This window comes from Pan paniscus, chromosome 7, assembly GCF_029289425.2.
Source record: "Pan paniscus chromosome 7, NHGRI_mPanPan1-v2.0_pri, whole genome shotgun sequence".
Taxonomy (NCBI): domain Eukaryota; kingdom Metazoa; phylum Chordata; class Mammalia; order Primates; family Hominidae; genus Pan; species Pan paniscus.
The window spans coordinates 48,454,502-48,526,590 of NC_073256.2; the positions used below are offsets into that span (position 1 = coordinate 48,454,502).

The window sequence follows — 72,089 nt, forward strand, 5'->3', positions numbered from 1 at the left end:
CTGTGCACTCCTTATGAGAATCTAATGCCTGATAATCTATCACTATCTCTCATCACCCTCAGATGGGACCGTCTAGTTGCAGGAAAACAAGCTCAGGGCTTCCACTGATTCTACATTATGGTGAGTTGTATAATTATTTCATCATATATTACAATGCAATAATAGAAATAAAGTGCACAATAAATGTAATGCGCTTGAATCATCCCCAATCCATCCCCACACCCCCACCCCCTGCCTAGGTCCATGGAAAAATTGTCTTCCATGAAACCAGTCCCTGGTACCAAAATTGTTGGGGACTGCTGTTTTTCACACTAGCCATCCCAGTTCTTCACAGTCCCCAGGAGATTTCATGGACCTGCACAGTGAAGAAGAGACACAAATGAACAGAGGGTATGTGTGTGTGTGTGTGTCTGTGTGTTTGTTACCTCCATGTGCATCAGGTTATTGGGGCTGGCATTTCTTGACAACAGCTTCTGTGAACTGGTGATCTAGAATATTTTCCACCCAAATCAAATGTGAAGAGTTTCTAGTGACATTAATTTAGTTGACTTCTTTCTTAATACATCTCATGCAATCACACATCTTTTCTTTCTTGAGTCTGAAATTAATTCTACATGCATTGTAAGTTTCTTAAGGTAGATCATGTTTCTACATTGCATATTTTGCATATGAAGCCTAAAAATTACATTGTACACAAAGTCTAAAGATGCCAAAACATGAGTTTTTTTTAAAAGAGCTAAGGGCAAATTATTCTCAGTAAGAGACCAAAATTTTTTATTAATTCCCAAACTCATCAAACATTTACAGAGCCCCTATTAGATATGGCAAAGGATAAAAATTTTTATTATTATTATAAAAACAATCCCTTTCATTCATTTATTCTTTAATTGTTTGAATATTTATTTATCTCTTCTAGGGTCAGGCACTGCTATTAGCTAAAAATTCCAGATGAATAAGATATAGTGCTGCACTCCAAGAACATACACTCCAGAGATTAACATCCTGAATTATTATTAGCTTACTTCTGCCCAAAGACAGAGGGAGGAGAATGTGATGGAAAGGTGGGACTTCAGCTGTATTCGTAATGTTTTATTCCTTTATAAATCCGAATAAAAAGAATAGTAACATTTGGAAAATCTAAATGGCAAGTACATTGGTATATGATATATTATTTTTCTGCTTTTCTTGTATATTAGAAATAGTATATAAACATTGCTCTGAAAACTAGATCATGATGATGATCATGATGATGATAAGAACTGTGTTAAGAATGATGTTAGAAATCTGCAAAGGGCTGGGCATAGTGGCTCACACCTGTAATCCCAGCACTTTGGGAGGCTGAGGCAGGTGGATCACTTGTGCTCAGGAGTTCGAGACCAACCTGGACAACATGGTGAAACCTCATCTCTACCAAAAATACAAAAACATTAGCCAGACATGGTGGCACACATCTGTGGTCCCAGCTACTCAAGAGGTTGAGGTGGGAGGATCGCTTGAGCCTGGGAGGCAAAGGTTGCAGTGAGCCAAGACTGTGCCCCTGCACCCCAGCATGAGTGACATAGCAGGACTCTGTCTAAAAACAAAAAAAAAAAAAGAAAGAAAGAAAGCAAAAAATATGCAGAATATTGTGTGAGTAATAGAAGGTACATAAAATCCAGTCTAAGAAAAAGAGCAGGTCTTGAAGCCTCCTCTAGGAAGCCCAGAGCTGAAATGTTTCCCCAGGAGTGAGTCACAGTCTCTGCTAACAAAAAAAAAAAAAAAAAAAAAAAAAAAGTTCTACTGAGCAGATGAGCAAGACAGACTCCATGGCAGAGAAGCAGGGCAAGACCCCATCTCATTCTGTTCCTGCTACTATAAAACAAATACTGTAGGGGGTGAGACCAAGATGGCCAACAAGAAGCAGCAGTGATTGGAGGTTCCCATCAAAAAAACCACAATAAGTGTGTAAATCATTCACCAGCAACCAAGTTATCCAGGTTCTGTCATCAAAATTGACTAGAAGGCTGGCATGACCCAGAAGGAAGAACAGTGTGGTGCGGTGGCCCACCTGAGAGCCACGCAGGGAAGGGGAAGCCCCTCCCCACAGCCAAGGGAGGTGACTCCTTAAATGACATCTCAAGGCATGAGAGCGAAACAGATGAATAGGGCCTGAAGTAAAGCCCCAGCAAACTGCAGCATCCCTACAGAAGAGGGACCTGACTATTGAAAGAAAAACAATCAGAAAGTGACAACAACAGCATCAACAACAACAACAAAGCCCCCACAAAAACCCCATCCAAAGGTCAGCAGCCTCAAAGACCCAAACTAGACCAACTCACGAAGATGAGAAAGAATCAGTGAAAAAATGCTGAAAACCCAAAAGGCTAGAGTGCCTCTTCTCCTCCAAATGATCACAACGTCTCTCCATCAAGGGTGCAGGACTGGACAGAGGATCAGATGGATGAACTGACAGAGGTAGGCTTCAGAAGATGGGTAATAAAAAAACTACGATGAGCTAAAGGAGCATGTTCTAACCCAATGCAAAGAAGCTACGAACCTTGATAAAAGATTAGAGGAATTGCTAACTACAGTAGCCAGTTTAGAGAGGAATATAAATGACCTGATGGAGCTGAAAAACACAGCACAAGAACTTGCATACACAAGTATCAACAGCCAAATCGACCAAGCAGAAGGATATCAGAGTCTGAAGACCACCTTACTGAAATAAGACATGCGGACAAGAATAGAGAAAAAAAGAATGAAAAGGAATAAACAAAGCCTCCAAGAAATACAGGACTTCATAAAAAGACCGAACCTATGATTGATTGGAGTAGAAGGCGACGGGAAAAGTGGAAATAAGATGGAAAACACACTTCAGGATATTATCCAGGAGAACTTCCCCAACCTAGCAAGACAGGCCAACATGGAAATGCAGGAAATACAGAGAACACCATTAAGATACTCCATGAGAAAATCAACCCTGTCAGACGATTACAGTACCTTGAATCATCCTCCATCTAGATGTTCTTTGTCCTCATTTCCCAGAGCCAAGAACCATAAGTCAGTAACTTATCTGTCAAAGATGTAATTTTACACCAAAGAACCCAGAGACTTTGTCTTCACCCACCAGGTGTTGGGTACAACCTCCAGCCTGGGCTGGGCCCTTGCTGGCTACAGTCTCTGGACACTTTAACCTGACCTGCTGAACTATCTGGGGAACCTGTTCTCAGTCTGAGCTACAGCTCCTTCTGCCTTGCTCTATCCTTGTACTGCTGGGTTCTGTTACGCTAAGAGGTCTGTTGCCCAATGTCTGCAGCAAGTCAATACGTTGAGACACTGGGACAGCAGAGGAAAAGGTTTACTCACAGGACCACCAAATGAGGATATGGCAGGGAACCTCAAATTCATCTCCCTGAGGAGTTTTGGGCTAGGGTTTATAAGGGGTCTGGAGTGGGCTGAAGCATGGAGATCATTGATTGGTCAAAGAGTGCATGGTGAAGTCAAGACAGAGAAAAGAAGAAACTGTATTCTCATGCTGATTCCATTCGTTCCCCTGTGGTGGTCTTCAAATTGATTGACATCAGTTGTCTCCCTGGAATTCAAGAACTGAGAAACATCTTAATCAATTCTTAAACCAAAGTCTTATGATGCTAACATCAGCAATCCTATCTATAGGAACAATGGGGATGCAAACAGTCAGTATCTAGTGACTTTTGGTTACAAGGAAGTGGGTCAAAATGCAGACTAATTAATGCTTAATTATAATTCTATGTCTGTCCAGAATTCCTGTTAACCCCATGAGGATGGCTTCCATTCTCAGGCAGCCTCCAGGCTAAGCCATAAAAGAATCTCCAGATTGTCAATAAATGATCAAACACCACTTATTAAAGAGCTATGGTGAGCCAATTCACCATAGGAGAGTGTTTCTCAGCCTCCCGTTCTGGATCCCACTTGCAAATTAACCACAGCCTCTCCTATGAATGGCAGGGTCTTGGCCTTAACCCAGAAGAGAGAGCAGAGGAGAGCCATATGCAAGCCCACCAAATGACGACAGAGTTCCTGTCCAACCTCACAGCTGCTATGTGGGAGGGAGGCAGGCAAGCCACAAACCAACTGGTCAGAATATAAGCCTTACACCAATGGTTGCTCATGACAGGCCTTGATCCAGATGGTAACCAGGGTAAAGGGCATCCCAGGCAACACAGCCAGGAAGACATACAAGCTAAAAATTACTCCGACTGAGGAGAGGGCACCACACCAAGTAAATTGAGTACATAAACCCTGCCTTCAAAGGCTTTTTCCCCCTAGTAGAGAATACATATGGAGCACATATGAAAGATACTAAAGCTGTTCAAGGACTTTAACAAAAAATAGGAATGAACCATACTTCCATGCAGAAATGGAACTATTAATTGCATATTCTGAATAATAAAATGAGCCAAAGCTTATTTTTGAATTTTTTGTTGTTGGTTGACTGTGTTTGGAGGAACCAGAACCATTTTGAACCAGAACTAAACTTGAATATCAAAATGTTCTCAGAAATTAGGCAATATTCTACCAAGTTCAAGTCACAGATGAAAACAAAAAACAAGATAACACAGGGTTGATTAAAGGGTTTTTCTTAGTAAGACAATGAAAACAATTGGAAAGCCCATTAAGATAAAAAATTCACCCTTTACACAAAAAGAAATAATAAAACTAAAAATTAAAATAATAGATTTGAAAAATATTTCTATTGATTCTAACATGGGAAGAGCTCATTCAAATTAATTTGTAAAAATCAGTACCCCAATAGACCGTAGCAGGCACAAACAATACACACAAGAAGAAATGTAATTGGGAAGTAATACACAAAAAAAGATTACCCTTGTTAATTTTTTAAAAAATGAAAATAAAACTACACTATCATATCATTTTATATTCACTATAATTAATACCCAATCTGGGAACATTCTGGCAGAGTGACTTATTTGCACCTTGTTTTTGGTAATTAATACCAATATAAACCCTTTTGGGAAACAATACAGTGATCTATATCAAGACATAAAAATACTCACATCCCTTGACTCATTCTCTGGAAATGCTGAAGGAAGTTATTCAAAAGAGGAAAGAAGCTATACCCAAAAAGTTATTCATTGTTGGGTTTTTTATAACAAGTATTGGAAATGTTTAACAATGAGGGAGGGTGAACTTAACCACAGTACATCCGCTCTGAAATAATACCGCAACTATAAAATAGTGCTGATGAAGAGAAACAATGTAAGAACATGTTTATCATAAAATTTTAAGTGAAAACAATATATATTATACAAAATTCTATTCACACACTGATTATAATTACGCTGAAGGATGTTGGCAGGTGGGTGAAAACTGAAAAAAAAAAAAAACTAAAAACAGTTATGCTTGGGTCGTGGGCCTGTAAGATGTTTATTTCCATTTTGTTTCTGTAAGATTCTCAGAGTGTTGGTACCGCAGATTCAACTGGGGCCAGAGAAGCCCATCACGGGAGCCCGAGGAAAAGCAGCCACAGCTCCCCTTCCTAGTACAAGCATTCAACAGTAAGCTCCCACGCAAAGAATCAGACTGCAGCAATTTTCAGCGCTGCCTCAGGAACACTGTCCTTGGCTCCCACATTGCAAAGATTTTCCATTCCCCCCACAGTCACCTCATTCATGGTTAAGGAAGAAAGCGCAGCTACCAGACAGGGTGACGACAGATGTCCAGGCACTGAGCCATCCATAGCTGTTATTTTTCATTCACATAGGCATGTGCCGGATCCAGCAGATGAAAACCAGACCTACCCCCTTCCCCATGTGTGTGTGTGTTTTTTCCCCCTACTGCTGCTGCTGTAACAGCTAAGTGCCAATTATCTCCCAAGCGTGAAAGCAAATATTGTGATAGCCCAACAAACTCTATAAATGTTAGAGGACACTGGTGGGGATGACTGTTTTTCTGTCCTGGCCTTGGCATGTCTTTATTCATTGTAACAGCTCTCATTAAATGAGGATCTGGTAGGTGCAAAGCTTTCTGCTAACACCTTCAGCACCTTGCATTCTTTATTTTCTCATTTATCTCTTGGCATTTTGTTGTTGCCCGTATCCCCACGACCCACGAATCCAGAGGTAAGTTTGCTTTTCTTTGCCTAGAAAAAGCTCCATTAAACCACCTATTCTCAGGACCCAACTTCACATGGGCTGATATGAATAATTTCTTCAAATATTTGAAGGCCTGATGTATCATAGTATTGTATTGCAGTAGGTAGTATTGTAGTATTGTAGTAGGTGCTTTAATCAGGGTTTTCCAGAGAAACACAGCCAATAGGAGATGATAGTTATAGAGAGATAGATAGATACATACATACATACAGATTTATTTTTCAGGAATTGAATCACACAATTATAGAGGCCAAAAGTCAAAAGTTTTCAGGGTAGGCCAGTGAGCTGGAGACCCAGGGAAGAGTTAATTTTACAGCTAGAGTCTGAGGACTGTCTTAAGGCAGAGTTCCCTGTTCCTTGAGGGATCTGTCTGTATTTTCCTAAGGCCTTCAACTGATTGGATGAGGCCCACCCACATTATGAGGGGGTAACCTGCATTACTCAAAATCTACTGATGTAAGTGTTGATCTCTTCTAAAAATACCTTCACAGCAACATCTAGAGTGGTGTTTGACCAAATATCTGGGTACCTGGCCTAGTCAAGTTCATACATAAAATTAACCATCACAAACAGGGCCCCTAGAACAGCAAGAACTAGACCAATGACTAAATATGACAAGGATGCATATTTTGCCATATAATTGGGTTGTTTAAAAAATTGAAATGGCTCACTTCTGAGGCAATGTGCTCCTTGTATCAGGAATATTCAAATTAATGTTGGATGATCACCTATTAGGGATATTGCAAAGAAAATAACTTTATTGCACAGGACATTAGGATCTCTAGTGACCTCTACATGTTCCTCTGATTCTAATATCCTATTATTATATAATTGACACAGGTAATTCATGCAAACTACTTTTAATTGCAAGAAATTTAAAATATTAAAAAATTTAATCCTCCCCCCTCTCGTTTTATGGATGAAGAAATTGAGATTCGAGGGGGTTTAATGGCTTGTCGTAGGACTAAAATCCAGGTCTCTCAGTCCAGGCTCTTTCCAAGACAGTGTGATCTGAGATGCTAACAAGATGTTTCAAGACAATCACTAGCCACACACTCTCACTTCTTGATACCATTCCAAGCTTATTTCCACCCTGTTCATCAGCCCACCTTCAAAGAGGAGCAGCTCATTACAAGTAAAGCATAAAACGAACTCCAAGAACAAAATGGAGCTGCTATATAAAAGGGTGATGTGTATATTGGGTCAGCACAAAAGCTGTTCTTGATCACCTCTCCTTTACTTAGCATGGAGTCAGCCCCAACCTGAAAGCACTCAGTGGGATTCTAGAGAAAGAAGACTTGAAGAGAAGCCCAGGTCACCAGAGAGGAAATTACAGCAGAATTTGGAAATGAATCCCCAGCCATTTATAGTGTGTGGCGTTGGCCTAAAATAACCTGTGGATTCTATAGGCCTCTCCACCCTACAGAATAAACTTCCATAAGACAGACAAACCATGTTCTTCTAATATTGGCCCGCTTTCACTGAGCGACTTTGATGGGTAATTATCCTAACAGTCTCTCTCTTTATTCTGTCTGGGGGAAAGAAAAAGGGAGAGCAAAGAAGGCAGCAAAGGGAGAAGAGAATCCCTCCTACCAGGTATTTGTCACTGTCCCTTGAGCGCTCAGTGTAGGAATTAAGCTGGTAGTCAAGGGGCACTGGGAACATGGACCTTGCCACTTTCCAAGCAATGACACCAGGGATCCACATCAAGTCTCAGTATATGAGCAACTTGATCTCCTCCAATAAAGAAAATGTGAGGACTATTTTTACCATTAAAAGGCACAAATAGCATTATACCACCCACAGCCCCACTGCCCTCTTCCACATTCCCTGCTTCCTGTTTTGCTTTTCCTGCCACAATCAAATCTCAAAGATCACCCCATGGGTGATATGCAACTGGCACCTCAGAAGAGTTCCCAAAAACATTTCTTTAATGACTAATTTATTCACTGCTTTTTTGTTCTTGGGGAGAATTTTTTTTCATTGTGCTTCATGGTGTCTTTAGCCCATTGAAAGCATTTGTGACACATTTCCCTTTGTAGTTTCTAAAAAGAAGTAATTATATAATGGCTGACTTCTTTTGGTTATGTAGGAAATCAACATCTCAGTAGCTTTTTCAGACATGCTTAATAAGAAAGCCATTAGAAAGGCAAAAGAGAACCCTATCATTATTTTCTGGTTTCCTCCTTAATTATAGACAATCATCCTGAAGGAGATGGGGGCAGCTTCTGTGACAAAAGTTGTCTAGCATTTAACAGAACAATTTAGAACCAGATTGAACGGATCAACCTTATGTCAACTTGCAGATGCTTGACAAAAACTGCTTAAGGGGTACTTGGATGGAATGAGAAGCTAATTCAGCCTTTTCTCTTTTCCTTTCACTCAGAAAATAGGGATGTTTGTTTTATTTTATTGTAATTCTTTGCTCAGAAAGATTCACGTAGGTCTGTCTCAAAGACTCTTATTAAAGCATGGTACATCCCAAAATTCTTACTTTTTTTGCCTAAGTAATACAATTATTATCACCATCATAAAAGCCATCAAGATTTTTACCACTTACATATGCCCTCTTTCTACTACAATCCTGTCTCTGGAAAGTTAATTCTGAAGTTTTTGTTTTGTTTTGTTTTGTTTTGTTTTTTGAGACGGAGTCTCGCTCTGTTGCCAGGCTGGAGTACAGTGACGCAACCTCGGCTCACTGCAACCTCTGCCTCCTGGGTTCAAGCAATTCTCCTGCTTCGGGAAGGAAAGAAGGAAGGAAGGAAAGAAGGAAAAGACAGAAAGAAAAAGAAGGAAAAGACAGAAAGAAAAAGAAAGAAAGAAAGAAAAGAAAGAGAGAGAGGGAAGAGAGAGAAGGAAGGGAGGGAGGGAGAGAGAGAGACAGGAAGGAAGGAAGGAAGGAAGCAAGGAAAAGAAAAGAGAGAGAGAAAGAAAGAAAGAAAAAGAAAGAAAGAAAGGAAGAAAGAAAGGAAGGAAGGAAGAAAGAAAGAAAGAAAGATTGATTTTAAGGAATTGGATCACACAGTTGTGGAGGCCAGCAGATCCAAAGTCTGCAGAGTCCAGAGTCCAGTTTAGATGCTGGTTCTGGGGACTCAGAATCTGTCATGAAACACAGACACAGTGAAATCAAACACCCACCCCTGAATCCAGAAGGGAACAAACAATTCTGTCCAGGAACATTGTTGAATGGCAAATTAAAACAATATGCAAGATGCCTGCCTGCTTTCTATTCAAGGTGTTCATTTACCTAGCTTCTCACAGTTCTTAAAGCTGAGGGAAAGCTGCCAGTGGCCTCCATAGGAGACCGTCCCACCAGCACTCTAGGAAGGGCACACTGGTTTCTTACTAAATGAAATTTCTCATTCTGTTTTTTCAGTGCTGCCCAATAATGCCTACAGGCTTTGAGATGTAGTGGAGAGAGTCTGAAATATTTTCCCAGTTTTCCATGGCATTAACCCAGAGAGGATTTACTTTGCTATTTGTTTTACATGTTTTGTTCAGGTAGCCATTATTATTTTTCTCCCTGTTACAAGTCTCAGCAAGGTGAAGTAGAGAGAGATATCCAAATGGCTCACTATTAACAGGTAGCATGTGCCTCTTCCATGGAGAGGAACCAGAAGATACTGACATTTCGAAGAGATCATCTAGGGTTCACCAGAGAAGAGACAAGAAGCACCAGAAGTAAGTAAGGAGAGGGTTTGAGACACCTTTCCCAACTGGGGACTGATTGAGAGTCAGGAGAGGCTCCTGGATTCAGGGAAACAGTAAAAGGGAAACTCCCAGGTCTTGGCTTTTACAATCTTGGCTATGGAGAAAACCCTTGACCCACTAAGCCCTTGTGTTTGACATATAGAGCTGCCTAACAATTGCACAGAGATGTTGCTCCATAAAGGGAACCCACATGGAATCTCACAGGCATCCACACAGCCTCAGCTTGGTGCCATTTTGAGACCTAGATACCAGAGATCTACAGACATGGCTGCTGCCATTGCATTGCTCCAAGGAGAGACAGGGGAGACCAGGCACTTCCATGCACCCCTGGAAGGGTCCCTACTGCCCTGCTGCAGGCTGCTGTTGAGACTGAGACGTGAGTGGATTGCACTCCCCACAGCTTCTTGCCCATGCTGCTTGCTTGAAGGGAGCTTGCCCTTTCTGGTCTCAGCCCCAAGGCACCATTTTGAGAGTTTAACACTGGGCTGTGCCCTGACCTCAGGCTGAGTTCAGGCTGAATTCAGGCTGAATCACTGCAGCTGCCAACTAGCCAAGAATGAACAGGGGAAAAGGCTATCCTATGCATGCATACATAGGACAATACTCACCATCCTGCTACACACTGCTGTGAGATTAAGACTAAGTGGACCACACTCCCCACAGCTTCTTTTCTATACTGGTTACCTGAGGGAGGGCTGAGGGCCCCACCCTCTCTGGTCACAAGCCCAGAACTGGCATAATTTTGAGGGTTTAACTGTGGGTTGTGACGCACCTTCAGGCTGAGTTCAAGGAGATGTGGCTGCAGCCAACACCCAGCCATGGGAAGGACAGAGAAGACCAAGCTTTCCTAAACACACTTAGCACAATACACACCACCCTACTATGAGTGGCTGTGGAACCAGGAACTAGCCCACCCCACCCATCACAGCTGGTAGGAACACCAACATGGACTACTTGAGTACCAGTGGGTTGCTCCACCACCACTACTGCCATCACCCACACTGTACCAGATGCCCAGGGGCCTGAGAATTCACCCACACACATGAAACACCACTCCCACTACTAGCTTCTAAGCAAGCCACATAGAGGCCCAAGGATTAGCCCTTCAAGATCCACTAACAACAAAGCCAGTTTATGCTGCTCTGGAGCTTAAAACAGGAACATTCACTCCACTGCTGCAACCACTGGGGCCTAAAGACTGGTTCAGTTAGCATCTAAGGTTCCAACGAAACTTCGCCACAACCTAAGCTGATAACTATATCCTAAGCCACCAAGGAAATAACAGATATCACTCACCCTATGCACTGCCAAAGAAGTCAGTTTTAAAAATCACACTATTGTAGGTACCCAAAATCAAAGCCAAAATATCCTACTCAACCAACAGCACACATACATCTTTAGGAGAAATTCTCCCCTACAAAAGCAACTTCAAAAAACTGAAACAAGGAACTCCTACATTAGATGTGCAGATACCAATGAAAGGACACAGAAAACATGAAAAAGCAGGGAAATCTGATACCAACAAAGGATCACAACAGCTTTTCAGCAACAAATTCCAATAAAAAATAATTCCTCAAAAATCCAGATAAAGAATTTAAAATATTGATTATTAAGAAGCTAAGTGAGATGCAATAGAAATCTGAAAATACAATACAATACAAAGAAACCAGAAAACCAATTCAGGATATAATGAGAAATTTACCAAGAAGATATCTTTAAAAACATTTTTTGGAACTAAAAAATCCAGTGAAGAAAATACAAAATACATTCAAAAACTTCAATAACAGACTAGACCAAGCAGAAGAAAGAATCTTAGAACTTAAAGACAGGTTTTTTGATATCAACCAGTCGGACAAAAATAAGGAAAAAAAAATAAAAGAATCAACAAAGCCTTTGAGATGTCTGGGACTACCTAAGCCAACCAAACTTATAAATTATTGTATTCCCAAGGGGGAAGATAAAACAAAAAGTTTAGAAAACCCATTTAAGAAAATAATCAATGAAAACTTCCCAAGTCTAGCAAAAGAGTCAGACATTCAGATCTAGGAGCCCCAGCTAATTCCAGACAGATACATTGCAAAAAGGACTTCAGCACTATATATTATATTCAGACTATCTAAAGTCAACATGAAAGAAAGATTTTAAAATTAGCCAAGAGAAAAGCTTCTAGTAATCTATAAAGTAAACCCCACCACATTGGCAGCAGACCTTTTCAGCAGAAATCTTACAGAACAGAAGAGAATGAGATGGCATTTTCAAAATGCTGGAAGAAAAAAAAACTGTCGGCCAAGAATTTTATATCCTATCAAGGTAAGTTTCACCAACGAAGAAGAAATAAACTATTTCCCAGACAAACAAATGCTGAGGGAATTTTTTACTACTAGACCAGCCCTACAGGAAATGTTCAAAGGTGTCTTAAGCATGGAAACAAAAGGTTGATATTCACCATCACAAAAACATATAGAGATATAAAACTCACAGTTTTTATAAAGCAATCACACAAGGGAGGAAGAGAAAGGAATCAAATGGCAACACAACAGAACTTCAGTTATGGGAGAAATCATAGCAAACAGTCTCTCAGACCACAGTGCAATCAAATTAGAACTCAGGATTAAGAAACTCACTCAAAACCACACAATAACATAGAAATGAACAACCTGCTCCTGAATGACTCTTGGGTAAATACGGAAATTAAGGCAGAAATCAAGAAGTTCTTTGTAACCAATGAGAACAAAGAGACAATGTACCAGAATCTCTGGGACACAGATAAAGCAATGTTAAGAGTGAAATTTATAGCACTAAATGCCCACATCAGAAAGCTAGAAAGATCTCAAATCGACACCCTAACATCACAATGAAAAGAGCTGGAGAGGCAAGAGCAAACTAATCCAAAAGCTAGCAGAAGACAAGAAATAACTAAGATCAGAGAAGAATTGAAGGAGATAAAGACATGAAAAGCCCCCCAAAAAAATCCATGAACCCAGGAGCCGCTTTTTTGGGAAAAAAATAACAAAATAGATAGACCACTAGCTAGACTTATAAAGAAGAAAAGAAAGAAGAATCAAAAAGACACAATAAAAAATTATAAAGGAGACATCACTACTGACCCCATAGAAATACAACCTACTATCAGAGAATACTACAAACACCTCAACACAAATAAACTAGAAAATCTAGAAGAAATAGATAAATTCCTGAACACATACACACTCCCAAGACTAAACTGGGAAGAAGTCAAATCCCTGAATAGACATATAACAAGCTCTGAAATTGAGGCAGTAATTAATAGCCTATCAACCAAAAAAAGCCCAGGACCAAATGGATTCACAGCTGAATGCTACCAGAAGTACAAAGAGGAGCTGGTACCATTCCTTCTGAAACCATTCCAAAAAATTGAAAAGGAGAGACTCCATCCCAACTCATTTTATGAAGCCAACATCATTCTGATACCAAAACTGGGAAGAGACACTACAAAAAAAGAAATCTTCAGGCCAATATCCCTGATGAACATCAACGCAAAAATCCTCAATAAAATACTGGCAAACCGTATCCAGTAGCACATCAAAAAACTTATCCACCGTGATCAAGTTGGCTTCATCCATGGGATGCAAGGCTGGTTCAACATATGCAATTCAATAAATGTAATCCATCACATAAACAAAACCAATGACAAAAACCACATGATTATCTCAAGAGATACAGAAAAGGCCTTGGATAAAATTCAACATCCCTTAATGTTAAAAACTCTCAATAAACTAGGTATTTATGGAACACATCTCAAAATAATAAGAGCTATTCATGACAAACCCACAGCCAATATCATATTGAATGGGCAAGAGCTGGAAACATTCCCTTTGAAAACTAGAACAAGACAAGGAGGCCCTCTCTCAACACGACTGTTCAATATAGTATTGGAAGTTCTGGCCAGGGCAATCAGGCAAGAGAAAGAAATGAAGAGTATTTAATTAGGAAGAGATGAAGTCAAATTGTCTTTGTTTGCAGATGACATGGTTCTATATCTAGAAAACCCCATCATCTCAGCCCAAACTCCTTAAACTGATAAGCAACTTCAATAAAGTCTAAGGATGCAAAAGCAATGTGCAAAAATCACAAGTACTCCTTTACTCCAACAATAAACAAGCAGAGAGCCAAATCATGAATAAACTCCCATTTGCCATTGCTACAAAGAGAATAAAATACCTAGCAACACAGGTAAGAAGAGATGTGAAAGACCTCTTCAAGGAGAACTACAAACCACTGCTCAAGGAAATAAGAGAGGACACAAACAAATGGAAAAACATTCCATCCTCATGGATAGGAAGAATCAATATCATGAAAATGGCCATACTGCCCAAAGTAATTTATAGATTCAATGCTATTCTCATAAAATTACCATTGACATGCTTCACAGAATTTGGAAAAATGATTTTAAGTTTCATATGGAATCAAAGAAGACCCCATAGAGCCAAGACAATCCTAAGCAAAAAGAACAAAGCTGGAGGCATCACACTACCTGACTTCAAACTATACTACGACAGAATGGTATTAGTACCAAAACAGATATATAGACCAATGGAACAGAAAGAGACCTCAGAAATAACACCACACATCTATAACCAACTAATCTTTGACAAACTTGACAAAAACAAGCAATGGTGAAACGATCTCCTATTCAGTAAATGCTGCTGAGAAAACTAGCTAGCCATATGCAGAAAACTGAAACTGGACTCCTTCCCACACCCTATACAAAAATTAACTCAAGATGGATTAAAGATTTAAATGTAAAACCCAAAATCATAAAAACCCTAAAAGAAAACCGAGGCAATACCATTCAGAACATAGGCATGGGCAAAGACTTCATGACAAAAATGTTGAAAGCAATTGCAACAAAAGCCAAAATTGACAAATGGGATCTAATTAAACTAAAGAGCTTCTGCACAGCAAAAGAAACTATCATCAGAGTGAACAGGCAACCTATGGAATGGGAGAAAATTTTTGCAATCTATCCATCTGACAAAGGTCTAATATCCAGAATTTACAAGGAACTTAAACAAGTTTACAAGAAAAAAAAAAAAAACTCCATCAAAAAGTGGGCAAAAAATATGAACAGACACTTCTCAAAGAAAACATTCATGCAGCCAACAAACATGAAGAAAGCTCAACATCATTGATCATCAGAGAAATGCAAATCAAAACCACAATTAGATACCATCTCACACCAGTCAGAATAGTGATTATTAAAAAGTCAGAAAGCAATAGATGCTGTCAAGGCTGTGGAGAAATAAGAATGCTTTTACACTGCTGGTGGGAATGTAAATTAGTTCAACCATTGTGGAAGACAGTATGGTGATTCCTCAAGCATCTAGAACCAGAAATACCATTTGATCCAGCAATCCCATTACTGGGTATATACCCAAAGGAGTATAAATCATTCCACTATAAAGACACATGCACACATATATTTACTGCAGCACTATTTACAATAACAAAGACATGGAACCAACCCAAATGCCCATCAATGATAGACTGGATAAAGAAAATGTGGTACATATATACCATGGAATACTATGCAGCCATAAAAATGAATGAGATCATGTCCTTTGCAGGAACGTGGATGAAGCTGGGAGCCATCATCCTCAGCAAACTAACACAGGAACAGAAAAACCAAACACTGCATGTTCTCACTCACAAATGGAAGTTGAACAAAGAAAACACATGGACACAGAGAGGGGAACAACACACCAGGGCCTGTTGGGGGTAGGGGGTGAGGGAAGGGACCTTAGAAGACAGGTCAAGAGGTGCAGCAAACCACCATGGCACACATATACCTATGTATACCTATGTAACATGACACACATATACCTATGTAACAAACCTGCATATTCTGCACATGTATCCCATTTTATTTTTAGAAGAAATAAAGAAAAACAAAAATTAAATAATAAATAAATTAATTAAATAAAATCAAAATCATATTAAGCATCTTCTCAGACTACAGTGGAATAAAGCTATAAATCAATACTAATAGGAACCATTTTTATGAGACAGGCTCTCACTCTGTCACCTAGGCTGGAGTGCAGTGACACAATCATGGCTCACTGCAGCCTTAACCTCCCAGGATCAAATGATCCTCCCAACTCAGCCTCCCAAGTAGCAGCTGGGGCTACAGATGCTCACCACCATGCTCAGCTAATTTTTTTTAATAGGGACAGGGTCTTGCCATGCTGCCCAGGTTGGTCTTGAATTCCTGAGCTCAGGCTATCCTCTTGCCTCGGTCTCCCAAAGTGCTGGGATTACAGGCATGAGCCACCATTCATAGCCGAAACTTTGGAAACTATACAAATACACAGAAATTAAAGAGGATGCTCCTGAATGATCATTAGGTCAGTGAAGAAATTAACATGAAAATTTTAAAATGTTTTGAAATGAATGAAAATGAAAACACAACATACCTAAACCTCTGAGATACAGCAAAAGCAGTGCTAACAGAAAAATATATAGCACTAACACCTACATCATAAAAGTAGAAATATTATAAATTAACAATCTAATATCATACCTCAAGGAACTAGAAAACAAAAACAAAACAAACCCAAAGTTAAAAAAAAAAAAACAAAGATCAGACCAGAACTAAATAGACACCAAAAGACAATACAAAGAATCAAGGAAACAAAAGTTGATTCTTCAAAAAGATAAACAGAATTGATAAACCACTAGCTAGACTAACCAAGAAAAGAAAAAATCTCAACACAATCAGAAATGAAAAAGGAGACATTACAACATACCACAGAAATGTACATACCACAGAAATACAAAATATTATCAGAGATTATTATGAACAACAATACACTCACAAACTAGAAAATCTAGATGAAATGGATAAATTCCCGGAAACATACAACCTCCTGAGATTGAACCAGGAAGAAATAAAACCCCTGAACAGACAAATAATGAGCAGCAAGATTGAATTGGTAATAATAAAAAAAAAAACTCCCAACAACAACCAAAAGGCCCAGGATGAGATGGATTCACAGCCAAAATCAACCAAGCATACAAAGAATTAATACCAATCCCCTTGAAATTATTCAAAAAATTGAAGAGGAGGGAATTCACCTAACTTATTCTATGAAGACAGTATTGCCCTGATACCAAAACCAGATAAGGACACAACAAAAAAAGAAAACTATAGACAAATATTTCTAATGAATATAGACACAAAAATTTTCAACAAAATACTAACAAATTGAATGCAACCGCACATCAAAAATATAATACACCATGATTAGGTGGGATTTATCCCAAGGATGCAGGGATGCTGCAACATACACAAATCAATAAATGTATGGATTGCATAAACAGAATGAGCAGCGAGAACCATATGATCATCTCAATAGATGCAGAAAATGCATTTGATAAAGTTCAGCATCACTTTATGATAAAAATGTACAACAAACTAGGCACAGAAAGAAAATACCACAACATAACAAAGGCAATTTACAACCAACTCACAGTCAAAATCACAGTTAATGGGGAAAAGTTGAAAACATTCCCTCTAAGAACTGGAACAAGACAAGGAAGTCCACTGTCACCACTCTTATTCAACATAGTACTGGAAGTTCTTACCAAACAATCAGGCAAGGGAGAAAAATAAAAGGCAACCAAATTGAAAAACAGAAAGTCAAATTCTGATAATATGATATCTAGAAAACCCTAAAGACTTCACCAAAAAAAAAACAGATTTGATAAATGAATTCAGTAAAGTTTCAGGATACAAAATTAACATACAGAAATCAGTAGCATTTCTATACACCAATAATGATCTAACTAAAGGACAAAATCAAAAATGCAATCTCATTTACAATAGCTACAAAAAAGTTAAATACCTAGGAATATATTTAACTAAGGAGGTGAAATATTTCTATAATAAGAACTGCAAAACTCTGATGAAAGAAACTGCAGGTGACACAAACAAACAGAAAAACATCCCATGTTCATGGGTTGGAAGAACCAATATTGTTAAAATGACCATACTGCCCAAAGCAATCTATAGATTCAATGTAACTCCTATAAAATTACCAACAGCATTCTTCAGAATTAGAAAAAACGATGCTTGAAGTTCATATAGAACCAAAAAAGAGCCCAAAAGCCAAAGAAATCCTATGCAAAAAGAAGAAAGCCAGAGGCAGCACATTATTTGACTTCAAATTATACTGCAAGATTATAGTAACTAAGACAGTATGGTAATGGCACAAAAGTAAATACACAGATCAATGGAATAGAATAGAGAACCCAGAAATAAAGCCACATACTTAAAACCAACTGATCTTTGACAAAGTTGACAAAAATAAATAATAGGGAAACTACACTCTATTAAACAACTTGTGCTGGGAAAATTGGCTAGCCATATGCAGAAGAATGAAACTGGACTCCTATCTTTCAAAACATACAAAAGTAACTCAAGATGGATTAAAGACCTGAATGTAAGACCTGAAACTACAAAAGTCCTAGATGAAAACCAAGGAAAAACTCTTCTGGACATTGGGTTAGACAAAAAGTTTATGACTAAGACCTCAAAAGCAAATGCAATAAAAATTAAAATAGACCAATGGGATTTAATTAAACTAAAAAGCTTCTGCACAGCAAAAGAAATAATCAGTTGAGTACATAGACAACCTACAGAATGGGAGAAAATGTTTACAAATTATGTCTCCAACAAATGACTAATATCCAGAATCTACAATGAACTCAAACAATTCAACAAGAAAAAAACCAAACAATCCCATTAAAACGTGGGTAAAGGACATAAACATACCTTTATCAAAGAAGACATACAAGCATCCTCAAGCATATGAAAAAATTCTCAACATCACTAATCATCAAAGAAACACAGAGTAACACCAAAATGAGATTACACCATTCAGAATGGCTACTATTAAAGAGTCTACAAACAACAGATGTTGGTGTGGATGCTGAGAAAAAGGAATTCTTATACCCCTCACATTTGGTAAGAATGTAAATTACTACCACCTCCATGGAAAACAGTATGGAGATTTCTGAAACTACTAAAAATAGAACTACCATTTAATCCAGCAATCCCACTACTGGGCATCTACCCGAAGAAAAATAAATCATAACATAAAAAAATAGACCTGTACTAGTATGTTTATCATGGCACTATTCACAATAACAAAGCCATGGAATCAACCTAAGTGCCCATCAATGGATGACTGGATAAAGAAAAAATGTATATATACACACCATGAAATATGCAGCCATAAAAAAGAATGAAATCCTGTCCTTTGCAGCAACATGCGTGGAGGTGACTATTATCCTAAGTGAAATAACTCAGAAACGGAAAATCAAATACCACATGTTCTCACTTCTGAGTAAGAGCTAAATAATGGGTACACATGGACATAAAGATGGAAATAATAGACACTGGGAACTGCAAAAGGGAGGAGGGTGGGAGGGAGTGAAGGTTAAAAAAACTATCAATTGGGCTCAATGTTCGCTATTTGGGTGACGAGCACACTGGAAACCCAAACCTCACCATTATGCGATACGTCCATGCAACAAACCTGCACATGTACCCCTGAATCTAAAATTTAAAAAAAAAAAAAGCTGTCTAAGGAAATAGGGAAGTTTGATAATTATGTACCTGGACTTCTAGAGAGTACAACTTAGAGTTTTGTCAAATAAGGGAGGAAAAGAGTATTGGGCCAAGGGAGAAAAATCAGAATATTATGGTAATAAAAGTACTAAAGAGAATAGAAAAGCAAAGGGGCTTACGATTTGTACAGTGATCAAAGAAACCAGGAAGGTTAAAGCAGACAGGGTTGCTACATCAGAAAAAAAGAAGAGGGAAGAGTGCAGTAGCCTCCTTAATCATCTGCCATGGAGTCAGCAGCTCAGGTAGTGATCAAGGAAGCCCAAATCTAGTCTTCAGGCACTCAGGAGTGGGCAGTTATTCTACCAGCTTTGGCTCTACGTTTCTGGTTCTGGTTAAGAGTAACGCATCAAACCAATGGACCACCAGGACCAAGGGATAAGCTTCAAAAAGTACAGTTCTGCTCTTAAGCACTTCCTCCCTACAGGACCCAGCCCAGAGACATAGGCGGAGGTAATGCTGCTGCTAGGTGCTTTGAGCCATTTTGTGCTCCCTCCTACCTGCCCCTCCTTTTGCCCCAAATTCTAGTCCCACCTGCTTTGTCATCCACTGCCTGCCTATGGTAGTTCCCTCTCTGGTCTTCAGTGTCCTCACTGGTAAAATGAACGTAATATATATATCCCTTCTCTAATCCCATATATTCATGCAGTGATGTAAATGATGGGAAAGGGCTTTGAAAAATGTGGTAAGTTAAAGAGGCTGGGGCACTGACTTTCTCCCACTTTCCCAAGTCCCACTTCAGAACTGCTCCCCTAGGTCCCAACCTCATAACTCTTTTCTAGCCCTTTGATAAATATTTGCCTACTGAGGGGCAAAACTACATGACATCCCAAGAACAGAGACTAATACTATAGCCCATTTCTTCTCTTTATTTCCCATGATTGTTCTTTTATTTATTTTTTTTTTTTTAAGGAGTCTCATTCTGTCGCCTAGGCTGGAGTGCAGTGGTGCAATCTCAGCTGATTGCAACCTCTGCCTCCTGGGTTCAAACAATTGTCCTGCCTCAGTCTCCTGAGTAGCTGGGATTACAGGCACCTGCCACCACACCTGGCTAATTTTTATATTTTTTATGGAGATGGGGTTTCGCCATGTTGGCCAGGCTGGTCTCAAACTCCTGACCTCAGGTGATCTGCCCATCCCAGCCTCCCAAAGTGCTAGGGCCACTACACCCGGCCCCCATGATTACTCTTAAACCTAGAAACTGGGACCGTTTTCCTGGTTGGTGGAGCCTATTCACTAGATCAAAAGGGAGGGGCATATGAGTTTCACAATGGGCATTCAGTTATGGGGTGATGCAAGGAGTGGGTGTGTGAGATAAATGCTGAAGTAGGCCTGGGGCACATTTTGACTCCTGTGGACAAGTGAGTAACTAGAGCTCTCATATGAAAAGATGTCAAGACAGCTATCTTGAATTTCTCCATCTCAACCCCAGCCTTCACTTTTTTCCATTCCTTCCTGCTCTCATCATCCAGCCCTTTCTCTCATTTTTTCCCAATTCTCAGGCTGCACCCTACTCTCCTGTTTCATCCAACTTTTTGTGTTTCTTCCCTACCTGTCAACATCATCCCTGCCCACTACCCTACCTTAAGGATTGCCCTGCCCAGCTGTCTTCTGTTGGTTTTAACCTGTGCATTTGCCACCACTATGTTCATCAGGGTCCCGATTTCCACTACTGCCTTCTTTTTCACCCTACCTCTCCTCCTAGGCCTAGTTTCTAGTCCTCTGTATTCTAGTCTCCACCCCCATTCCAGTCACCCCTAACCAGACCTGTTGGGGGCTCACAAACCTCATCCTAGACACATGGTTTCCCTACTACTGTGACAGTTCTTGGGCCAGGACTGTGGATTCCTGGAAGCCTAACATAGTGGGCATAGGGAATGCAAGACAATGGCAAACCAACAGTCAGCCTCAGCAGTCTGTTCCTTCCCTCTCCCACATGAACAGCCAGACTTCATTAGCCTCTACATTTGGAACTGGCTTCTCCATTGAAACTTGCCTGTAACCACATAGCAAACTGCAGGACAAGTAGCAGAGAAGGTGGAGGAGAAAAGTGGAAAGCGTATAATCAGGAGGAAAATAATTGGCCAAAATCAGGTCTAATCATGTGTCCAATACTTCCTGAGACTGCCCCTTGACAGTGAGCCCTTTCCTGGCAGTATGCAGGGGCGATTCTAGTAACCAGGCTGGGTTCTGAGAAGCGGGGGCAGGGCAGTACAGGGACACTGTTGCCTGGAGACAGCAGAGGACACCATTGCCTGGAGATGACAGAAGGCCGAGGATGGAGAGAGGCACTGATAGAGGCCAGACCAGACAAGCAGTGCCAAGTCCATAGTGGGACACCAAAGGGAGGAGGCAATCCCAGATGAGGTCCATCCCAGAACCAGACCTTGCAGGGACCTCAAGGAGCTATGAACATAGAAACCCTATACACGATATCACTTGAATCCCTCCACAGGGGCTTCTGATATTGTCTTAGACCTTCAGAAAGTTCAGGGGTAGTAGCCTCTGGGCCCATAGTGCTCCCCTGATGATGCAGCCCCACCCTCGACTCTTGCCACTGCAGATGCTCCTTGGGCAGTTTCATCTGGGCCTTTCACATCAGCTCCCTCCAAATGTGACTGGACCTCAAATGGATCTTCAGACCCCCATGCCCAACCACCTCCCAGCTACCTTCCCTGGACAACCCACAGGTCACATGATCACCAGGAAGCCCATGTCTCTGCATGATAACCTGGAGAAACCTACAGATGCCAGGCTTCTGAATCTCATTCACCGTGCTTCCCAGGGATCAAGGAAGAAATACCCAGAGATACAGACTGAAAAATCAGGAAACTGGATGGGATTCAGAGCCCTTGGAGCGGAGCCTTCTCATTCATTCACCCAACTCCAGTCTGAAACGTGCAGCTCTGAAGCCGGGCTGCTTCATAGAGACTTGAGTAAATAGCACAGTAAAGCCCAGGTTTTACCAGTGAGGAGGAGGGTAAATACACTGATCATTTGCAAGAGCACCTCTTCAGATATGGCACCTCTCCTTGGAGAGAGGAGACTATGGAAGACCGGGAGACAATTCTAGCTGAAGCTCACACCACTTACACAACAAAAGATCTAAGTCTAAAAGGGAGAGAGTAAAGACCTGGCTCACATGGGTGTGAAGTGTACGTGTGGAAACATTGCATCTTTAACATTTCACAACATCTTGTAGCAGGCTTACTATGGCGGGAAGGACAAGCGTGGCTGGCCCAGCCAGTGCTGTCCTGCTCAGACCTTCCTAGGCTTTGCAATGCTGGGATAATAGGGAAGCCACACTCAATGAGCATTTCTCAGCCTCATATCTCCTGGTCAACCCAGAATGCCACAACCACAGGCTGAACCACAGGTAAGAAAGGAAGTAGGTAACTTCTGGGTCTACAATGACATCACTCTGTACAAGGCTAAAATATGGAGTTTGGGAAAAGATAATGACCATGAGTAGCATCCCAGAGGATTTAATACCCTGAGTTTGCATGGCCCACAGAAATATTACCTTTAGAAAAATACAAGAGGGTGAACATACACCACTGAGGTGGGTCTAGGGGTATTCCCAAAGCCACCAACCTTACCTTAATATGTCACTCCTGTTTCTCAACACCATATAAACGGGAATATCTAATATCTAGGTAGGCATTCTTTTTTTCTTGGTACGTGTCTCAGTTTGTTTTCTGCTGCTATAACAAAATACCACAGACTGAAAAATTTATAAAGAAAATGAATTTATTTCTCACAGATCTGGAGGCTGGGAAATCCAAGAGCATGGCACTGGCATCAGGCAAGGGTCAGCCCATGCTGGAGGGCAGAAGGCAGAAGTGAGCATGTGAGACAGAGATAAGAAATTAGGCTGAACTTGCTTGTATAGCAAACCCAGCCTCTCAATAACTAACCCACTCCGGCAATAATGGCATTAATCCATTCATGAGGGCAGAGCCCCCATGACCTAATCACATCCTAAAGGCCCCACATCAATCATATCTCAACATGAGGTTCAGAGGACACAAACATTCAAACCATAGCAGTAAGTAATCCTTTTTCTTAAAAAAAATTTATGTTTTTACTAAAATATTTTATAAATTTGCTTTAAAATTTTTAAATAATATGGAAGCTATAGAGTGGGAGTGGGTAGGAAGATTCTGCAAATCTCCAGTCTTCTCCTGCTCCCTCTTCACTACCCATCCCAACCTACCATTCTGCACTACCAGGGTAACCACTGCTAACATTCCATGCTTTGTGAATATTCTGAATGTTTTTTAAAGGAAATAAGATCATTTCTTACATAATATTCTGCAACTTATGTTTTAATGTAATGTATGTTAGAGAGCTTTCCATATTAATACAATATGTGTGGCCCATTTTAATAGCTATAAGCCATTGTATTAACATACCATCATGAGGGTACACTGCCACCTTGGATGAACACGTAGGCTACTTCTTTGTGTCTATATATTTGCTTTTGTTATTATTAGAAAGCAGCAAGGAACAGCCTGTACACATAACTTCGCAAGTTTACATGAATTTATCTACAAAATAAATTCATAAAAGTAGAAATGGTGAGTCAAAGGAATGAAGCATTTAAAATTTTTATAGATATTGCCAAATTGATCTTCAAATACTTGTACCAATTTGTTCTCCCAGGAACAACAGTGTGCAGGCATATTTGTTTGCATAGATCCTAGCCAACTGAGGGAGTTATCGAACTATTAAATCTTTGCCAATCCAATGGGGGTAATATGATAATCTGTCCATTTATTTTGTATTTCTTTCATTATCAGTGAGCATGAGTCTCTGTAAGACAGATTCATTCTTTTTTATGCAAACTCCCTCTTTATGTCTTATACACATTTTTCTCTGAATTTTGGTCTTTTTCTTTCCTGTTTTTAGAAGCAATTTTGGTACTATGGAAAATGAGTTCTTTTGTTACAAGTGTTGCCATTATTTTTTTTCCAGGCTGTCTTTTGACTTTCTGATGGTATTTTTTCAAGTAAATTTTTTTTATTTTTGTATAGGCAAATCTGTTTATCCTCTTCCTTATGGTTCTTAGTTTTACATCATACCTAAAAGAGTCTTACCCATTCTAAGATCTTTTTTTAAAAATTCATGAAGGTTTTATTCTAGTGTTTTTATAGATTCATATTTTTGCATTTAAGCATTTGATCCTTCTGGAATTTATTTTGATGTAAGAAAGGAAGTAGGTAACAAGCTTTACCAGGTGGAAGAGCTACTCTTACCAGGAAACCATACTAAGTTCAAATATCAAAAAAAATTGTGCTATGCACACATCATGTATTGAATGTGTAAGGGCTGTGCAACACGTTGATATTTCATTGATCACCTCAACCTTGACCAGCTGTTTGTTCTGCCTTTATGACCTAGCAGTGTGTGCAGCTTGCCGATTCAAACCTCAGTTTACCTGCTGGCATGGAACCTAGTAAATGCCTTTTATTGGACTGTTTTCCTAACGCAGAATTTTTTTAAGTTTTGTAGTTTATTTACTACAAAACAAAGTTGACAAATACATAAATCTGTCTCACTCATTGAACCATTAAGTATCCTCCATTTTCTTCGATAGCTTTTGGGGTACAGGTGGTTTTACATAGCTAAGTTCTTTAGTGATGATTTCTCAGATTTTAGTGCACCTGTCACCCAAGCAGTGTATACTGTACCCAATATGTAGTCTTTTATCCCTCACCCCCTCCAAACCTCCCTCCCCAAGTCCCCAAAGTCCATTATATCATTCTTATGCCTTTGCATCCTCATAGCTTAGCTCCCTCTTATAAGTGGGAACATACGGTATTGGGTTTTTCCATTCCTGAGTTACTTCATTTAGAATAATAGCCTCCAGCTCCATCCAGGTTGCTGCAAAAGACATTATTTTGTTCCTTTTTATGGCTGAGTAGTATTCCACGGTGTATATATGCCACATTTTCTTTTTCCACTAGTTGGTCAATGGGCATTTAGGTTGGTTCCATATTTTGCAATTCCACCAATTCAGAAATTCTTAACCTTTTTTGTGCCATAGACCTCTCTGGCAGAATAATGTTTTTAAAACACATAGAATCACAAAAGAAACAAATACATTAAAATTGAGTTCTATCCACAGACCCCTTGGTTTATGGACCTAAGATTACTTGAGACTTCTTTTCTGCACCAGACGTTCCAAAAACACCACTTCTTAGAAGTAAACACAAAACCCTCTCCAATGGTCAAACTCTCACCTACAGATGCCAGCAGTTCTCTCTGAATCCTGGGCTTCCCTCTGCCTTAATGCCTTTTTCTGTGGTCATTGACTCACACTTAGCTAGTTTGCAATCTGCTACTCCATATCAGATGAACTATTGCCAAATTCATAAGAGGTAGGCCATATTAAGGCAAGTGAATTTATATAAACTAATACTACCTTCTCTTGTTCTCTTTATTTCCATACTTACTGTCATTCCTTTTTCCCACCCGGTGCTAATATCTCTTGCCCTGTTGCTTCCTACAAGGGCATCGCTTACTACTCAGTCATCCAATGCACAGCTACATATTATAGTCCTGTTACAATGCTGAAGAAAGAACATAATCATATATTCTCATGAGTATGTGTCTATCATGAATTTGGTTGCTTTGTTTGTCCCTAAATAAGCGTATCTTTCTCCATGTCACCATACTGGAGGTCTTCCTGATCCCTGCCTCAATAAATGGGTTGACATCAGAAGGTCATCTATGATGAACTATTAACTGAAAATATTTGGAGAGCAGAAGGAAAATGATAACCATGGATTTTTGTGATAAGAGGAGCCATTCTGAATGAGGCATCAATTGAGTTGAGACTCACACAAAAGAAAAATCTCCCTTTGCAGACACCAGGAAGTCTGAAACTGATTCCATCTGGTTTGTCTGTGATGTATAACATTACTGGGTCATTAATCTTTGCCTTTGCTCAAAGCTAACTCTAGCATCTGGACCAGCAATGTCAGAGCCCTCACAGGCATCCCCACACCAACAATTCTGTAGCCCATGTGGGAGAAGACCTTTGACTTCAAAGGCTGAAAGAGAATCAACAAAAAAACCTTTTGGCTCCCTAGTGACTAGAGAATACATAAGGCCCAAAAACTTTCTCTTTTTCTCTCTCTCTCTGCAACTCTATGTGGAAAGAGTTCCTGAAAGGAAAGAACTACAAAGAGTAAGTGGTGAGTTCCTTGACAAAAACAAGTCTCATTAACAAGCAATTCAACTTTTCTCTGAGATGAGCCATATGGACTGTAAACACAAAGACAAAAAGAATTTTAACCCCTAAGTAGCAAAGTTTTCACAGAGCTACTACATTAAAAAGAGATAATTGACATGAAAACACATTTTTTTTAACAGCTGGTAAGTAAAGGTATAATTATCATCAACAATAATCATAGTTTTCTTCATTGAACCTGGTGGAAAAATCATAAAAATTCCAAGTTATGAACTCAGAACATTTATTTTAGACCTCATTTTTTCTGATGTAAGATTACTCATTCCTGTAAGCACAACAAAAGGCCAAGAAGAGACCGCAGAGGTCATCTAGCTTAATCCCTTCTTACTGATGAGGAAATAGAGTATCAGAAAGGTTAAATGAGGTGCTCAAGTCACAATGAGTCAGTGCAGAGCCAGAACACACCACAGATCTGCTAACTTTGTGGTCCTTCTAGTGATACCATACCACCTACCAGAAACAAATTTAGAGAGTTATATTGTCTGTTACACAAAGCCCTGCTGGACTCACTATCTTCCTTTTGTTTCTCACATCTTCTATTCAGTCTTCCCCACTCTGCTGTCTGCCCCAGGAGGCTGACTTATATGGACTACCTCAACTGACACGCTTGACCTCTGACTTCCAGTTGAGTTTAATCAAAGACGACCCCCCAGCAAGAGGATGAAAGGACAGAGGATAGAGAGGTTGGGTTGCTTATTCCCTGGAGTCCCCTTCAGTCCCATGTTAGTATCATCCTGAGATGAGAGCTCCACACAGCTCTTTCCCTCTGTCCCTTCACCCCTTCAGGCCTAAGGGTGTATGTTAGTTCCCTAAGGCTGCCATAACAAATTTCTATGCTTCAAACAACAGACATTTGTCTCATAGTTCTGAGGCCAGAAGTTTGAAATCAAGGTTTTAGTAGGGCCATGCTCTCTCCGAAGGGTGTAAGTGAGATCCTTCGTTGCACCTGCCTTGCTTCTGAAAGTTGCTGGCAATCCTTGCCATTCCTTGGCTTATAGATGCATCACTCCAATCTCTCCTTCAGCTTCACCTGATGTTTTCCCTGTGTCTCTGTCTATATCTCTTCTACTCTTACTATAAGGATGTTAGACATACAAGATTAGGGCCCACCATAATGACCTCATCTTCATTTGATTATGTCTGCCAGGATTCCCTTTCCAAATAAGATCACATTCAGAGGAACGGAAGGTTACAACTTCAACATGTCTTTTTGAGGGACACAATTTAACCCGTAACACGATAGTAACAAAGCCCTGTTACTACTTGCCCCAGGGCACTGCATTATCCTGTGGTTTTCATAGATCTGATCTGCGTTCCTACAAATAATTCCTTTACTAAACTTTCCCCAAGTTTCACTTCCACTTAGGATATAGAAAGCATAAGAGAATATTGATCCCACCCCAATAATGAGAAAAAGCCAAAGAACCTATTCTTGAGCCCATCAGAGAGCTGAGAACACAAAGCAACCAACTGAAGTAAGTTCCAGTGAGTCATAGACCCCTCTAAGGAGAGACAGGGCACACAAACTATTTCCCTTTTGGCAGAGCACAAAAGGAAAAGGCAGGTGCCATAAAGGTAGGTAAAAAGAAAACAGCTACAATTTTAACAAATTCTTAAAGGTCAAGTGTAGGCTAAAGACACAATATGCAATCCCTAGACCCCTTATATACAAGCAGAATCTGCACCCACACACCAGCTATTTTTCTTAAACCTTTACCAGGTACTCTTGAGAAGGATTTCAGGCAGAATAGGAAACTTGAGTGAGTCTCTTCAATGTTGCCAACATTCTGGTCATGAACATCTGCTGCTGCGGTGGAACAAGCACAAGGTCTCGCTCACTTCTTTAACATGGAGCAAAAGTCTAAAGCTGCTGGGGAGAAAGCAAGAAAACCTCCCGCTTTCAGAGCCCTGGCAAAGATCCCTGCATCTCAAAGGGAAAGAAAGCAAAAGTTCTCTGCTACAGGGGTAAGAAAGCTTCTGGAACAGGAGAAACTCTCTCTAGCCCAGGACCCTACACTCATACAAAGCAGTGGCCTGTTGCCACTGAAGGCAAAACTGAAAAATCTGACTACACAAGAGCTCCCACAGATACTAGGTTGGTGCAAAAGAAATTGCGGATTTTGCCATTAAAAGTTATGGCAAAAATCACAATTACTTTTGCACCAACCTAATATAAGGCAGAGTTCGGCTGAAATGGAGGGGAGGGATAAGAATACTGAGAAAGTGCCACCACTGAGGCTCAATGACACAGGACCTACCTAACACAAATGCTGAACCAGGAGAACAAAGATCTTCCCCGCTGCATCACAAGCCTCACACCAAATAACATACAACAGCTGTCTACACCTGAGGGTATGACGGCAAGAATACGAATAAATATCCTATCTGTGACGGAACCATGCAGAGGCTGCTAAAAACTAATGATGAAACATAAATATAGAGAAAAACTCTCAACATCTCAGGCCCCATGTCAAGTGCAAGTTAGCAGCAGTCCACCACTGAAGGAATTTGAAGCTCACAGTCTACTGAAGGTAACTACAATAATCACAAAACCTAAGCTCAACACATGTACCGACAAGAGTAACTCAAGCTCGCACACTAATAGCATGAAATAAGAAAAGTCATGCCCATTTCAGAACATAAATACGACTTACCTCAGATATTACTATTCTTTTACATATAATGTGTGGCAGTCAATCAAAAATAACGAGACAGACAAAATAACAAGATAAAGCAAACCACTATGAAGACACGGAGAAATCAATAGATTAATAAGACCCAGAGATGATATGAGCATTGGCATTATCAGACAGATTTTTAAACAACCATAGAATATTTTAGATAATCTAGTTGAATAAGTGGGTAAGTTACATAAAGAGATAGAAATCTTTAGCAAAGCAATACTATCAAAAAGTCACATGGATGGCCAGGTGTGGTGGCTCTTGCCTGTAATCCCAGCACTTTGGGAGGCCGAGGCAGGTAGGTAGATCACTTGAGGTCAGGAGTTCAAGATCAGCCTTGCCAACATGGCGAAACCCCATCTCTACTAAAAATATAAAAATTAGCTAGGTTTGGTGGTGCGCACTTACAATCCTAACTACTCAGGAGGCAGAGGCAGGAGAATTGCTTGAATCTGGGAGGCAGAGGTTGCAGTGAGCTGAGATTGCGTCACTGCACTCCAGCCTGGGCAACAGAATGAGACTCCATCTAAAAACAATAATAATTAATTAAAATTTTAAAAGAAGTCACATGGAAAGCTAGAAATAAAAAGCATGATACAATGAGTTTAGGATTTGTTTTTGCTCTATTACTTTCAATAAACATGATATCTGAAATACAAAATTCTTTCAATAAGACATAGCTTAAGAAAAAACAAGTAAAACTGAAGAGTGAAAAAATATTATCCAAATTAAAACAGAATAAAGAAAAAACAGAGCACTAAAGAACTGTGGTAGAATACCAGTTTAACATACATGTAATTAAAATTCCAGATGGAAAAGAGAGAAAGAATACTGCAGAAGAAATATTTGAAGAGGTAATAACAGATGATTTTCCATAATTAGAGACAACACACCAAATCCAAACAGCTCAGAGAAACACAAGCTAGATAAATATACACAGACACAAAGACCCATCATACTCACACTGCTGAAATCAAAGATAAAGAGAAAATCTTGAAGGCAACCAGAGAAAAAAGAAGCATTACATACAGAGATACAAAGATAATATGACAGACTTTGCATCAGAAACTATACAAGACAAGACAAGACGAGAGAGGCATCTTTGAAGTGCTGAAAGAAAAAAAAATCAACCTAGATTTCTACGCCCAGCAAAAATATCTTTTATAAATAAATGCAAAATAAAAATATTGTCTAAAAGACAACAGTTGAGAAAATTCATTGCCAGTAAACCTGCATTAAAAGGGGAGTTAAAGAAAGCTCTGCAGGCAAAAGGAGAATGACAAAAGACGGAGATTTTGACTCACACAAAGAAATAAAGGGCAATAAAATTGGTAATATCAGAATATATATAAAAGTATTTTTTCTGATTTTTAGTCTCTCTAAAGGAAAATTGTCTTAGGCAAAATAATAGCAATATATTGTGAAATTTATGACATATATAGAAGTAAAATATATAACAAAAATAACATAAAAGATGAGACAGAAAATAAAATATACTGTTGTACTATAAAGGAAGCAATATAATTACTTAACCATAGACTGTAATATGATAAGATGTCTTTTGTTAATCTTACATCAACTACTAAACAATTTAAAAGAGGTATAACTAATAATCCAATTGTGGAATCACACAAAAAAATACTCAAATAATGCAAAATAAGGCAGAAACGAGAATAAGGAAACAAAAAAGGTGGCATTTAGAAAATAAGTAGCAAGACAGTAGATTTAAATCCAACCATATCAACAATTTTATTAAATAATAATGAAGTCTATCTCTCCCCATTAGAAGGCAGAGATTGTCAAATTAGAAAAGTAGCAAAAGTAGCAAGACCCAGATACATGCAGTCTACAAGAAACCCACTTTTTATATATAAAGACAAAGGCAAGTGAAAAGGGGGGAAAAGATATAACAAAATAACACTAATCAAAAGAAATCTAGATCAGACAAAGTAGGCTTCCAAACAATGAATACTGCAAAATATGAAGAATATTACATAATGATAAAGGGATATAATACACCAGGAAGACTTAACAATCCTAACAATCCTAAATGTACCTAACATGACTTTCCAAAATACATGAAGCAAAGACTAATTGACTCAAATGAGAAATAGACAAATCCACAAGCTGACATTGCAGTTAGAGAATTCAAGTTAGAGGATTCAACGTTCCTCTATTGGTAATTAACAAAACAAATATACAGAAAATTAGTATGGATATAGAAAATCTAAATAATAGTATAAACCAGCTTGACCTTCTTGATACTACGTAACATTCCACTTAACAATAGCAGGATAAACATTCTTTTCAAGCATATATAAAATATTCACCAAGAGCAACCTGGTTCTAAGCTATAAAAAACCTCAACAAATTTAAAGGGAATTAAATAAATGCAAAGTATGTTTTATAAATACAATGAAATTAAACTAGAACTCAGTAACAGAAAGATATCTCAAAAATCCCCAAACATTTGAAAATTAAACACACTTTAAAATAAGAAAATCACAAGGGTAATTAGAAAATATTTGGTATTGGATTTAAAATGAAAACACAATCAAAATTAATGGGATGCAGGTCAAGCAGTGATTAAAGGAAAATTCATGGCATTCAATGCTAATATTGGAAAATAAGAAAGTTCTTAAATCAATGACTTAACCGTCTAACTTAAGGAACTAGAAAAACGACAAATTATACCCAAAGCAAGCAGAAGAAAGAAAATAAAAGTGAGAAGAAATCAATAAAATATAAGAAACAAAATCAAACTATCTCTCTGGGTTTCCAAAGATAATGCAACATGACTGAAAGATAGTATGTGTCTAGTTCCTAAGTTCCTGAATGTGTGAAGCTGAGATAATAGCAACCAACATTTGTACAGGCCCAGCCAATTGGCACACCGTTTTCCTAAAAATTTGCCTATTTGGTCCCACAGTGATCATATTGGGTAAGGTAATACAGCAATTTTCATTACTATCTACAGGTAGGTGATAGTTACAGGTGACGTATCTATATTAGGTGACCTACCAAAGACTAAGTCAAGATATAATTTCAAAATTCCTATTTCCAAATTTACCTTCCGACTATTCCTTCCTGATTCCTTACACTGGGTGCTATGGAAATTTTGTAGAGGACTGAAGCATCTTATTCCTGCCTCCTGGGTGAACTCGGGAGTGAAATAAATCGGAAGCAAAAATCCAAAATGTGTAGCCATGGCTGAGTTGTTGAAACATCAGAACATTTTCATAATACTTGAAGAAATTTTTTTCTCACCAATGTTCATGCATTTCAAAGACAAAAATCTACATTCTTCATCAACATTCCAAAAATACTACCCATTGTCTACAAATTGGCTATTTGTATTTTTTTTTTCACTTAACAGAAAGACCTTTTCAATAACTAACTAGACTTTCCACACCCTCCCCCCTCCATTGGATGTAATAAATCTTAAATTATCTGTCCAGGAAACATCATACTTGGAAAGTAATTTGGACGAACTCTCCGTTTCATTTTGGATAAGTAGTAATCTAACCTCTCCTTGAACATAACCAGGACTCTGAACTTACTTCAGGACATTATATTTTCAGAAAACAGTAATTATTTGAAAATCTCTGCTATGTTGCATTCCGTCCAAATCTACCTCCCTGCGTCTTATACCTATAATAATAATAAAGGAACACCTAATGAAAATAATCCAGATTGATTTAGTCTGGAAAATCACAAGGCACCCTAATAAAGATGTCCTTTCCAGTGGAAACAATAGCAGGTAACTCATTTGTACTAACAGCCACTTGACTGAGTAGCAATCTAGACGAGTGAGTAGTTGATTTCATCCATATAAGTTATTTTTTTTTCTCCCCCCAAGACAAGAGTCTCGCTGTGTCGCCCAGGCTGGAGTGCAGTGGCGTGATCTCGGCTCACTGCAACTTCTGCCTCCCAGGTTCAAGCAATTCTCCCTGCCTCAGCCTCCTGAGTAGCTGGGATTGCAGGCGCCCACCACCACGCCAGGCTAATTTTTGTATTTTTTAGTAGAGATGGGGTTTCACCATGTTGGCCAGGCTGGTCTTGAACTCCTGACCTCAGGTGATTCCCCCCACCCCTCGGCCTCCCAAAGTTCTGGGATTACAGGTGTGAGCCACCGCACCCAGTTCATCCATATACATTTTTATGTGGATAACTGCTAGATGCCGGTATGGAGGATTCAAGACCAGTTTTGTGTTTCAATTGCTTTTGGATGTATACAGAGGAATGTAGCAAATATTTGCTGAGTTTCTATTATGAAATAGGCACCATACAAGGCACTTTATAGAGACACTCTCATTTAATTCTTACTGATAATCCTTACTATGTGTTATTACTTCCCATTTTATGGATGAAGAAATTAAGGTTCAAAGAGGTTGAATAACATGTCAGAAGCTACGGAGTTTGTAAGTAAAAACTCAGGGTTTTGAACGCATCTTTGAAGCTTCAAAGCAGATCTTACCCAGTGCATCAGTGTGCCTTGATTAACCAAAAGCAGAACCTAAGCTGTCCTTTCCTGATTCCTTACCCTGGTTGCTATGAAAGTTTTGTAGAGGACTGAAGCACCCATTCCTGCCTTCTGGGTGAACCCAGAGTGAAGTACATCAAAATTGAAATCCAAAATGTTTAGCCATGGCTGATGAGAAATGGGTAGATTTATTAATAGTTTCCCCATTCCTCCTTCCCCACCCACCTAATACTCCTTCCAGCACCCTCTTGGGGTCCATAACAGCCCCAGGTCCCCCAAACACCACCTGTCCTGGGTTTGCCTTTCCCAGATTTTGCTCCTGCTTCAGGATGAGCCCTCATCTTAGCCTCCTTCCTGCTTGTCTCACTTTCCCAAGGCCTGGTTTGATCACCTCTGAAAATTTAATTCATTGCTTCAAAAACTGCTAGGAGGGGTAGCATTGTAAAAGAGGAGTCCTGGAGAGGTCACTGTGATAGAGTGAGGGAACGTTTGGTGTGAAGAACAGTAGGACATTTCAGCCCCAAAGTTTAATACCCAGTGATCTAATCTGACCACAATGACACCCCAAACCAACATTCTTTTCCATAAAAACTTCCATTATTTCACCTCTTCTACCTGGGGTTGCTCATTTTCTTATAAGGGGAGCAGGCCCTGCATGGGATGCTGCCAGCATCTCGAGGGCACAATTCATGTCTTATTCTTCTTCATATTCCTGATGCCTAATGTAATTCCTAGCACATAGTAGGGGCTCAGTTGCTCTTTGTTAAGTGAATGAAAGAAGGAATGGGCAGAAAAACATAGGATTGCATGGAAATGTCACTAGTTCCAGCTTAGTCAACTCAGCTAATTTATCTCTCTGGCCACTGTCCTAAGGAAGCAATGACATTAGCCATAACAAAAACACACATTGCCAGGTCTCCTTCATAGAAAAACAGTCTGAATAAACAGAATAGGAGCTCTGATGATAAAGAGACCTCATTCCAATGAGGGAGGCAATCCAACTCGATCTAAATGTTCAGGGAATCTGAACACTCAGAATTCAAGAAAAAGTATGTCTAGATTTCTAGGGTCATTAAATCCTCAAAGTCACGTCCTTTATTCCTTACTTCATCCCGGCTTCTGAGTATTTTAGATCCAGTACTATACGACCTGAATGAATAGCTCTACAAACCCAGGATACAAAGCAATTAATTACATCTGTCATTTTTCCAATTTTATCTCAAGCTTCCTCCTGCCATTATCTCAACCTTGATAGAGAACCCCAGAAATCTGCCAAGGGTCCCCCTTGAGCATTTAGCCGAGTACTGATCAATGGATGTATATGGACAAACTACTCAAGACAAAGGAAAGAACCAGGCAAAAGGGTCAGAGAAAGCATCTCTCACACAGGGCCAAGAAGAGTGCCTGTTCCCATCACCCACATTGGAGAAATTCAAAACTCACTGGGCGTGACGTAGAGGACGGAAGAAGATCTTGCCTCAGTGGTAGGAAATAATTAGCCCTACACTAGCACTGCTCAGACCCACCTAACAATCTAAAAAGCAAGCTCTGAAAGGATCTACGCATTTCTAAGGATCTACAGTTTCTAACGCCTCCCAGAGCGAAACTCCAGGAGATTTACAGGAATACGAAAATATCCATTGTCGCTTTGCTTTGTATACTGGTTTTGAAAATCTGACGCTAGCCTAATTCGTTTGTCTGTGTAAGTGATTTCATCTTTTTACCTGGAGACAGGCCTTGAGAACTTTATTTTTTGAGAACTAATAGTTATACCAGGATAAGTCTGAGAATTCATTGTTTCTGCATTAATTTTGCCAGATGACTTCTTTCAATGTGTGGGTTTACGTCTTTTTCTACTTTTGGAAAATTTTCTTAGATTACAGTTTTAAATGTTAGTTCTGTTCCTTTGTTTTATTTTCCCCCTTCGGGGACTCAGATAACATGAATATTATTTGTTCTTTGCCTGTCTTCCATTTTTACTACTTTCTGAGACTTTTTACCTTTTTCTCTACTCATTTTCATTTCTTTGGTGTCTTCCTGTTTTCCTGCCCCTTCTTAAATGTTCATTTGGTCCATTCTCCCTTGTACATCTTGTAATTTATTCTTCATTTCTGAGACAATTTTGTCTTTTTCTACCATTTCTTTCCTGAGTTTAAGGAACTCTTTTTTTTCTCCCTGTTTTTTGTTCCATTTCTGCTCTTAATTTTTGAATTCCAGATCCTCAAATGTTTGCTTCACCTTCATGCACCACATAATGGCATCTCAGTCAACAATGGACCACATAGAGGACAGTGGTTCCATAAGATTTTAATGGAGCTGAAAAATTCCTATCACCTAGTGATGTCGTAGCCATTGCGATGTCATAGCACAATGCATTCCATGTTTGTGGCAATGTGGGTATAAACAAACTTACTGTGTTGCCAGTCATATAAAAGTCTTGCACATACAATTATGTGCAATAAATAATGCTCGATCATGATACTAAATGACTGTTACTGGTTTATGTATTTACTGTACTGTACTTTCATCACGTTAAAGTGTACTCCTACTTATTTTTTTTTAAGTTAACTGTAAAACAGCCTCAGGCAGGTCCTTCAGGAGGTATTCCATAAGAAGGCATTGTTATCACAGGAGATGACAGTTCCATGCATGTTTCTGTCCCTGAAGACCTCCCAGTGGGACAAGATGTGGAAGACAGTGATACTGATGATCCTGACTCTGTGTAGGCCTAGGCTCATGTGTGTGTTTGTGTCTTCATTTTTAAGAAAAAAGTTTTTAAAATAAAAATAGAAAAAAGCTTATAGAACAAGGATATAAAGACAGAAAATATTTTTGTACAGCTATGCAATATGTGTTTTAAGCTAAGTGTTATTACAAAAGAATCAAAAAGCTTTTAAAAATTAAACATTTATAAAGTAAAAAAAGTTATAGTAAGCTAAAGTTACTTTTGTGATTGAAGAAACATTGTTTCATAAAGTTAGCTTAGTCTAAAGGGGCAGTAATGTCCTAGGCCTTCACATTACTCACCACTCACTCACTGATCCACCCAAACAACATCCTGTCCTGCAAACTCCATTCATAGGAAGTGCCCCACACAGGTACACCATTTTTATACTGCATTCTTACTGTACCTTTTCTATATTTAGTTATGTTTAGATACAGAAATATTTCCCATTATGTTCCAATTACCTACAGTATTGAGTCCAGTAACCTGCTGTACAGGTTTGTAGCCAAGGAGCAATAGGCTAGACCACACAGCCCAGGTGGGTAGTAAGTATACCATCTGGACTTGCATAAATAAACTCTATGATGGTCACACAACACAATGACAAAATCGCCCAATGACGCATTTCTCAGAACTTATCCCCATCGTGAAGCGAAGCATGACTGTATATTTAATTCATTTTGGAACGTAGACCTACAATTTTCTTCTGCTTCATGGTTGTTTTTCAGGAAGGGACTTTTTCTCAGTTGATTTGCATGCAAATGCATTCCCTCATTTTCTGAACTATTTCTCTAAAAACTTTCCTTTTATTCATTTCTATGATACTGCAGTATTTTAGAAGATTTCTCATTTAATTTCTTTTCTGTCTGGAAAAGTCCAGGTACTTCAGTGGGGTTTCATCTGTTTGTTTGTTTTGGTGGCATGGGCAGGTTAGGAGGCTGCCAGTTTTTAGTTCTCTTTTGTCTTGTAGGACAATAAAATTCCTCTTTTTTCTTTTCCTCTTCACCACCCAAGTTCCAAAGCATGCTTCTTCCTTCCTTCTCTTTTGCCTTTTTCTCTCCCAGAAGCTTTTCTCCCCAAAAGACCATCCTTTTAAATCAGATTTTCCCATTTAAAGAACATCTATCCCTTTAAACAGTATGTCTAGTCCAAAGAAGAAATACAAATGGCCAACAAACATATGGAAAAATGTTCAACATCATTAATCATCAAGAAAATGCAAATTAAAACCACAATGAAATACCATCTTACCCTAGCCAGAATGATTATTATTAAAAACTCAAAAAGCAAGAGGGCTGAATACGTTGGATCCCTTCTCTGCTGTCACGCTCTGAATATTTTCAGATTTCAGGTGGATTTCATCCTGCTGGGGGTCGCTCCACACTCAGGCCGCTTCACTGGCGTCCACTCTGCATGTTCCCCTGAGCTTGTTTCATCTGCCTTTGCCTGCTTCCAAACCCCACCATGTGAGGCAGGAGCATGTGGGACAATGGCTCTGGTGTTTGTTGACTTTTCTCTTTTTACTCACAGTTATTGTACAGTTTCTGCATTCGTTGACATTAATGTTGAGAGATGGTTGTCAGAATATTTTCTTTTTCTTTTTCTTTTTTTTGTTTTTTGTTTTTTTTTATGGAGACTTGCTCTGTCACCCAGGCTGGAGTGCAGTGGTGCAATCTCTGCAACTTCTGCCTCCTGGGTCCAAGGAATTCTCCTGCCTCAGCCTCCTGGGTAGCTGGGACTATAGGCGTACGCCACCATACCTGGCTAATTTTTGTATTTTCAGAGAAACGGGGTTTTGCCATGTTGGCCAAGCTGGTCTCGAACTTCTGGCCTCAAGCAATCTACCCACCTTGGCCTCCCAGAGTGCTGGGATTACAGGTGTGAGTCACCATGCCAGGCCAGTCGTAGCATTTTCACAGATGTAAAGTTATCTCATTTGGGAAGGGGACTAGGTGAATAATTTACTACACTCTACCATTTGTCTATAGCACCCTGAATCCCCACTTTTTTTTTGAGATGGAGTCTCACTCTGTCCCTGAGTCCCCACTTTCAAAGGGCTCATTAAAGTATAATATCCATACAAAAAGTGTACATATCACAAGTGCAGATCCCAATTAATGTTCACAAACTGCACGCACCTTTGTGTCCAGCCCAACGGCCAGGGAAAAGAGCTTTCTAGCACCATGGAACCCTCCTGTGTTCCTTCTCAGTTGCCACCCCTGCCCCTCACCAAGGGTAACCATGGCATGGATTCATTGTGCCCTTGTTTGTACATTATAGAGATGATGTCATATGGCATGTACTTGGATGTGCCTAGCCTCTTTCATCATGTTGGTGAGATTCATCCATATTGTGCAGTTGGCCCATTCTCACTGCTAAACACTGTTATCCATTTGTGAATACACCACTATTTACCCCTTCTATGGTAATTGAAGTAGTTTCAAGTTTTTGGCTAATTTGAATAGTGCTGTGGTGAACGTTCTTGTACGTGCCCTTTGGTGAATATATGTACACATTTCTGGTGGCAATACACCTAGGACTAGAGTTGTCTGTTCAGTATATAAAAATTCCTATTGCTGTACATCCTTGTCAAAATGTGGTATTGCCTATCTTTTTTATATGATCTGTTCTGGTGGTATTTGGTGATATTTCATGGTGGTTGAGCATCTAGTCATCTTTTACTGGCCATTTGGTTCTGCCCTTTTGGGAAAATCTCTTTTGGCCATTTTTCCTTTGCTAGCACTTCATTTTAGAGCAAAAAGAACTATTTCCTGGTAACTTGTGATTTCACGCTGTTCACAAAACAAATTAGTCATAGAGCAAAAAAGTCAGACCTTGAACAACGGCACTAAATTCTCCAGGATTGTGCTACCATCAGGTTAGGGACTTGGCATTAATACTGCTATTATTTGGTAATCATTTAAGGTTTTTGAGCCAGGTAATGATGGGGCCATTGGTGAATTACATAGGCTAATCTAAAGATGATGGGCGGGATGGGTTACAGAAAAGTGAACCTGTGGCTAGATAAACCAGACAAATAATGTGCCCATGGTTCAAACAGAGAGAGAAACAATAAAATTGGAAAATAAGGGACAAATCAGAGATAAATTGGAAAGAAAAATTTAACAAAAACGAAAGAGTTCTCTGATCACTTTTAAGCCCATGAGAAGAGTAGTCATAACACAGACAGAATTAAGTAAATCAGAAGAATGAGCTATTTTGGAAAAGAAAAGCATGAGTTTGGTATGAAATCCAACAATTTTGACACACCAACAGGACATCCAGGATAAAGTATATGAGAGACAACTGAAAAACAGGGATTTTAGCTCAAGAGATGCAAGATAGAGATTTGTGAATCATCTGTTAAAAAAAAAAAGTGATATAGGAGTAAAGACAACATAGAGAAAGAAGAACATAAGATCAAGAAGAGAAACGACACTCCTATTTAACGGATGAGGAAAAGAAAAGAATTTAAGGAAGAAGTCGGAGGAGAGTAGACCTACATCAGTAGAAGGAGAACCAGAGGAGAATTAGAAGAGTCTTACATCATAAGCATCAGAGAAATAAGACTTAAAATAGGAGACAATCAACACAGAAGCCTCAGAGAAGCAAAGTAATATATGAGATCTGGGGGAGGAGAAAAGCCTTTTGGATATAGCATACATTGTCATTGGTGACAGTGGAGAGAATGGTTTTGGGTGAGTGCTAGAGAGGAAAGTCATAAGACATTCAGAAATGAGCTGATCATCAGACAATACAGTGAGCAATGTATTATTAGAACACTATCAATGGCTTCGATTGTGAATGGCAGAAAAGAATTAGGTCAGAAAGAAGAAAAGGCAGAGAGTCAAGTGAAAACTTTTTCCAAATAAAAGAGATCTGTACTTGGATTAGGCACACAGAAAGATGCCCCCAAAAGAGTGATTCATTGATAATTTTGGAAAGTAAAGGATCGTTGCAGACCTGAAGTGCAACAGGGAAAGAAGGTTTAAAAAACTCCTCCTGGGGAGAATAGTAAGAAATGAATTCTTCTACAATATAATCTAAAGATCCTGGATAAAATATAAAAACCATTCTTTAAAAGTATAGGTGAATGTGCAAGAAAATAAAATTCTCAAATTCCAGATACAAAAAAGAGCTGAAAACCAAAAAGCCTTCAAGCTAACGTCACTTCCCAAGGCAGGGAAGGGGGATGGGCCTTGTTATTGATACCCTGGGGATTTGGTTTTTTGTCCACATGGGGATTAGAATTCGGGCCTCTGTGTAAAGCTAGGATCCTTTAAAATCCATCCTTATAAAAAGGTGTAAAAAGGGGGGAAAAACCAACCATCAGCCCAGGCAGACTTTAAAAAAAAAAAAAAAGTTGTCTGTCTCAGGCCTAGCCTTGGGTAGAAAAAACAGTCTCCCCTAGGAGCTCATGTATCTGGGTCTGGGCTGCTATGTAATGTACTAACTCTCAATCTAAGAAACCACCATAGGTCAGGCGTGGTAGCTCATGCCTGTAATCTCAGCACATTGGAAGGCTGAGGCAAGCAGATCACCTGAGGTCAGGAGTTCGAGCCCAGCCTGGCCAATATGGTGAAACCCTGTCTCCACTAAAAAAATACAAAAATTAGCCGGCCATGGTGGTAGACACCTGTGATCCTAGCTGCTCGGGAGGCTGAGGTGAGAGACTTGCTTGAACCCGGGAGGTGGAGGTTGCAGTGAGCCGAGATCGCATCACTGCACTCCAGCCTGGGCGACAGAGTGAAACTCCGTCTCAAAAACAAAGAAAAAAAAAAGAAACCAACATAAAATTTTGTCCCAGGTTGTTAATACCTTGGAATATGAATGCAAAGCAACCCTGTATTGGCTATGCCCCAATACAAGCCACATAGAAGTCCCATGAATAAAGTGCCAAGGAAGATGAACTTGGAGCTCAATAACTAAATCACAAGTAATAGTTTATAAGCATACCAAGAATCTGTCCACCCAAGGCACAATAAACTGCAGAGTTAATCTTCAGTAAATTCAGATAATTAAACAATTCAAGTTAAACCATAAAATAATTATGTTTAAAATGATTAAGGACATAAAAGAAGATATGGGAAAAAAACTTCAGAGTAATACACTGTTTAAAAATTAAAATCAGGAAAGAAAAAGCTGAGAAGGAAGATACATTGGAAATAAGTGGGCCGGGCTCTGTGGCTCACGCCTGTAATCCCAGCACTTTGGGAGGCCAAGGCAGGTAGATCACGAGGTCAGGAGTTTAAGACCAGCCTGGCCAAGATGGTGAAACCCCGTCTTTACTAAAAATACAAAAAGTTAGCCAGCCCTCGTGGCAGGTGCCTATAATCCCAGCTACTTGGGAGGCTGAGGCAGGAGAATCGCTTGAACCAGGGAGGCAGAGGTTGCAGTGAGCTGAGATGGCACCACTACACTCCAGCCTGGGCAACAGAGCAAGACTCCATCTCAAAAAAAAAAATAAGAAAATAAGAAAATAAGTAAAATTTCTAAGAATAAAAAATAGGTATAGCCATCGAAATTATAAAATTCAGCAAATGCATCAAAGAGCAAGGTCAACATAGGAAAAGAGAGATTTGGTGTACAAAAAGCTAGATCTGAGGAAATTGCTCAATTGAATCTCAAAGAGACAAAAAGAGATGAAACTATCAGGAAGAGGTTAAGAAACAGAAAGGATAAAATGAAAAAGAGTTCTAGAAGGAGATCCAACCAAAGAAAAGAAGGTATTGGTCATTCATTCATTCATTCATTCGAGGGCCAAATGAATCTAGAAAGCTTGAATTTTAAATCACTCAAGTTGACACAACCGGTATACCAGCTCTTCCGTCTGATTATTCCAATCCACATTCTTCTCTTCCTTTTCTAAAGTTCACTGGTAATTACAACCCATACCTCACAATGCACCTCCTGATTACACGCTGCCTCGTATACAGCAATGTTTTCACACATGCTATTTATATCTCCCTGACTAAACTGCAAGAACCTAAAAGAAATCATGTCTTATATCTTACATTTCCTACAGTGCCTGGTATTACTCAATCTAAACTAGAATTTAAAGAGATAAATAATAGAATTAAAGATAAAAGCCTTCATTTGAAGGCTTCAACCTGTAATCATTTACTTTAATAAAGGCATATTCATTTATCTTTTTTATAGACAAAACATATCCCATTCAAAAACATGCACATTCCACCAACATGTGCATGAGTTCAGCTTAAACTTTATCTTTAGCTTAAAATGCCTTTAAGTATTCTTTCTTTCAGTATGCACCCAGCAAGTTTGCATGCTGAGCATATTTTGTAAATCAAGCTATAAATAACTATAATAAATGTCATATGTAAATTGATCTATTTTCAAGGTTTCTGAGTACAACAGAAGATCTGAATAATTTTTTGAATAGCTGACAAATACTTTTTCTGTTTTTGCATTTGGATATCTCCCAAACAACTGAGCAAATTTTCCTAAAACTTCATCTACAATTCTCTGTAGGATTAAGAACGGACATGAGAAAATTCATTTCTGAAACAGGTAATTAATGAAGGTCAAAGGCAATGAAAATTAACAGCTCGATACATGATCCCTGCAATCACTCGGCTTTATTCTAGTGACACAATAAAGAATGCATGATGGTAACATTGAAAAGAATAACCAGTAGAAATATGCATATTTTCTACTGGTTTTTTTTCAATGTTACCATCTATAATTCTTAATGGCACATCACTGCTGTCCATTTCAGCATAAAATTCATTTTTAGGACACAAGTTGAGAGTATCTTAAGCAATAATCTACACTTTCTTCATCACCTCTAAAATGACTTAATGAAAGCAAGTCAAATCTTTAAAAAGGTGTCTGCACCATTAAAATAACTGGATTCATTCATCCCACTGCTATCTTCCCCATATCATGGAAAGATTCATTGCTGAGAAGACATAATATAGTGGCCAAAAAGGAAATTGGTCTGAAGAAATTAATAAATCAGGAGACACAAGCCAGCAAACCCAGAGAGAAAAACCCAAAGTGGTTTCCTCTTATTCTCTCTCTTTAATCTTCAAACCAAGAGAGACTTCAAAGTCCAAGAAAGTCCAAGAGCAAAAATGACAAAGCAGCAGCAGCAGCTGTCTCAGCTGATTGGGACACAGGTTTAGGTACCATGCTCCTCATTAAAAAACCCAGCTAAGTTCCACATTAATCTTCATAGTTAATTTCTTTTACTTAAAGGCATACATGTTTGTGGATAAGAATTTGACTAACAGTTGTTTGGCCAGAAGCTAAAATAAAATTTTAAATTCTAAATGACATCGTGTAATATACATGATATTACACGAATGTGAAGCCAGCTATGCCAAGCCCCTCAGCCACCCCGGTACTCTGCTCTTGAGGTGGTCCAAGCTCACCTGTAGAAAAGGTAAACACAAATCGAGTAGTACATGTGAAATCCATTCATTCCCTGGTCTGTGTTTACAGGTACCATGCTTGCAGCCACACATCAAGTAAGGATTTTTGGCCATGAAACTTTCCAAATGAAGTCTGCTAACTCCTGAATAACAGCCAACAGCTATCTCACCAACGTTTCCTTGGGGACCTCCAGGACTTAATTCCTTCAAAGAGTTCTGTCTTCTCCATCTGCACACCATTCTATTTGTAAATGTGAGACTTTGAACTCAAGAGAGGAGATCTAATTAGTAGAGAAAGCAGAGGGATGTTCAACAGGTCTATCTAGGGGATCGGGGCCTTTAGTACACAATAGGGAGAGAGAAGCCTCAGCGCCACTTGTGAGACTCATGGAAAAGTGACAATTAAGTTCTCTGAGCTCCCTAAGAAAAAGAGGTCTATGCATGCATTCTCTTTTGCAAGCATTCTCCTTTGAATACTAATCCTAGAAATGTCACTCCAGAAGCCAGAAGAAATTATAAGATGTTTCCTAGTTCTGTCAATGCGAGAGACCCTGAGGGAATATCTTGTTTAGAGCTGTGCTGCAGGCATTCAGAGGGATAGAGCAGAGCTTCTTAGCAAAAATAAATAAATAAATAAATACACCCCCATATGCAAACTATCTAATAAGCAATCACACTTCTCTGTTAAGCTAAGACCCTCCAAAGCACTCTAGGAAAAATTTGTCTTTTAGAGTAAATCATCCCTGGATTAAGTCTGGGTTTTCTTATAATTTTTTTAATTAAACAAATATTGCATTCATAGTATCACAGTACGGATCATACACCAAACAGAAGACTTCTCATCTGATTTCTTACTATTTGCATAGCATTCCACTTTCAGTTTTTGAGATGGGAGAAGAGTCTCTGCAGCTAAAGGTCACAGTCATTCTGTGGCACTTTGCCCATGGAAGCGCTCTGTCAATAGAATATCCTCAGATGTGCTGAATTGAAGTATGCATGCTAAAATAGATAAACAAGCAAACAAAACCTGAGAATCGGAAAGTACCAAAAGTCCAATCCTCTATTGAGGCCCAGAGAGAGGCCCCAACTCTCATGCGTACAGTCAGAGCCATTAGAAACTGGGGCCACAGGCCACAGCCTTTCTATGCTCCATACTTCTGACACTGGTAAGAGTAAAGGGCCGCAGGACACATATGCTATACCAGTTGGGGGATTCAGAGTTACATGCCATTCAGCTTGGACCAGTATGATTTATTAGGTTGGTACAAAAGTGTTTGTGGTCTTTGTCATTGCTTTTAATGGCAAAAACCGCAACCGCTTTTGCACCAACCATATTATACAATATGTTGATGTGGTCTGGTGTAGTTCTCCTTCAGAGTCCACTATTATGCTCACCAATCCCAGTGCAAAGCCATTATTACCCTAGGTCACAGGGAAAGTCATATCTCTTGGGTTCACCTCTCCCTTGCAAGTCTATTAGGGGTGGGAGTGTTTGTTTTTAGAGACAGGATCTCACTCTGGCATCCAGGTTGGAATGCACTGGCACAATTATAGCTCACTGCAGCCTCGAACTCCTGGGCCAAAGCGATTCTCCTGCCTCAGCTTCCCAAAGCACTGGGATTACAAGGCATAAGCCACCACACACACTCTCCAAGTCTTGTTTTTTTTAAGTCACTTGACTTAGTAACTTCCAAAATTCTAACCAAAAGTTTTCTCCTGTTCTAAACTTCCCCTTCAATGAGAAAACATGGTTTGCGTCGACTCCTTTCAGCTACCCATGTTCAAAAAGCTCCTTCCCACTTTCTGAACCCACTGCTTCTTTAAAATGACACCATTCCATATGGTAGCACCAGCCACATGTGTTGTATCAATTTAAATGTTCATTATTTTAAATTAAATAAAATTGAAAATTCAGTTTCTAAGTCACATTAACCACACATCAAGTGTTCACGACCCACATATGTTGATGGTGGCCATAGCACTGGACAGCACAGTTGGCTACAGTATTAGACAGCACAGAGAACATTTTCATCATCACAGAAATGTCTATTGGACAGTGCAGCTCTAGAAGCTGCAGATTTCCTCCCAGCTAGACTGTGAATTCCTTAATCTTCTCAAACACTGCAACTCTGAAACACGGTTGATTATTATTAGGCCCCAGCTAAAATGGGATTACACTAAATTTTATTTGTAGCAGAGGACTTTGCATCCTAGGCCAATATTTTTTTCACCTTTTATTTTGAGATAATTGCAAATTTTGATGCAATTGTTAAAAAAATGATACAGAAGGATTTCATCTCCCCTTTCCTCAGTTTCCTCCACTGGTTACATCTTTTATAAATATAATACAACATCAAAACCAGGAAATCGACATTGCTATTATCCACCTACTTTATTCAGATCTCACCAATTTTATATGCACTCATTCAAGTGGGTATATGTCTCTGTGTGCATATGTGTATTACTTAGTTCCATTAAATGTTATTACATGTTCAGGTTCAGGAACCACCATCACAGTCAAGATTCACATGAATCTCTCCTGCCACCACTTTGTAGTCACAACCACCTCCCTCCTTCTCCTCTCCCTAACCCCCAGAAACCACTAATCTGCTTCCTATGTCTATAATTTTGTCATTTTAAGACAGTATATGAATGGACTCAAACTGTATTTAACATTTGAGACTGGCTTTTTTCACTCACATAATTCCCCTGAAATACATTCAAGTTGTTAAGTATTTCAATAGTTTATTCCTTTTATTGCTAAGTGTTATTCTATGGTATGGACATACCACCATTTGTTTAATCATTAGCCCATTTATGGACATTTGGGTTGTTTCCAGTTTTTTGTTTTGGGTTTTTTTTTTTTTTGGAGATGGAGTCTCACTTTGTCAACCAGGATACAGCGACATGACCACAGCTCACTGCAGCGCTCACTGCAGCCTCAACATCCCGGGCTCAAGCAATCCTCCCACCTCAGCCTCTGGAGTAGCTGGGAACACAGATGTGCACCACCATGCCTGGCTAATTTTTGTATTTTTTGTAGAGACAAGGTATCATTGTGTTGTCCAGGCTGGTCTCAAACTCCTGAGCTCAAGCAATCCTCCTGCCTCAGCCTCCCAAAGTGCTGGGATTACAGGCCTGAGCCATTGCATTTCCAGTTTTTAACTATTACAAGTAAAGCTGCTATGAGCATTCGTGTACATGTCTGTGTGTGAACACAGTTTTCATCTCTCTGAGATAAATGCCCAAAAGTGCAATTGCTGGATCATATGGTAAAAGCATGTTTAGTTTTTAAAGAAACTGCCACGTGCTTTCCCAGAGTGGCTGGCCAGTTTACATGCCAACCTGCAATGTATGAGTAATCCAGTTTCTCTGTATCTTCATCAGCATTTGGTGTTGTCACTACTTCTTATTTTGCCATTGTAATAGGTATGTACTGATATATTTTTGTGGTTTTGATTTGCATTTCCTAATGGCTAACGATCATCTTTTTCATGTGCTTGTTTACCATCTGTACAGCCTCATCTGTGAAATGTCTGTTCACACCTTTTGCCCATTTTCTAATTGGATTGTGTGTTATTTCACTGCTGACTTTTGAGAGTCGTTATTAATCTAGATACTAGTACTTTATGAGATATGTGGTTTGCAAATATTTCCTCCTATCCACTAGCTTGTCTCTTTGTCCCCCTCACAGGGTCTTCCACAGAGCAAAGTTTTCAATTCTAATGATGTCCAATTTACCAATTTTTCTTTTTCTAGATCATATTATTAGTGTCAAGTCTATGAACTCCTCACCAACCCCTGGGGCCTTTTTTTCCTAAAAGTTGTATAGTTTTGCATTTTATGTCTAAGTCCATGTTCCATTTTGAGTTAATGTTTGTGTAAAGTGTAAGGTTTAGGTCAAGTTCTTTTTTTTTTTTTTTTTGCCTATAGATGTCCAATTGCTATAGTTCCATTTATTAAAAAGACTGTCTTTCCTGCATTGAATTGCTTTTTGCCTCTTTGCCAAAAACTAGCTGGGCAGAAGAGGTTCTAGAAATCTGTTGCACAACGACATGAATGTACTTAACACTAGCAAACTGTGCACTTAAACATAGTTAAGATGACCCATTTTATGTTGTGTTTTTAGTACAACTGAAATTTTTTAATTTAAAAATTACTTGGGCATACTTGTGTGGGTCTGATTCTGGATTCTCTATTCTGTTCCATTGATCTATGTGTCTGTCTCTTTGTCAATATCACACGGCCTTGATCTAGAGTAGATATTTAACATGTTCAAATCAGGTAAAGTGATTCCTCCCACTTTATTCTTTTTGAAATTGTTTTAGCTATTCTAGATTCTGTGCAGATAATTCTATTTTTATTTTATCCTTCAAAAAAGTTAATAAAAGCATTTCATAGAAGGAAAAACTGAGGCATTAATCTGTATTTACTCACCAAAAATTTATTCAAATAATCATTGAGCATCTTTTCTTTTTTTTAATTATACTTTAAGTTTTAATAAAATTTAATACTTTAAGTTTCATGTCATGGAGGGTGTTTTAGGATACATGAAAGATCATAATCATTCTCCCCACTGAGCCTACTGTTAACTCTCAGGTGGTGATAGTCCTGTGTTATCAGTTAGTAGTGGAAGCTGTATCTATGATACAGCTCAGTTAAGCAGAGGTTAGTAGAGGAAGAAGATGGACACAGCTACTTCAGAGCAAAGACTTAGGGTCGATGGCTTTACTTGTCAACAGATGGCATCTTTACTGCTTGGCATAGGCCACTTGATAACTGGAATACACCCTATGGTAAGGTCCATTTAGCTTCTGCACAGCTGAGGGGCTACTTTGCAGTGACTGTAGCTTTTCATGAGTTTCCAACTGTCAACACAATGATCCAGCACAATAATGCAATGCTATTTGGAAATACAATACTTACATCCTATTAATATCTGCTTTTAAGGTATCATTCGGGAAAGACAAGAGCAATATGGAATCATCTATCCCATTACAAACACATGACTTCATTACTTTTGCTGTATGGTTCTCATATGAGCAGAAAATTTCTTGGTTTCTTAGAAGATTAAGGAAGGTCAAATGGGGTTTTCATTGTCTATCAAAAGATAACTGTTGGTTTCTACAATAGGATCTTATATATAAGGTAATCCCTTACAAGAAAAGAAAAGTTCCAGAATAAATTGATCACTATAGGCAGGTCACATTAAAGAACTCTATAAGGCCCATTTTCAAATATTGTGCAAGACAACAGGCTTACAGAGATGGAAAAGGATTGGTCTCTGACCTCAAGTATTGAATGACAGCAGGTAACTATAATAAATTCTAAAATAAAGGTTTGCATAAAGCTCCACTGGAGCCTGGAGGAAGAAAATTTGTACTCAATCAGAAGAGGTCAGAGAAAGCCTTACAGAAAATTTGAAATTAGAGTCAGTTTTGAAAGGCTTAAAACTATAGATCAAAGTCAAGAAAAGAGCCATCTTGGAAAAAAATTGTTTTAATCCTCAATGGAATGTTTTAGTGATCTACTGCACTGAATGTTGACCACAGTTAACAATAATGTATGGTATATTTCCAATTGCCACAATAGATTTTTAACATTCCCACCACACAAAAAAATCACAAATTGGTGAGGTGATGGCTATATTAATTAGCTTGACTGAATCTTTCTGTAATGCACACATAGATCAAAACATCCCATTGTGTCCCATAAACATACACAATTATTTGTTACTTAAAAATCAGTTTTAAAAATTTCTCAGTGAGAAGTTTCACTGCAGAACTCTTCCTTCACATACATATCTGTCAGCTTATTTATCATAAAACAGGACAGACAATTGACACTGTCAGTCAGGGCAAAGGAAAAGTGAGGGTAAAAAAAATAATACCCAAATACATGTCATAGGCTCTGTGTAATGACTACAAAAGCATTACAAGTGGATGTGTGCTTCCTGCCAGCCAAAACAAAGGGAAAAATTAGTATAGTAGTCACAGTATTCATGAAATAAAAATTTACCTGCTTCCCAGGAGATTCAGAGCTTGTCTTATACCCAAATCTGAGAAGTGTTTCTTAGGAGGTTCCACAGAGAGGTATTATATGCCTAGCCAATTAACACCCTCCATGACATCCCTGCTGCACAGGCAGAGGATGTCATAGGCCTTTTTCTTTTTGTATCCCTCAGTGTTGCTTAGGCAACTCCCTGATGGTCTCATTGACTGAGCAAGGGATGGACAGCTCCTCTTTTTAAAATGTTTTGTAGAAATGGGATCTTGCTATGTTGCCCTGGCTGGTCTCAAACTCCTGATCTCAAGCGATCCTCCTGCCTTGGCCTCCCAAAGCACTGGGGCTACAGGTGTGAGCCACCATGCCCAGCAAACAGCTCCTTTTTGAGGCAATATTCCACAAATGTTATTTCTTCCTTGTGGACTTTTGATGAGAATTGGGCTAGCCTGGAGTATGCCCTGGGAATACACCTTAAGTCTTACTAGAAACAATATCAATTAAATATGCATCTCCTCATGTGATAAAACCTTAAACTCTATAGTGCTGTTTCAGGTTTTTGTGTGAAAAAATTATAGTAATTTCATTTCCGTGTCATCAAGAGTGTCACACAGAGACTGTGAGAAATGATTGTGACACTCTTGATGACATGGAAATCACTACCAACCCAAGAAACAATGCACATCTTTATGCTCTTTGAGTCACACCCATTCCTAGAGGTTCCACTTCACAGCAGAGTCTGAAAACACAGATTTCTATTGGCCCAGGGTTTCAGGAAGAATCCCCCAAGCAAACAGCCCAGGGCCCTGAAAAGAGTTAGGAAATGTTTTCAGTAGTGACAGCATTTGACAGCTCAGATCCCCACATTAACTGTCACCAAGACAGAGACATAAATATTCAACTGGCCTGCCGCAGCAGCTCACACTTGTAATCTCAGCGCTTTGGAAGGACAAGGTGGGAAGATTGCTTGAGCCTCGAAATTCAAGACGAGCCTGGGCAACAGAGTGAGACCCCCATCTCTACAAAAAAACACAAAGAAAAAGAAATAATGTTCAACTAAATGCAAAGCAAACTAATCAACGTGTTAATAGAAGTGTGGCCTTTACTCCTTTTGACAAAAGGAAGAAAGGACTCTGCTGTCCAGATAATGTGGTCCCGTCTCCTTGTTGACCAAATTACTAAAATTTTTTCACCCAAAAACCTGAAACAGCACTACAGAGTTTAAGTTTTTATCACACGAGGAGATACATATCTAATTGATATTGTGCCTACTTATACTTAGAGTGTAGTCCCAGGGCATATTCCAGGCTAGCCCAGTTCTCATCAAAAGTCCACAAGGAAGAAATAACATTTGTGGAATATTGCCTCAAAAAGGAGCTCTTTGCTGGGCATGGTGGCTCACACCTGTAACCCCAGTGCTTTGGGAGGCCAAGGCAGGAGGATCGCTTGAGACCAGGAGTTTGAGACCAGCCAGAGAAACATAGTGAGATCCCATTTTTACAAAAAATTTTAAAAAGGGGAGCTGTCCGGCCGGGTGCGGTGGCTCACGCCTGTAATCCCAGCACTTTGGGAGGCCGAGGTGGGCAGATCGTGAGGTCAGGAGATCGAGACCATCCTGATTAACACAGTGAAACCCCGTCTCTACTCAAAATACAAAAATTAGCCAGGCGTGGTGGTGGGCGCCTGTAGTCCCAGCTACTTGGGAGGCTGAGGCGGGAGAATGGCGTGAACCCAGGAGGCGGAACTTGCAGTGAGCCGAGATCATGCCACTGCACTCCAGCCTGGGCGACAGAGTGAGACTCCGTCTCAAAAAAAAAAGGGGGAGGATAGGAGGAGCTGTCCATCCCTTACTCAGTCAATGAGACCATCAGGGAGTTGCCTAAGCAACACTGAGGGATGCAAAAAGAAACAGGCCTATGACATCCTCTTTGCCTGTGCAGCAGGGATGTCATGGAGAGTGTTAATCGGCCAGGCGTATAATACCTCTCTGTGGAACCTCCTAAGAAACTCTTCTCAGATCTGGGTATAAGACAAGCTCTGAATCTCCTGGGAAGCAGGTAAATTTTTATTTTATGGATACTATGACTACTGTACTAATTTTTGCCTTTGTTTTGGCTGGCAGGAAGCACACATCCAGTTGTAATGCTCTTGTAGTCATTACACAGAGCCTATGACATGTACTTGGGTATTATTTTTTTTTACCCTCACTTTTCCTTCACCCTGACTTCATTATTTATTTTTTTGTCCTCTTTGTTATTTCTGTAGTATATAAAAAATAAAATGCTAGACAAGGGAATAAATGTTGATATATATCTGTCTGTAATTTATGCAGGTCGGTAGAGAGCATCAACATATATTGTGGAGCAGGAAAACAAACGTCCAGAGAGAATGTCTATGATGGTACCCAATGAGTCTAGGACCAGGATTCTTATGCTATGGTCACTCATATTTTTGAGTTTCATCAAACGAATGTCCTCCACATCACCAGCAAGCAGCTTCCACCTTCTGGATCTTCAGAATGGTCTTAAAGATGAGGGATGGAGGCCAGGCACGCTGGCTTATGACTGTAATCCCAGCAGGAAGCTGGGAGCCCAAGGCAGGAAGATTGCTTGAGGCTAAGAGTTCAAGATCAGTTTGGGCAACACAGCAAAAACTATCTCTACAAAAACTAAAACTAAAAATAAATCACCTGAGCATGGTGGTGCATGCCTATAGGCTGAGGTGGCTGAGGTGGAAGGATTGCTTAAGCCCAGGAAGTTGAGACTGCAGACAGCCATGATAGCACCATTGCACTCTGAGCAACAGGGCAAGACCCCAACTCTAAAAAAATAAATAAACAAATAGACAGAGATGGAAGGAAGAATTAATGGATAAAGTTTTGAGACAGTCCCACTTATAAAAGAATTATTTTTATTTCTTGAATATAAGAAAGACAGGGTCTTGCCATATTGCCCAGGCTGGTCTCGAATGCCTGGGCTCTATCAATCCAACCATGCCCAGTTAATGTATTTTTTTACATTTATTTTTTGTAGCGATAGGTTCTTGCTATGATGCCCAAGCTGATCTTGAACTCCTGGCCTCAGTTGAGCCACTGTGCCCAGCCTTAGGAGAATTATTAAATGTATAAGTAAATGTGATTCAATGCTCATACCTCTCTAAACTTATTTCATAAATACATTCAGAATCATAAAATCATGGTTCACTTTTTTAACCCACATTTGTAAAATATAGTAAACATAGCTATAACTTAATTACTATCTTAGCTTGGGTGTCCCTGAAAGCAGAGCTTGAGACAAAGACTTACGTGTGAGTGTTTTCCTGAGATACATGATTCCAAGGAGAGGATGTGAATGACAGTGTCAGCAAGTGAGCAAGGAGGAAGGGTCCCTAGGAATGGGCATTGGCAAGTTGGCCTCCACTGTGGGTAATTGGCTTCTCAGTCCTGAAGGACTATTTGACAAGCCATATGAAATATGTTTTAGAACTGTGAATAGAGGAAGAAACATTTATTCACCAGTTTCCAAAACCCATTGATCAAAGGTCATGCCCCAAGTGTTAACACCCCCAGTGCCTTCCAGCTTATGCATGTGTGAGCCCCGGTGGGTTTCCAGGCACCTGGCACCCAGACTGCAATGGCAGAGAAGCCCAGAGTGGGATGTTAGAGGGCATAGTAAGGGTCAGAGGCATCTGCAGGAAGGAACTGATGATCCGCAGCATCTTGTCATATTCTGAGAACTTATTAAAAGCAAGCAAAAGAAACTGTACTTTTTTCTTGATCTGTCTATAACCCGTTTAAAGCTGAAAAGGAAATTAAAGCTTTTTATTTCATGGCCTCCTGTGCGAAAAACATAGGTCAGATGAAAAATCAAATACTGAAGTTACCATTAGCATCTGAGAAGAGCTGGAAGCTAAATATCCCATTGTGTCTGATATAAGTATTACATGAAATTAATGAAGAATATCAATACAGGTATGACAAGAAGGCAGTGACTAAGAGTCTTCTAATCTGAAAGAGACAGTAGGGAAGGACCACCCATCCCACTGCCAATCTAAACACTGTGTGGACTTAATATAGTGTTTAGTCTCTATCTTCCAGCTGAACACCAAGTTGAAGATGGCAGACAGTAGCTATTTAAATGGAAAATTAGTTCTCATACATCCAAACAATATCCAGGAACTCTGGCAGCCTGAGATTATCAGAACATAATAGATCTTTTGCTATTATCATCAGAATTTGCAGCAAAGACACAGAATTCCAGTTACAGAGGTAGTTACAAGAATAAGCCAGGAGCTGTGAATAGGGCTTATGGAATGTTTTAATAAATGAGTGAAAGCTAGACATTTCTCCATAGAGCAAAAAAAACCTTTAACAGACAGACTCTCACTCTGTTGCTCAGGCTGGATTGCAGTAGCACAATCATTGCTCACTGTAACTTCAAACTTCTGGGCTCAAGTGACCCTCCCATCTCAGCATCCCAAGTAGCTGGGACTACAGGTACATGCCACCACATCTGGGTAATTTTTTTTATTTTTTTGTAGAGAAGGGGTCTTGCTATGTTGCCCAGACAGGTCTTGAACTCTTGGCCTCAAGTGACCCTCCCACCTCAGCCTCCCAAAGCACTGAGTTTACAGAAATGAGCCACTATTCCTGGCTGAAAGACATTTTTAAATACAGCATTAAAATACATAATACAAAATTAAGGTAGTGAAAATAAATAGTTTTAATGTACAGAGAGATTTATCACAATATTTCTATAAGGGCTATATCCCTTTAAATCTAAATTTTATATTAATCATTTATAATTACTCATTAAACTTTTATAGGGGAAAAAATAAGTGACTAGATTTTATGGGAATGTAGCTCTGTTTCACATTAGGGGATTGTCTTAGATAACATTTCACCAAGTTATTAAAAGGACTTCTGTGAGCCGAGAATTGCATGGTAAGATATGCTAGAGAAACTCTGGGTTATACAAGGTAAACCAGTCTCTCTTCTGCAGGAATTTCACTTTGCTGGACGTGGAGATTGCTGATGGGGTCTAAGAGTGCCCTGCTTCTGCCAAGCTTGTTTAAATAGCACTATTCCAAGGACATTCCATGGAACATAAGTGCACTAAATGCCAATGTGAGAAGCTGATCAAAGCCCTAATTTTTGAACTGTGTCTGCCCGTGAAGTCCTGGAGTTCCATGGCTGTGCCTCAAGGCTACTCAAGAAAGGGAGGGAGGAGACGAAAGTGGGGAGTCCCTGAGCCAACAGAGCCCTGAGCCTTTCATTCCTGTGGTTAGCCAGAGTCCTTTTACATCTATATTTATATACTCATTTAACATCTTTATATTTATATATTCATTTTATATCTATATTTATATGCTGGGTTTCCAGGTAAGATTTTGGTTATGTAAAAACTCAGGTCTTTTTTTTAAAAAAAAAAAAAGTGCAAACACCTCATCTAGAATCAGTGCATCCACACAGACATAAGTCTAAGGCAGCAGTTCTATGAAGACAATTGTGGAACCAGGCTCACCCCTAATATCAGCATTGCCTTGGCCAAGAGTACAAATGGAGGCCCACATAGATTATACATCCAATGTATGAGTTATATATCAAGCTAGCATCGCTAGTTAAAACATTGCTACTTCTACCTTGACAAATATACCCAAATTCAGAATCCTTAGACTTCCAGAAATCTACTCCCGAAAAATGGTCTCTTCCCACCTCCAGTTCCTACCACAAGCAGTCCAGTGTACAACCAAGAACGTAAGTTAAAGCTTCACCCGTGGTCCTTGAAACAGTCAATGAGTTGACCATCACTTGGCTCAAGTGGGCACACACAGTCAGCATACTTCACTCTAGAGAGGAAAGACCTCAGAAAGAGGGCCACAAGCATTGGAAGTTTAATTGTGACCATTTGGGCAGAGAATTCTGAGGTCTCATGTATCAGGAATGTGTTCCAGAAGGAAGATATATGGGGTCCAGATGGTTTTATTCTCTTATCCCAAGGACTTCTTGCTTAATGGGGAGGGAAAGGAACAAAGAAGGATGAGAGTGGAGCTCTCTAAAGCATGGGGCTCAAAGCAAGAGGTCTTCTTGCCAGGATTTAGGGCAGTACTAGCGGGAATCCCAATTGCAAGACGTCAGGCAGAAAAGGAAAGATGAAGTTGTCCCATGGGGCCAGCTTGCAAAAACCCAATCATGACAGCGATTGCAAACACTGTGGGGCCAGTCTCGGTGCACCTGAGCTTTCTTTTTTCTGATGAGAAAACCCAAAGCGTTTTATTTAGCTTTCTGAGCTAATCTTATAAGAAAATAAAATTCCAGCCTCAATTGTTGAAATTGTTACTTAGGAGAAAACTAAATAGAGAAATTTGAGATTAAATTCATAAACAGGGATGTTAGTAACAAACCACTTTGTAAGAGTTAATGAGAGACGATGAGTCATAAAGACAAATTTCAAGCAAACATTTATCCATTAAACAAGTGTCATTAGCATCCATATTATAGGTACTAGGGATATGCCAGTGAATAATTCAAAGTTCTTGCCCTTGAGGAACTTAATTCTTTTAGGATCAGCACATATACGTGTGCTCACACACCACACCCACTTCACGCACACACTTGAATAGTGATAAATTCTATGATAAAATGTAAACAGAGGTGGGAGTGGTGAGTGAAGAACTCTCTGAAGCTGTGATACTTAAGCAGAGACATGAAAGAAATGAGCTTTGTAAACCTCTAGGGGAAGAGCATTCCAGGCAGAAGTAACAGTAAGTGCAAAGTCCCTGGGGTAAGAATAAGCTTAGAATGATCAAAGAACAATGCAGGAAAGTATAGCTAGGTCAGGGTGGGTAAAGGGGAGACAGGTAGAAAATATGAGAGTGGAAAGGTTGGCATTGCCAGATTGTGCAATGTACCATATGGATCTAGAATTCAAGACAGAGGTCTGGACTCCAGCTGAATATTCAGGAGTGACTAGCAAGAGGTGACAGTTAAAGCTCAAAGAAAAAAAAATTCACCCAAGAGTAAACAGAATAAAACTAATCAAATTTGAGAGGAGCCCTGGAAATCATTGATAGTGAACGTGGCAAGAGGAATCAATGATGAAGCCTGGAAATAAGTGATCCTTTCTGGAGGAATGAAGTGTACAGGAGGGTTAAATATTAAAGAGAAGTTAGTTCAACTTAAAACCACCAGAGGTCCATTGACTTTGACGAGCAGGAAGTCACTGGGGGACTCTGCCAAGGCAACTGCTATGCACTAGTGAGAGTGGAAGTCAAAACTCTACTTGAGTTTTGAAGTCAAAACACTTGAGAAATGTGTTAGAAATGAGTGAGGAGATTCTGCAAATTTGGATTGGTTTTTTAAGAATCTTGGCTGTGTAAGAGGGAGAATGGATAGGGCAGCAATTTCAGGATGAATTGGGGAAAATACTGGAGTTAAGTTGGAAAAAACTGATGTATGCTTGTTGGCTACATCAATAAGCACACACCAGTTTTTTCCATCTTAACTCCAGAAAGGAGCTGAGAAAGAAAGAGACGTTTAAGGTGCATGGGAGAGGATGTTGCTGAAGCAGCCTTCTCCATTCCACACATTGCCTTCCTGTGGGAAGACTTCAATTAACGTTGCTTACTCTATCTTATTTGATTGGCAGATTTAGGAAGAAAATGGCAATCTTGGCTCAAGTCTTCCCTTTGCCCTACCAGAAGTGAACCTGCCCACAGAAGGCACAAATTTGCCTCTGCTCTTCCATGATGTAATTTTGACCGGTAAAGGCTACCATACAGCACTGCTGAGAACTGACCAGTTCTGGGGTTCAGATCTCAGGTCCATTTGACAGAGACACCAAGCCACATCCTCCAACTCAGCTCTATCCATAATATTGCTGTGGCCTCTGTCTTTATTCTTTGATTTACTTCCTGAATTGTGCAGCACTGAGGTGGAAAAGACAGAAGGCTGCTTACTGGTCCTCAATGGACTCAACATTGTGAATAATTGATTAATGAAGGTATGAAGGAAAGGAAAGGAAATTTTACAAAGAAGGAGCAAACAGAAGAAATGACTTCCCATCCTCTCATACCAAAAAGTAGGAGAGAAGCATGTGCATGGGAGACAGGAGTTGAAAGTGTTCACAGTTGATATTGTCTACTTTCTCTATGCAGCTGGAAACAAAGCTATTTGCTGAGAGTGAGAATGTTAAAGATTTGAAGCCTTGAAGAGGTTGAAACACTACTTGAGAGAATGAGAGAGAGGGGATCAAGGATAAGTAAATGTGAGGAAAGTCCCCTCATTGCAATATGTTTACAACTAAATTGCACTTGCCCCAAAAACAAAGCCAAGGGAAAAAAATGTAGAAAATGTAGGTAGAAAATGGCTACATAATCAGCTTACAATTTCAACTTCAATTGACAATCAGTATTCCTCCCAGGGTAGACTCTTGGGGAAAGAGCAAGGGCCTAGAAACCTGGATTTACATCCCAGAACTGCCAGTAATAAATGCATTGGGTGAGCTGATGAAGAAGATAATTGCATGTGGTTGGAAGCTGCTGGCAGGGCCCTCATGACCCCTCCCTCCTGGTGTCCACTCCTATGTGTAACTCCCTCCTCTTGTATGTGAGCTTGACCTAATGACTCACTTCTAAAGAACTGAGTACAGCAAGAGTAATGGGATGTCACTTCTGGTATTAGGTTACAAAAAACTGACTTCTGTCTTATCCACGCTCTCACTCTCTCCATGTTTGCTCTGATGAGGCAAGTTGAAGAGGTACACATGGTGGGGAACTGAGGGTGACCTCCACCTGACTACCAGCAAGGAACTGAAGCCCTCAATGCAACACCCATCCAGGAACTGGCCTGGGTCCATAAATACATGAGTGAGATTGAAAGAAGATCCTTCCATGTTGAGTTTTCAGATCAGAATGCAGCCCTGGTCAGCACTTCTGTTGCCTTCTTATGAGGGATCCCAAAGCTGTGCCTGGATTCTGACCCACAGAAACTGTGAGCAAATAAATGTGTATTATTTGAAGCTGCTAAGTTTGGGGGCAATTTGTAATGCACAATAAATAATTCATGATGTGAAACTGTCCGACATGCTGGTAGGAGCTGACTGGTGTTTCCGCGGCAGCTGAGAGATGGATCATTTAATGGGATGTTGTATTAGTTCATTCTCACACTGCTATAAATAACTGCCCAAGACTGGGTAATTTATAAGGAAAAGAGATTTAATTGACTCACAGTTCTGCATGGCTGGGGAAACCTCAGGAAACTTATAATCATGGCAGGAGGGAAAGCAGGCACATCTAACATGGTGACAGGCGAGAGGGAGCATGTGAAGGAGGAACCGTCAAACACTTATAAAACCATTATACCTCGTGAGAACTCACTGTCATGAAAACAGCATGGGGGAGACAGCTTCCATGATCCAATCACCTCCCACAAGGTCCCTCCCTCAACAACTGGGGATTATGGGGATTACAATTCGAGACAAGATTTGGGTGGGGACAAAGAGCCAAACCATATCGCATATCTTTCTGTCCTTCTCCCTATTCTGTCCAAAGAGAAGATGAAGGAAGAGGGTTAGAGATAACTGCAATTTATATTTATCAAGTGCCTACTGTGTGCCAGCACTTTAATAAGTACATAATTTAAATTATCTCATTTATTCTTCACCAGAACTGTGAGATAAGAACTTCCATTCTCCTTTTACAAAAGAAGTTACAGTCTCATACAGTTGCTATGAGGATTAAATAACAAAATATGTGTAAAGCACCTGACACAGTACTTGGCAAATTATAGTTGCTAAATAAATCTTCCTCAGCTTCCCTTCCTTGTCCTTACAGAGAAACAGCCTGGTTGAAAAACAGAGAAATTAGAGGCTTGCATACTACCTCTATGATTATTGCAGTACTAGAAGAGAGAGTTGTAAGAATAAATGATGAGTCAAGATTCAAAATTAATCCTGACACTCAAGAGTTCTGGGCCAAAATTACTAAAATGAAATGAAACAGGGTTAATGTGAAGATTTACATTTAGGTTTGAAAAATTAATCAAGTAAGCTTAGGAGAAACTTGACTAGACACTAACTTATATAAAACAGAGCTAGGGTCAACCACCCAGCTTAAAATGAGCCAAAAAGTGATAACTGGTTCCTAGAAAAATAATTATCTTGTTCTTGGTCTTCATTGATTCAAAAATAGTATATCAATAGTGATGCAAGAAGAGAAGTATCCCTGTGCACTCTGTACTGGTCAAAGCACAGCTGGAAAGTCAAAACTAGATGTGGGCTCCATGTTTTATAAGGAAACTGACAAACTAGACTTTGTCCAGAGTCACCAGGTTGCTGAGGCATCTGGACTATGTCACCAAGGCATGATTGAAGGAATAGCAATATCCCTAACCAAACACTGATCCAGCTCATTTGGACTGCTCACTCTACCACCAATGTCCATTCCACTAACTGAACTCACAGTGTGCCCTGCAGCCTGCCCACCAAATGAGGCAGTTCAATGGGCTCTGAGAATCAAAGGACCTTGGTGCTAGCATCAGCTCCCACTAACCAGGATGCAACCCTGAACACACTTATGAACCTCTCTGGGCCTCAGTTCCTTGATATATAAAATGATGAGGTTGGACTTAGATCTCTGTAGAGTCCTTGGGCTGAAAACTGAAACAATTCTGTGTTCAGAAATGGTCCAGTCTCACTCTCACAGATGAGATTATTGACAGCACTGGTCACACTCTTGACCTCCTGGTCCTCATTACAACACAGCCTGAAACTTCTACATTGCCTAGATCAGTGGGGTTTCCATGCAGCATCATTTTTGTCAGACTATTAGTAAAGAGGTCTTGAGGCCAGGTGTGGTGGTTCACACCTGTAATCCCAGCACTTTGGAAGGCCAAGGTGGGAAGATCACTTGAGCCCAAGAGTTCAAGACCAGCCTGGGCATCATGGGGAAACTCCATCTCTATTAAAAAAAAAAAAAAAAATTAGCCCAACATGGTGGCTCATGCCTGTCATCCCAGGTACTCAGGAGGCTGAGGTGAGAGAATCAGTTGAGCCCAGAAGACAAAGACTGCAATGAGCAGACATCACACCACTGTACTCCAACCTGGGTGACAGAGCCAGAGCTAAACCCTGCCTCAAAGAAAAAAAAAAATGGGTCTTGGAATCAAAGTTTGGGAATGCTTTCTACTCCATTCTGCTCTTAGAGATTCACAATGCATATTAGCACCTTAGCATGTGAAGGACCCTGAAATGTCCAACAACCCAGAAACCAGTATAACTCTGTTCAGATTAACATTTTTAAACTTATCATAATCCCTTGTGCTAAATATCAGTCAACAGTCACACTTTGTGAAGCAATGACTTGGATTAATGATAATCAGTTACTTTATACCCTACCAAGCCTTCCTTTCTTCTCTATGAGCCCTAACGCACCATCAGCAAAGAATCGCAGCCATCAGACAGCCATAGGCTTGGGTTATGCATGCTTGTAAAGAAAGTGAGCCTTTTAGAATCATCCCATCACCACCGACAATCCTGGAGAGCCAGGGGCATCCACCTACTTAGAATTGCAACCACATGCACACATTACTAGTCAGGTTTCAGGATTCAGCACTACCTGACGTACACATTATTCTCAGGATCTAGGTCTCTAAAAATCAGTCCTTTAAGAAACTGTATCAAGAGAGAAGAAACAGGAGATTATTTTTAAAATCTCTTTCCACAAGTAATTCCTTACATTTCTAAATATTTTTATACCAGTCAAAAGCCTCAGTTATCAATGTGTGTGGGAGTATTGAAAGCCAGAAACAAGAATGATAGGTACAACTAAAATAAGGTATGAAAAAAGGATTTTTTAAATCAGAAATTCATATTAGCACTGTTCTGTTGTTCATTTTAGCATGAAATTAATTGTAAGGGCAAACTCCAGGATATCCTACAGCAATAATCTACACTGTCCTCATAACCTTTAAAATGACTTAATGAAGGCAAAGTTAAGTCTTGAAAGGTTTCATTACCATTAAAGGAGTGGCCCATTTACTGTTCTCTTTCATAATGTTAATGTGATTTTCCTAGCACATAAAATTTAATTACTGGGAGAAACAATATATTACCTGAGGACCCACCTTGCATGGAAAATTGATAGTACATCCATGTCTTTATTCCTGTTGCCCACTCTGCATCCATCCAAATCATGTTTATCTTTAAGTCCAACCCTTTCTTTGCAACAGGGTCTTATCCTGTTGCCCATGCTGGAGCGCAGAGACTCAAGCACGGCTCACTGCAGCCTTGACCTCCTGGGCTCAAGCAATCCTCCCACCTCATACTCCCAAGTAGCTGAGACTACAGGCACATGCCACCGCGCCCTAATTTTTGTATTTTTTATAGAGACAGGATTTCGCCATGTTGCCCCAGGCTGCTCTTGAACTCCTGGGCTCAAGCAATTCTCCTCCCTCAGCCTCCCAAAATGCTGAGATAACAGATGCGAGCCATCATGACCAGCTTTAAGTTCAACTCTAACTCTCTTTCTTGCTTGAAATATTCTTCCTCGGTCTTTCAAAGTTGGAACTCCATATGCTACAGACTGACTAGACCTGTATGAATGAGAGGCCATAGGAGGCCAGTCTCAATGAAGGAGTGTATGTTACAGACTGTAGGGAAAGTTTGGATAGGTGGGTAAAAAGGAGGAAAAATCAAAGGAGGCCTAAAAAACAACCAAGTAATTGAGCTTGGTGTAAATAAAACAGTAGTTCCCTTTTACCAAATACTAGTCATTGATTTAGCCATAATTAGGGTCGGCCCTCCATATCCCTGGGTTTCCCTATCTGTGGGTTCAGCATCTGTGGATTCAACCAACCATGGTTCAAAAATATTTGGGTCGGGCGCAGTGGCTCACGCCTGTAATCCCAGCACTTTGGGAGGCCGAGGCAGGTGGATCACGAGGTCAGGAGATCGAGACCATCCTGGCTAACACAGTGAAACCCCGTCTCTATTGAAAATACGAAAAAATTAGCCGGGTGTGGTGGCAGGCGCCTGTAGTCCCGGCTACTCCAGAGGCTGAGGCAGGAGAATGGCGTAAACCTGGAAGGCGGAGCTTACAGTGAGCAGAGATTGCGCTACTGCACTCCAGCCTGGGCGACAGAGCGAGACTCCATCTCAAAAAAAAAAAAAAAAAAATTGGAAAATAAAATTTCATCTGTACTAACATGGACAGACTTTTTTTCTTGTTATTATTCCCTAAACAATACCGTATAACAACTACTCACATAGCATTTACACAGTATTAGGTATTATAAGTAATCTAGAGATGATTTAAAGTACACAGGAGAATGTGCATAGGTTAAATGCAAATACTAGACCATTTTATATCATACACTTGAACATCCACGGATTTTGGTATCCTTGGGAGGTCCAGTCCCCTACAGATACCAGGGGGATGACTGTACTTAAATACAAAGCACAAAGTTCAAATCTTTATTCTGTCTCTTCCCAGACGTATTAGTGGGCAAGTTACATAATCAATATATTAGTTAGGAATAGGTTCAATGACAGATTTCAGGGGGAAAATAAAAATAAATAGCAGTACCTTAAATGGGATAGAAGATTGTTTATCTCTAGTATAAAAGTTCAGAGATATGCAGTCTAAGACTGGTATGAAGGTCTGGCTGACCAAAGCCCTCAGGGACTTAACTCCTTCCATTCTCAATCTTGTTCTGGAATGTGGCCTCATTGTCACAGCCCTAAGAAGTTTCCAATTCTAGGCAGCGGGATGAAAGAAGGAATAAAAGGCATATACAAACTGTCTCTTAGAGAAATTGTCATAAGCTACTGCCTACTACACTCTAAATCCCACTGGTCAGACTTAGTGATATGGCCACACTTAACTGTAAGGGATAATGGAAAATATCATCTTTAAGCTAGACAGTCAATAACCAGCTAAAAATACCTATTGGTATTGACGAATGGAAAAAATATTAAGGGACAACTAACGGTTTCAACCACAGTTTACCTGAAAATAGAGACCATATCTACCGCATGGAATTTACTTGGGAAGGGGTCAGAATTAAATGGGAACATACATATAACGCACGTTGCATAACGCTGCATGAATGAGAATCTCATTCCTTCTTCTCCTCTGTATGCACAAAAATAAGCTTATCCACATTTACCTCTTGTCTACCTTGCATCTTCAGGCCTAGATACAATTCATTAACCTTTCCAAGCAGAAAAGTTAATATGCCATAATTTCTTCCTATTTTGACTTGCAGATATCAGCAACCAAACACAAAATACTGCTCACTATCTTTCTCAGCTTTGCATAACTGTTAACATTGTATATTTCAAAGCTGCCCCAATGGCATAATAGCAATGAAATTCTGGGTTTACACTGTCTCTGGAATGTGAGCTCCACAAGACCATGGCCTTGCCTGATTCGTTCACAGGAAAGTTATAGAAGAATACCTGGCACATAATTGGGCACATTCAATATTGGTTGAAGGAATTGATACTGGGATTATCAAATATATGGGAGAAAATAAGAATTTTCAATATTAAAAAGAAAAGGAGGAAGCCAGCAAGATACATCACTATTGCAAAGCACATTGGAGCCTTAAATGGCAATATTGTGGATCAGATGTTTAGAGAAAACTCTCCCAGTACAGTACACTGATAAAAGCTGGATGCGTTCCAAAATAAAAACTTTTAAACACATGAATGAGCTACCAAGAAAGTAAAGGTATTCTCTGAAGGCCAGAAAAGATAAGAAAGCTCAAATTGAAAGAAATAACTAGTGTTCAAGATGGAAATTTCTTTTGGGGGTCTAAGAAGATAAAGCCTGGGGCCTTAACTGGATGTGAGGTTAAATTGAAGATATTCACTTTTTTTAAAGCAGCGATCCCAAGAGGGTAAACATCCTTTTCTAAGTGGATGACCTAGGGGGAAAAGGGGAGTTAGTAGGATACATTATTATCTCATCTTGGCTCTTGGTGAAGCTAAAAAAGAGAAAGAAAGAAAAAATTCTACCCTAAGAATTCCTAACCACAAATGTACATTTAAGGGATTTAGAATAAGAACTCAAACCACCTCTATAACGAAAAAGAAACCTCAAGCCAAAAATGGAATTTAAAGTGTCCCAGGTAGATAAATGCCCCCAGGCACCTAGAAAAACCAAATGAGCATCCTACCTGAAAAATATATATTTTTAAACCAGGCCTCAAATAAGTCTCACAGACAAAGCTCACAATCAAAAATCACTGAAGACAACAGGAAAGAAACTGCCATGAGGAAGAGGAGGCAGAAACAACAAACCACAGAATCAGAATGGCAAAGACAGTAGATGTTGGAATTATCAAAGATAGACTACAAAATAAGAATGAATAATATTGTTTTTAAAAATATAAATTAAAAGACTGATATAGAATCAGGGACTATAGAAGGTGACCAAGAAGATATGCTAAGAAACCAAATAGAAATTCTAAAAATGAAAATAAAATAACTGAAATTAGAAACTTCATGAAAAGTTTAACAGTAGATTAGACCCAGCTAAAGAGAGAATTAGTGAACTAGAAGAACAGATATACAGATATCTCAGAGTTCTCTTAAAGCCAGCCCTGAGAGACAAGGATTTGAGTGTAAGTAGTTAATTTGGGAGGGGAAAGAAACACCAGTGAAGAAGTGAGTAAAAGTCACAGAGAAGGCAAAGTAGCCAATTAAGGTGATACTGAGCTTTTTACCACTGTGGGAAACTGGAGCTTCATCATGCTGGAGGCACTCCAGAAGCCCATCTAGAACACATACCTCAAGGTTGTCCCACTTGAGCTGCTGTGTTCATTCACCCATCAGTCACTGGTTGAGGGCTGTTCCTGCTAAGCCGTTAATTGCCAGGCACTTCTGACCTTCACAGGAGTGGCAAAGTGGGCTCTGAAAACCAGAGCAATGAAATTCAGATGTTGGCAGTTAAGAGCTAGGCAGATATACTGATGTGGTAAAGACAGAGGGATACATACAGACGGACCACTGACTCCATCCGTTATAGTGGTTTTGAAGAAATTACCCAGAATGCGGCATAGGGAGACAAAGAATTGGAAAATATAAAAGAAATATTAAGATTCATAGAAGATAGAGAATGTGCATATTATATGATCTTGCAATTCCACCCCAGGTATATTACCTAGAGAAACTCTAACACATGAACACTAGGAAGTATGTGTAAGACTTTGCATAGCAGCACAGTTCATAAAAACAAGAAATTTTAAAATATGTCTATCAAGTGTAGGATGGATAAATTGGGGTATATTTTTACAATAGAATTCTACAAAGCAGTAAAAATGAAGAACTGTTCACACACATCAGTAGGAATAAATCCCTCATAGACAGTACTGAACCAAAAAAGCAAGTCACAGAAGAATATGTACAGTATAATTTCATTTATATAAAGCTTAAGAACAGGCAAAATAAATAATATATTGTTTAGGACTTAATTAAAATAACAAATTATTATATAGTATTTACTCTATGCCAGATGCTAGTCTGAACACTGTACATATTTAATTAATTGCACTCATTTAATCCTTATAACAACTCTGTGAGATAAGTACTCTTCTTATTCCCAGTTTACAGATGAGTGCACTGAAACACGGAGAGGTTAGGTGACTTTCCCACAGTCACACAATTAACATAATATGTGCAGTAAAAATAGAAAGAAATGCAACAGAAATATTAGCCCAAAGTCATGTTTACGGTTATCTTTGAAGACAGGGATACAACTAGAGGTGTATCAAGGGTTCTGGAAACATCCTCTTCCTTTGTGTGTATCATGGTGTATTAGTCTGTTCTCACACTGCTATAAGGTAATACCTGAGGGCCAGGTACAGTGGCTCACACCTGTAATCCCAGCACTTTGGGAGGCCAAAGCAGGCAGATCACTTGAGGCCAGGAATTCAAGACCAGCCTGGCCAACTTAGCAAAACCCCGTCCTTACTAAAAATACAAAAAAAAAAAAAAAAATAGCTGGCCATGGCGGCAGGCACCTGTGGTCCCAGCTCCTTGGGAGGCTGAGGCATGAAAATTGCTTGAACCTGGGAGGCAGGGGTTGCAGTGAGCAGAGATCGCACTACGGCACTCCAGCCTGCACAACACAGAAAAACTGTCTCAAAGAAAAAAAAAAAAAAAGAAAGAAAATACCTGAGACAGAGTAATTTATAAAGAAAAGAGGTTTAACTGGCTCATGGTTCCACAGGCTGTATAGGAAACATGGCTGAGGAGGCCTCAGGAAACTTACAGTCATGGTGGAAGGCAAAGGGGAAATAGGTATGGGGAAATAGGTAAGTGTCACATGGCTGGAGCAGGAGGAAGAGCTGGGGTGTGGGGAGAGGTGCCACACACTTTTAAACAACCAAATCTCATGAGAACTCCCTCACTACCACGAGAAGAGCAAGGGGCGAAATCTGCCCCCATGATCCAAACATCTCCCACCAGGCCCCTCCTCCAGCACTGGGGATTACAATTCGACATGAGGTTTGGGCAGAGACACAGATCCACACCATATCACATGGGTACATGAGCGTTATTTTTGTTACTATTCTTTAAGCATATGTGTTATATACTCTTTTTGTGTATGATACATTTCATAATGACAATTATTAAGAAAGAAATGCATTAGCATAAGCAAAGATTAAAAGGTGCAAGTGAGCTTATCTCAACTAAAGAGAGTTTATTACAAAGTGAAAAATAGTTTATTAGAAAGCTAAACAGGAAAAAGCCATAACAAAAAGGAGAGAAATACTTTGAATTGACAGAAATATTGTTATATACATTAAAGAAGAATTCTACTTTACTGTCCAGTTCAATCTAATATGAAAGGCTTACAATTATAAATAGACAAGCAACAGAAACCTATAATTAAATGAAAGACAGACAGAGAGAAAGAGCGAGCGAGAGCAGCATTGGAAAGAGATACACCAAAATGTTTTCTCATGCTGAAATGGCAGGGTTGTGATGGTGATGGCAGGATTGTGAGTGATTTCCTCCCTTACTTTTTAAAATTACAGACAGACTCTGGAGTTAGACAGACATGACCTTGAATTGAGCATCCATAATTCACTGGTCATGAGACCTTAGAAAATTTGCTTAATCTCTCTGAGCTTTAAATTCTTCCCATGTAAAAGGAGGATAATAGAGCCTTGGGAATGTGCTGTGAGGTTTTAATGAGATAATCTGTCTTAGTAGCAGAGCACCTAGCTTGTAGTAAGTCAACAAAATTTGTTATGGTTACTTCTAGTGACCATTGACTCCCTTTATTCACCTTCACCGCGTTTATTTTGGGGCACCTTCTCTGGCTCAGGAATTGAGCCATCATCTTGATAGGAGCCCACACCTCAATCCAGGGTAATAAGACTCAATGCTAAAACTTTAGATGGAGTTACTGAAAAGAGGTGCCCTCTTTTCTCTGACATCACCAGCTCCAAAGATGTAAATTAGAGCCTATGCAATGAGCATCTTTGGAACCACAAAAGCAGAAGCTGCATGGAAATAAAATTAACTCAGAGGGAGATGAGAGGAGAAAGAAAGAGAAAGAGAGAGAGACTGAGTCCTGAAGACAACATTGAAGCCCTTGAACCCAGCCACAACTAAATAGATCCACATGTAACTTTTCTGTAAATAAATGTTTTGCATAAATTAATTTATGTTTCTGTCACTAGCAATCCAAAAATCCTGGCTAATAAACGAGTTAGTGCCTAAAGCGCAGTTAGAGCAATATAAATCCGCTATTATACTATCAATACACCATTCTCTCTTTTTTCCTACACTGTTTAGTTAGCATGTGTTTTTATTGCTTATTTGCTCATTATTTTTCTATTTTTACCTATGTAGATTATTTCTTTCAAAGTTCTTTTTGAATTATTGCATGTGTTTATTGTCTATGTACGTTTTTTGTGTTCTCTCTGAAATGTTTGCCAATATACTTGTTGAATATTTTAATTATCAAATTTAGAACTTTACCTGCAGATAATTGCAGCCCCAACTGACAGCCTGACTTATCTCATCCTGATAAGTCACTCCCAGATTCCTGACCCTCAGAAACTGAGATAAATGCATGCTTGTTGTTTTAATGCTGCTAAATTTTAGGGAAGTGTGTTATGTAGCAATAGACAACCAACACAATCTCTTTTCATAAGTTTTACCTCTAACCAATGGTCATTCATTTTCAAGCAGAAAACTTTCTTTAAATGAAGATTTTTTTTCCTTTGTTCCTTTGAACATGTTGTTCTCTTTGTTGTTTTTTCCTTCAGAAACTGTTATTCCCAAAGAATTGGGATCTCCAAGACCTGTCATCCAACTATTAGCTCATCAGTTTAAGTCTTTTGTTCTTACACTTTTGAAACCCTCCTTAAATTTGTCCTCTACTATATGAATTCCCTTTTCCATGGTTTCAAGTTTGCTATTTGCTGCCTGCAACCTGGTATCATTATACTGTTATATTTAGCTTTATTACAGTCTTTTCTTGTCTTGGATTTTTCACATTTTTTTTTGTAATAGCTGACTCTTGTTTCTCTGAGGAAATGTCCCCTTACATATTTTTGAACAATTGCAGCAGATATTTTTCTAAAATTGGCCTCTGTTTCTTGTAGTAAATCTATTTCAGGTGCAGGCCATTTTCCTGAATCATCAGGACAAAATAGCATAGTGGTGGATATGGTTTGGCTGTGTCCCCACCGAAATCCAAATCTCATCTTGAATTGTAGCTCTGGTAATTCCCACATGTTGTTGGAGGGACCCAGTGGGAGATAAGTGAATTATGGGGCAGTTCCCCCCATATTGTTCTCCTGTGAATAAGTCTCATGAGATCTCATGGTTTTATAAGGGGTTTCCCCTTTCACTGGCTCTCACTTCTCTCTTGCTTCTGCCATGTAAGCTGTGCCTTCTGCCATGATTGTGAGGCCTCCTCAGCCACGTGGAACTGTGAGTCCATTAAACCTCTTTTTCTTTATACATTACCCAGTCTTGGGTATGTATTTATCAGCAGCGTGAAACAGACTAATACAGTGATTAAGCCTACAGATTAGGAATCATTCTGCCCAGGTTCATATCCCAACCTTGTCGCCTATTAGCTCCGGGACCTTGGAAAAGCTCCTTAAGCTCTGTGTTTCAGTTTCCTATCTGAAAAATTGGGGTAAGAGTAGTACCTGCCTCATAGAGTCACTAAGCTAAAACATGTAAAGTGCTTAGAACCACTTCAATACATTTGCGTGTGCTCAAAAATATTAGTCATTATTACCAAGACAATGGCCAACTTGTGCTGCAGAATGTGATCATACCACCCTACCCCCCTCCCACTAGATTCTTCTCTCTTTACTCATCTTCTCACAGTCCTGGTATAGCAGGAAAATCAAGATGCCGAGTTTCCCCTGGGCTCAGTAACAGACTGGTGTGAGGCCCTATCCTAAAAATGGTTAAAAGCCAAGGTTGCATCTCTCCCTGGTTAAGACTAAGATTTTTATAAAATAAAATATAATTTTTTAAAACTTAATCAGTGCCAGAAGCCATAGCCCACACCTGTAATTCCAGCACTTTGGGATGCTGAGGTGTGAGTATTGCTTGAGCTCAGAAATTCCAAACCAGCCTGAGCAATATATCAAGACACTATCTCTACTAAAAATCAAAAAAATTAGCCCATGCACATGGTGGTGCACGCCTGTAGTCCTAGCTACTTGGCAGGCTAAGGTAGGAGGATTACTTGAGCCCAGGAGATCAAAGCTGCAGTGAGCTATGATCACGCCACTGCACTCTAGCCTGGGCAATAAAGTGAGACCCTGTCTCAAAAATAAATAAATAAATATTAGCAAATTACCTGTTTGGCATCAGTGAGTATAGACTGGGGATAGTATTACCATTGCTTACAATTTTCCCAGCACAGATAACGGAAGGATGGGTTCCTAGGGGAATGATCCCTTGTGCATTTACATAGTAGAAAAAACACACTCAAACCCAGGTCCCTGCAGCATTGAATGGTACTTTTCACCCCAACTCCTTTCCGCCATCCCAAGAACCCCAAAGTCTCATTCTACCATAGCTTCAGACTCGAAGTCTAGGACCTTGTGATCTATATTAGGTTTGGATGTGACTCTTCTTAATTTGGAGACTTATAAATTATCTACCTCCATATTCCTGAGACACAATGGAGAAATAGTGTAATTGCAATAAGCCTTTCTTTTTGAAATAGTGAATAATAATTGCAGGCATACAGCCGCCACTAGTCCAAAAAAATTGAAATCACTTAGTCAAATGTTGTTAGGTCTTCCCCATTCTGAGGGTAGGCGGTGTCACCTTACTTAGTCCTTGTTCTGCTTCCTGGAGTACCTCCTTATCCACCACTCTCCAAACCTCTTGGCTTTGCCCTCTGCAATGTCCTTTTTTTTTCTTATCACTTCTGTGGATGCGTCTGAAGAGAACATTAGAAAATATGCACATTTTAGTAGCTTACCAAATTTCACAGCCTGTTTCTTGTCTGTGGAAAGTTTGGATGAGGTGACCATATTTTGCATGTGGGAAAAATGCAAATCACTGAGGCCAAGAAGACAGACTGGTAGATTTCATTCTCACCTCAATTCTTCATCCCTCCCTGCACACAGACTTTTAGCTATGTGACTTTGCAGTCCAATAGGCCGGGCATGGTGGCTCACACCTGTAATCTCAATATTATGGGAGGCCCAGGCAGGAAGATTGCTTACGGCTAGGAATTTGAGACAAGCCTGGGCAACACAGTAAAACCTCTCTACCAAAAAAACTCTTAATTAGCCAGGCATGGTGCTTGCCTCGAGTCACAGTTATTTAGGAGGCTGAGGCGGGAGGATCACTTGAGCTGAGGAGTTTGAGGCTGCAGTGAGCCATGATAGCACCATTGCATTCCAGTCTGAGCAACAGAGCAAGACCCTATCTCTAAATAAACAAATAAAAGCATTTCTCCACCCCCTGACTTGGGGCTTAGCCATGTGGTTTGCTTTGGCCAATTGGATGCTGGTAGGTAAGTTACTGGC

At 39.6% G+C, this 72,089-nt stretch overlaps 1 long non-coding RNA gene across 1 annotated transcript; it reads left to right on the forward strand.

The window, feature by feature from the left end:
- Nucleotides 1-18,537: 18,537 nt before the first annotated feature.
- On the forward strand, nucleotides 18,538-53,814 carry LOC130541742 (uncharacterized). Its single transcript, XR_008955839.2, has 3 exons — nucleotides 18,538-22,888; nucleotides 23,276-23,560; nucleotides 52,392-53,814. It is a non-coding gene; the product is annotated as an uncharacterized LOC130541742 (long non-coding RNA).
- The last annotated feature ends 18,275 nt before the right edge of the window (nucleotides 53,815-72,089 follow it).